Source organism: Ruditapes philippinarum, unplaced genomic scaffold, assembly GCF_026571515.1.
Source record: "Ruditapes philippinarum isolate M1 unplaced genomic scaffold, ASM2657151v2 ctg1818_1_1_1_1, whole genome shotgun sequence".
In the NCBI taxonomy this organism is placed as follows: Eukaryota; Metazoa; Mollusca; class Bivalvia; order Venerida; family Veneridae; genus Ruditapes; species Ruditapes philippinarum.
In genome coordinates, this window is record NW_026854168.1 from 1,465 (window position 1) to 63,765 (window position 62,301).

The window sequence follows — 62,301 nt, forward strand, 5'->3', positions numbered from 1 at the left end:
ATAAACATTAGTTTTTTTCATGCTACATTCTTGCCGCTGGACTGTCACAGACTTTTCACCAAAGCCATACACTTTTTACGTATTCGTATAAAATATTGTCATTGTAAAGAATAACAGATAGGATGAATGCTTGAATTTCATTTATGATCTAGATGACTTCAAAAATTTCGAATCCATATTTAAAACTTAAAGAAACCGCTGATGATAGAATTATTTTTGAAGCAACTGAAATTGTAAATATGAAATCCCGCTATAAGTATTTTATATACAGAGGATATTGAATGAACGCAGTGAATAAAATTGTATTATGCCAGCCTCTGGCGAGTTCAATAAATTCATTAATGAGCCTATACGACTGTAATATTCTACTTATCACACAACCAAAATGAAGAATGTTTAAATTAAAAAAAGAATTATTTTTAATTTAAGCACCTATAGTGTAACTCTAACATTTAACCCGTCTTTACACTAGTCTTAATACTTTATTTGTTTAACGTCACATTGAACAATATATGCACGTCCGTGCTATACCATTTTTATGCAGTCGCAAAAGCGGCACGGGTATGTGATAAAAAAATATGTTATATTACAGGTATGACTTTTAACTTACCTCACTGCCATGTTTAACTTCGTCAGGACTTCTTGTTACATTTGGATCACTTGTACATTTTCCCATATGTGCCTGGTGGATATCTTTGATACAATACGCCTTTGCAAGTTCGCATCTGTTGATAAGAATTAAAACTACATGTTTTATTATGTAAATAAATTACAAGTTATTAATACACTGTTTTTATGACTGAAACATTATTCAATCTTCAACACTAAAGACAACAAAGGAATCAATGTTTCCGAAGGACAATGTGGTCATTAAGCTCAGGGCCCTTGTTCATCTGCTTTTATGATACTGAAAGTAGTTATTTACAGTATGTTTTATTAAAGCATGATGTATTAATAGCAGTGTTACATGAAGATACACCATATTTGTTTGGTGCTTTTAATATTTTTCTGACACTTTTATTAACAACAATTTGATATTTTAATTTTTTTAATAATCAGATTCAAGACTGTGAAAATATATTTTTAAACATTTGTAAATAAAATTTAATGTAGCTACATCTTTAATCATTTCCGATTTAAATATGCTGCAATGACAAAATAGTACATTGTTAAATACAGGATAATTAGAGCAATTTCGGCGTTCTTTTTGTAGAGGTCCAATGAATATATTAATATTTTTCAATGCTGGTTGCATTGTAATGAAACTCTTTTTAAAAACTGAAGAAAAACCTCTATCGAATGTCTATGATACGACCTAAAGTGTTAAAATGTCCAATCATATAGTATGTGTACAGACCACATAAAAGAGACATGTTTTGTTGATTACAAAAATGGGCCACATAAGTTTGTATCGATACTTATGCTGTTATCTATTACATCGAAACTACAGGGAAATAAGTGACTTCAAACTACATGACCCTCACCATCCTGCCATTGATAAAGTGAGGTTGCTATCCGTCTAGACTAGCTTATGGAACGCCGATGGTCCTACTTAGGTGCACGTTCGCGCCTGAAATAATGCACAAAGTGCATTCGGAGGTTTACCTCTGTCAGAAAAGCAGGAGAGTCACCACGTGACTAACAATGTGTTATTGCGACGTTTTGTTTAAAATATAAAATATGCGTTGAAAATATTATGCACTTATATGGCATATCATAGATATAATATATGTATGATTACGCCTTAGTTAAAACAATATATATATCCATTCGTTTTGTTTTTTTTCACATCAAATGAAAACAGCATAGGTATACCAATTATTTTACATTGACATCCAAAAGACAAATGAAAACAACATATACCCATTCCTGTAGGTAATATTATCGGTGCCACATCTTTCAGAAACGTTATGATTGTTACAGTCGTCGTTTTTTAAATTATTGCAGAAATATTCCGTGTAAATTGATTGAGTGGTTTGAGAGGAAACACCTGAAAAGTTAAATGTGAATTAAGTTGTTACGATGGATTTTAGTATGATTCTTCATTCAAACTATACAAAGTCTTTTAAATATGTAACTTACATTAAACCCATAAAGGATCAAACCTGCTGTTGATATAATTTATCTAATATTGCGTTGATTCTAATATTGCGTTGATGCGGTTTAACTATAAGTTATCTGAATCTGACACATTTGTGCAGCTGTTTTTTTTTTTTCTGGTTTTCACGTGGTTTAGTCGTATCACGGCGGCCAATCCTCCAAACCGGCTTTCCTGAATAACAAACCAGTAATTATGTAACTGTTCTTACTCTAATCCAACATGATTTCTGAATCACGGGCACGAGTATCGGACCTGGAAAGAAAATCTGACTACATTGATAAAAAACCCTACTTCATCTTAAATGTGTCAAAAAACAAAAAAAAAGCGAAATATGAGCCCCCTTAAAAATATACTATAAGTTAAGAGAAAGCCGGAAACTCCAGATTCGAGTCTACGAGCAAGGGGTTCATTCCCCGATGATTCCCAGATCATTCGTTTGCTGATAGCCATTTCATGAACTGGAAGCGATAGAGACTTGGGGTCGTTCTCATTTGGAAACTTAAAACAAAAGTGAAATAGTGATAAAAGTGTTTTAATCAACTGGACAATTGATTTCACAACGTCCCGGGAAGTGAACCCTCTTGATCGTAGACTCGAATCTGTCCGAGTTTCCGGTCTTTTCTTAACTTATAATATATTTTGGACACATTTAAGACGTGGTCAGATTTTCTTCCCAGGTCCGATACTCGTGCCTGTCTTCTGAATCAGCGGTGAGAGGAAAACGCTAGCAATTGTCACGCCCAAATAACGGCTCGCCGGAGGATTGGACTAGCTACCCCTGGAGTACTTATCCGATGTTCTCAATGTTAAGTTAAGCAGGCTGACATATTTATTCAGTAATAGATCGAAACATGTATCAATCCCAAAACCATTGACATGCTCAAGCGTCAATTAAGGCATCTTGAATAAACCAACTTGCTAAAAAAATTGTTTTGTATATAAAAGAAATCGTTTCTTACCTCCTATAAAGAATGATAAACAACAAAGAAATATACGGAGTAACATGATTTGGCTATCAAAATGAAATGGAAGTATGTCACAAATGTGTACACTTAAAAGTAGTGTGGATTTTGAAATGTCAACTTAGGCTCCTTATCTTAAGTATCTGCCTTATTTGGAGCACTGGGTTCATTTTTGAGGAACATGGTTCATGTTTAATTGGCTTTATTTCTATATAGAGTATATTATTGGTTAGATAACAAATTATCTGTACTTGATCTTTACTTTGGTCCCATTATATAATGTTCTTTATTTTAAACTTAATCATGTCGCAAGCTACCATGCACATCATCTCTGTTACAGTTATATTGTCTTTCATAACAAGTACACAAAATGTGTCAGGGAATTTTTTGACATGACGGGACTGGAAATAATTTTTCGAGATTGATGTTGCATTTTTTGTAGGTCTAAACCGAAAACTTGTGAGCAAAATTTCAGATCATTCGCTAGTTCCGTTTTTTCCAAAATAAGTATTCTACTTGTTAAAAATGACACAAAATTGAAAAGCGTTGCAACGATTTATTTATATTTCTGGGTATATCTCTTAATCATCTAAATTAAATGCAATTTTTTCTGTTTTAAGTGTCCCAGATGATCAAGCGATGTCTCCTGATTACGTACACTTTAAATCAAGCCGAGCATCCCATGAAAAGACTATGTTTTCAAATAAAAATAAGAAAAAGAAAAACTTACATACTCATAGTCTTTAAGCAGCAGGTCTCCAGAAGATAACAGAAAAACTGCCGTCTTACTAATTTTTCAAATGCCCTTTTCAACAGCATTATACATGTATAGTTATTGGAAATCGAAATGACACTCCAAATTGTTCATATTTATACATGATTGCTTTGAAAACAAACAGTTCACTTTTTCGCCAACGGAAACTACGTTCAAGGGAATTCTTTCATCCGTTTTTTTAGTACCCTGTGATTGTACAGGACAATATCGCGACCTGTGATCCGGAACGCACGGAATCAGGGATCGTATCAAACATAAAGGGAAACAAATAACTGCTTTGTTTTTGATATTTATAGTAATAAACTATAATTTACCAATTTTATCATATATATATGACCAACTTATCGATTTAAACTTTAGCTTGATATATGATTAGGGCCTACTCAATGACGAAAATTGATATACGACTCCGGGCGGGATTTTTTCGGACCAATGTTGTGACACGTGACGTGGTAAATGAATTATCTTCTCCCATTTATATTGGCTACTACTTTATTAACGTAGTAGACTATGCAAAGGAAAAACACGCGATATTGACGACTTTGTCCAAATTCTTACTTGAATTAAGGTGTCAGTAATAATGAATTTAAACAGTAAACCTAACTACATCAGTATTAATCGGTTACTTGAAATTTTATTTCATTTTTCGCATTTTATTATCTGGAGGGCAGTGGCTTTAATTAAAATAACAATTTATACATTTATATATATTTTTTTTACTAAAAGGGGATGACACAGTTATTGATAATCGCATAATTAATACCAGGTCAATTTAAAGTGAAAAATAACTGTACTAATACATGTATTATATCTAATAAAAAACAACCTTTTTTCTAGTAGAGAAATTCTATGATTGCTGGTTTGTGTCATGTATTTTTTTAATCAGGGGGAGCACCGAGCGAAAACATGAAAATACAATATAGGAACCACTTTGTGGTCTTTTCATATTTTCGTCTGGCGCCCGGTTCCTTTTTCGTACTTGTCGGTTTTCATGTGGCACAAATCAGCCAACAAAAAATTAAGTGCACAAATCTATTCAAGTGCACGCAAATATCTACACTATGAAAAGTCTGTAGTCGTGTTGGTTATGCCCGAGACCTGCGGATTTAGACTAGTGTCCAACCATTACAACAAAAGACAGGGGCTTTCCTTTTCAAACTATAAACATGTTAGAAATAACCAAAATAACAATTCAGAATATGATATTTTTGAGACTTTAAAAATTATATTGCTTGATCCAAGTTTAAGGACATTTTTTCCCCTTTAGTGACCAGTACTGACCTATAATGTAATAGCAGAGAGAGAGAGAGAGAGAGAGAGAGAGAGAGAGTGTGGGATGTATATCTCTATTGTCATGCAACCGTCCGGTTGCTTTCCACCACGGACCCTGTCATCGCTGGTAATGGACACTAATTTAACTTACCTGTATAGGTCATACCGGCTTTATCTCACAAGATCAGAAAAATAAAATACTTTGAAAAATACAGTAAGTAAAGCTCTCCTAAAGTAAGGCATATAATATTCCTTTAACACTATTGTTAATAGAATTATAAACCACTTAACCCTGGGTATAAACCTATAACATGTAGACTTATCAATACATGTATTATCATTGATAAAGGTGAATGTAAGTCTCATCCCTTTAATAATAATTCTATAACTGTAACTCATTAAATACAGAAATATTATAGTCTCATCATATCTAGAGATATAAATGTGTGTAACTTTAACACTTCCCAGTATCTATTAAATAGATATGAAATCCTATTAACATTGGTAATTGGATGGAATTCAAAATCTAGTAGAAAGAAAATTATTATAATGTATAGTATAATAAGTAAAAAAAGGAAATCTCAAATGGTCTATATAACATTTAAAGATTGGGTTGTTTCTATGCATTAAACGCATACTTGTATCTCTTAGAGTAACAAATACTGTCCCTCTTAGACTTTATTAAAACAAATAACTGTATATACATAGATAACCTAAGGATGTTATCCATTCTCTCTTTCACTAAAACATGGGCATAAGCGTCTGTATGCATAGCTTTAATTTTTCTACCTTTCATTTTAACCATAGGTTATCTTTACTTAACAATTTTAATACAAACAAATAGAAAAAATAAATAATTTCACATAGTGATTTGTATATTCCTGTAGCAAAATACCTGTAGATATGTTCTAACTAATCAAACTAGAAAAATCCAGTATATAAAGCCAGTCAAAAAAGTCTTTTGATGAACTTACAACTGGTAAATATTTCATTTTTCTTATTATCAAAAAAAAATATAAAAAGAAAGTTATTTTACAGCCTGTAAAGCCTACTGCCAATAACCATACTGTTTATATACAGCAAAAATAGTATGCAATGACTAAGATAGACATGGAAAAAAAACAATTTGGTAAACATATTCCCCTTAAAATAGAGAAAACCTGAAAACCAAAAGAACGCCCTAAGCAGCAAAATCATCATAAAATGTAGCAGACTCAGTCTTATAAAGCCATGGAAAGTTATGGTAAAAAAGTATTCATAAAAAGTTAGATGGCCATTTGAGATAGCAGTAGATACATTGGATAGCTTTCAACATCCGGATACGGGTGCACTTCATAAAAACAATCAATCCCTGTGCAATAGATAAACGTAATATGGATAAAATATATATAATAATCGTCTGCAACAGTTCCAGTACCAATCCTTATACTAATTACCATGTGGACGTTTTTCTTGTAGGAAAATTTATATATATATATATATATATATATATATATATATATATATATATATATATATATATATATATATATATATATATATATATATATATATATATATATATATATATAATTTACAAATATATTAACAAAGCCTCTCTCTGACCTCACAGACCACCTTAAACTAAAATTGCTGACGAAATAACAGTATATATAACAAAACAATAAACAATGCATAATTAACAAAAATGAATAAACAGTGAAAACTATTAAAAAATCTAAATCTAAAATAAATAACACAAAACAAAAATACATTTGACATAAATGTAGACCAGAACGATATTTGGAATCTGGCTTTCAGTATTGCCAATAAAGCTAGGGATAAGCTGTTAAACTGAGCTTGCAATTCCATGAAAATAAATATCACAATTCACACGCGTTTTAAATAAAGTTATTTAAAACATATATAACAACATATTTGTTTATTTGATTTTTATTAATCAAAATAAAACTAATTAACACAACATGACATTAACTGCTAATAATGATAGCCGCTACCATGGGTCAAAAAACAAAGCATTCCATAAAAGACGACGACGCTCACTCGCCAATAATTTTGATATTTTCTTTCTTCTCGTGTAACGTCTAATGTAAGGTAATGTAATGTAATTTAACCACTACAACGATGTCTGAAGTTCTTTAGATAATACTAAGATTTTAAAGGGATACTCAGGCAAATAATTGACAATTATTATATTGATCTTGTGTACTCAAATGCTAAAATGACATTTTCTAATGCCCCGGCAGAATTTCTGTATAAATTCTATATTTTTTGGGTTTGAAGCGTAAATATATCTATATATTTTGAACAATATTTAGCCGCCGACAGAATCACTGAGTTGTTTTAAAACTAGTCATGTGACTTGAAAAAAACTGGAAGTTACAATAATAGATATTATAGATATTGTATGATTGAAACAAGTCTAAGACATTCATTTGACATGTTATTTAAGGTTTCCATAGTTCACTGTGATACTAAATATCAAATATCCCATTTATGAAATAAAATGTAACATTATATTTACTGTTTTAAAAGATGACACATTGTAGTTTCTTATCAGTTAAATTTTCGGTTTTTGTAAAGTAAAATGCCAGTGCACAGTCAATATCTATTAATGTTTTAAGTTTATATGAGTATTTCAATTAATAAAACTCCTGTAATCCGAGAACATTTTCATTGGATCATCGTCACAAATAATATTAAATGCAAGAATGCATGTCAACATGAGGTATAAGTCACTTTTTGAAGATGGTTTTAATGATCTGATAGATAGTGTCCCTTACAGATCGAATATAAAGAAAACATTAAAAAAAACCAATAAAAAGGCGAAAAATAATTCAAAGTTATTCTTAATGTTTGCCGAAAAATACTACAACGCAAAATAACTGTACACAGGGTTTTGGCATAATTTGTATTTGTGTTATATCCCAAAAAGCAAGTACGTGATGTTTGGTACCGCTTTTTTAGGATACCTCATTACCTTCATACTGATAGAACTTTATTTCGAATAGCTGCTCGCATTGGTTACGAGCTAAATGCAACAGAGAAGATAAAGCAACAAATTTACAGTTTTTAGTTAAAGAAAAACAGTTATTTACAATAATACAAAAGAAATATGAAAATAAAGTTTAACTCACAATTGTCCACAATTTCAAATTTAACACATGTCCTAAAGTTTAACTCACAGTTCGAAATTCAATTGTCCACAACTCAAATTTAATCAATGTCCATTGTCCACAGTAGAATAAATACAATATGTTCAAATCACTTCCCACACAGAATAACAGAATCCAAACAAATGAATTACTATGTTAGCAGTACAATAGCACTCAATCTACACAATAGCACAAATTAGCACACACTTCGAAGTACAAACATTCATCATAATTATATATACAATCAATGAACAATCAAGAATACTTAACTACTTTGAGAAAAAATATTCCAGAATAAACATGAAAAGAACTTTCTTGAAAGAAGATGAATGAACATGAAAAATTATATAAACATTAAAATGATTAAATAAAAAATAATTAAAAAAGATGGTGGCATGAGTAGGTATCGAACCTTCGACATCGCGACTGTCAGTCCTGCGCTCTACCTACTGAGCTATTCAGCAAATAGCCACTAACACACATTTAAAATAAAGTCTATTTACATAACACATTGACGCAGAGGTACGTCATGGCAATTTTAGAGGGGCTACATTATGTTTTACAAATCGAATGGAAAAAAATAATTTCCCTCATTTTGTACAACGTTACGTCAATTTTCTTAAAATATCGTGTTGCGAGTATATCATTCCAAGGCATTACAAGAGTAATAAAACACAGCCCATTTAACTCATTAAACACACATTTTCACAAATCTTTTTATTAAAGGGACTCCACTGAGGTTTAAAAGCTTAAAAGCATAACATTTGAATTCCTTACATTAATGAGCTGGGGCACTTTAAACAAAAATATATGCAAAGATAGACTAAATAGTTAAGAAATATACTTTGAAATAAATTGAAAACCGTATTTTTGTGCCTTTCTTAGCCCCGTTTTAGTAAAAAGCCTTTAAACGCTTTTCATGTTGGGTCATTTTCTTACAATTTGAATAATTATTCTGGTAAAACGAAGTGCGCGAATGATTTGAAATTTTGCACAAAAATTAGTGGTCTAAACCTTCATCAAATGGTACATTTATCTGGAAAAAATATTTTCAGTCCCATCATGTCAAAAAAACTCAGTGGAGTCCCTTCAAGCACATAAACATTTTATTTGTTAAACACTTGTAGTGTGCACATGCAGCATTTCAAGTTATAATTATTATACAATATCAATGTGTAATATCAGGATAAATTTGCAATTAATAATCTTGATTATTAAAAAAACACGGATACTTGTTAATTAAGCAAAAACATTAAACATGTTTTCAGAAATTCATTCTTGCACAATTGTTATATTAATTCCACTATTTACGGGTCTTAAAGCATTCACACTATATAATATAACTAGTTTTGTCATCTCAAAATAGTTCAACACAATATTAAATTCTTACAGAGTTTGATTTATTTCATTAATTATTTTTAATTATGCATGTCTTATTTAGCAGGTCTTTGACTTTAAATTGTTTTTTTTCTGTTCACTGATTACCCGTGGAAATCAATGGACCCTTTTTCTAATTTCCCTGTTTTTACATCTCGAGCTGTCACCTCAATTTCTGTACCGCTAAATGTAAGGCTCACTTCAACTTCACGCAACAAGTCTCCATCATGGTTTGGCAGTTCTATCCTCATTTCCCCTATGAGTTTGCAACCTACATCAGTATATTTGGGATCTTTCATCTCTGACGCAAATATGGGAAATGCCATGGCTTTTTGATCCCTGTGGACTGTTGTGTAAGTTTTTGTAACTTGCGGCTCTCCTACTTTAACTTTTTGATTTCTCTCAACATGCTTACTGAACACGTCCCTACATTTAGGTCCCGAATCAGTCATTACACGCTTGATTTCTTGATGTTTGCCTTCTATAAATTGGGTATATATACTTACACCATAAGTATACCTCAGAACTCTTTCTGAGATCGAAGTAGGACTGTGTCCAAAGATAAGCGCTCCCCGCAATATCGACGATGATGCTTCTTTAGGTATGATTACATCAATGCCACGAAAGCAGGATTTCACCCTCTCTTGGAGCATAGGCGACTCAGAAAAACCTCCAACCATTAAAATGGCTTTAATGTTTCTGACGGCTGGATCTCTAATGAGGTTTTCCGTATGCTGTATTGTTTTAGCTAATGCAACATCAAAAAGCTTTTTAAACACGATTGCGTCAAACTTCATCTTGTCAGCCACAAATGTAATATTTTCAGCATATGAAGATGATTCAACAGCCTCTTTAAAGTTTTGTCGGAATTTACTTTCATACTGCTCACGAAGAGTTTGGGGTATCTTCATGACAACTTTTGTCTCCTGTTTAGGTTTCATTGTTCTTTTCTTCACTTCAAAATCGCGCAAAAGGATTAGCCAGTCATCCGGACTTTCCTGTTTGAATTCTTGATAAACGCTTTTTCCTACTAAATCAATGATCAGCTCTTCAAACGCCTGGTCTACAAGAGTACAACCCCAACCGCCTCCGCTTGCAGCCTGTATTTCTTTCACAGTACCATTATGTTGGACTTCATGGACTGTAGTATCTATTGTTCCACCTGTTAAATAAAAAACATATTAAACATTTGCAAAAATGCCTAAACTACCTTTGAATTGAATTGTATCAGCCCCCCCCCCCAAAAAAAAAAGAAAAAAATAAATGAATAAAATAAATAAATAAATAATAAAGCCATTTTGTATATATATATAAAGTTTAGAAAGAATCGTTTGTGCTTATAGTTACTCATTTATCTTTTTATAATTTCAATTATTTCCTGTAAATTAAAGATGTAAAAATACCATTTAGTAGAAGCAAACTCTTGTTGCTATGAGACCAGAATCGCATTCTGTATCTTTATCTATTACATTTAAGATAATTTGATACATAGAAGAATCTAACAAACAAGACAATGTTCTTACTTGGAAAGCATTGCATATAATGACCTAATTTTTCCTAAAGGTATTACCAGTTCATTATGATAATATAGCCGTTAATATGTGTTTTGTTTAACTTTATAAATTGATTGTACATAGCAGTGATATTTTATATATAAATGACATATACGGATCTGTATATGAAAGGCATCAATATATAATATTTAATTCTGAATATAAAATGTAAGATAAGCGTCAAATATAATTACTCACATCTCATGGAAAAACACAAATCAATGCGACAATTTCACATACCTATGTCATTGAAAGTTAATTTAAATAGTTATTATGCTATTGGTCCTATACATGAAAAAGCGAGTTTGAAATAAACAATCATTAGAGTCTAACCTTACGACATGTACTCTATAAATTCAGTTTCACTTTTATTTTTTGACTAAACAACAGAATCTCAAGGACGTGGAAACATACACCCGAATGTATTTTGTTTGAGTAATCAAAATTAACCTTTCAGTAAGGGATGAGACCCAATTAAGAAACGTGTCTGAAAAATGTTTTATTTAAATTATCATTATGATACTATATGACCGCCGAATGTAGTGGCATATAGCATTGCCTAGTAGTCCTCTAGAAATGTTGTATGAATCATGCACCAAGGGTAAAACTTGACTCCATCTTGGAGGTCATACAGTATCATAAGAATCCCGAGAATGGGCCAGTTTTGACCTGTGGGTCATAATTAGCTTTAGTATACATTAACAAATTAATGATACGTGCTAAAAATCTAAGCTCTGGACTTTGTTGTATTTTTACGCAATAAGACTTAAATGTGTTTTCCTATATAAGTCTACATAAATCAAGTGACCATTGGGGGTCCAATATTGACCTAGGGAGCTTGATTAATATCGTTTTTGCGGAGGTTCACAAGGTACTGTTACATGCTAAATATCTTAGCTCATAGCATTGTAGTTCATTGTAGTAAATTTGACCCGAGGGGCATGATTAAATATCAATGTCAGTTTTCTGGAGCTCCTTAAAGAAATGCTTTATTCTTCTGGGCATTGTAGTTTTAGTTTACATGATATGACTCAGACAAGATATATAGATGTCTATATGAAATTTGACCATCGGTGGTAAGGCAAATATTGACCAAAGGGGGCATGATTTGTATTGATTTTGTAGAGATCAACAAGGCAATGATACATGACAAGTATACAGGTATTAACTCTATGCATTGTAGTATCGAAAAGTAAGACGGCAATATGTTTTCTAATACAAAAATACACCAACTAAGTGACCCTAAGAGCAGGGCAAATATTGACCCAAGAGGCATTATTAATACCAGTTTTGTAGAAGCCAACAAGACATTGTCAATTCATGTTACATATCTAAGCTCTAAGTAATATAGTTTCCAATATTTACTTAGTGAACCCCGGGTCGGTGCTTATATTGTCCTAAGGGGCATGACTGATACATGTTATTTTGTGGTCCACAAAGTGATATTATGGCTGAATAGCTAAGCTCTGGGCACACAGAAAATCTCAGATGTATTTTCGTTTATAAGTAATTATAAATCAACTGATCACTTGGGCGGGGACAATATTGTACCAAGTGGCATAACTCACATCACTTTTGGAAAGGTCAATAAGGAGGAAAAAAGTGATGCTTCGGAAGAATTCAAACAGCAAAATTGCATACTCGGTTTGATTGAGTCTCTACAGGAGGGATAATGAAAATGTGCAACATCCCTCACGCCCCTTAGCACTGGCGAGCCAAGTAGTTTCAATTTCCTTCCACCGGTTCAAAAGATACAGACAGACACGAAAACTGCTAACAGACAGACGACAAGATGCATAAAAATATACGCCAAAATTTTTCGGTGTTTAAAGTAGTAGAAAACAGACGGAGGTTATTGTACACAGGCAGTTCTCGTCTTTATATCTTAATGACATATTAGGATTGGTATTTTATAAAAGTTACATATATACATGCATAATTATTGTGGAAATTAAATGTCAAATTATCGCCATATACCAGTAACTAAACCTTATGGAATATCACAAAACAATGCGACAATATCCTTTATCTATTGCATATGTTACTGAAAATTTATTATCTGCGAATCTATAAATACTTATCAATACAGTTATCTCAATTTTAGTGTGACTTGTCTATAAATTTATGTATACTGTTACAGTTAAACTAAACAAAAAGTACTCTTAAAGTCCAGCTTCTATATCCATTTGATTGAAAAGGCAGAAGAAGAGCCGCCCACAAGTTACATTATGCTTTAATGAACTTAGAATATTCTCGTTTATTAATCTTATCAGAGAGAGAGAGAGATTTATAAATATATACCTCCAGCATCTAGCACCATGTATCTCGTTCCAGCTGGGAAGGAAGCAATGCAGACATTAGTAGTATCGATTCTTTTTTCAACTGACAAATGGCGACAGAAAATGGAGGCCGCTTCTGGTTCAAGGGCGATTCGTAATTTTCGATCATCAATTCCAGCCTGAAGAGACATTGCAAGTTGATGAAATTGTCAACTTCACTACCTTTGATATGTTTTATCAGATTAAAACTAAACAATCAATAAACTTCTTATAGAGCATTATTCAAAATATTCCTAAAATTTACCGAAGTGAGGGGCTGTTTTCAAAGTTTGTCTATTATTTTTAAGAAGTATATTGATTAATCTTGTAAAATACTTTTACTGTGTACTTTTGATTTTATTACACTTTTTAATTATCAGGAACCATATGTGTTATTTTATTTGGCATTTTTAGCCGATAAATAGCTATAATGATTATATTATAAAAAAAATAAACACTTTTTTGTTAACACGAGCATTCTGAGGCATACTTGAAAAATACAAAAGGAAAAAAAGAAAGAAATAAAGTTGACTCCTCTTTGTTTTAAAACCCACGCCCCTCAGATTCAATGCCGTTGACATTAATTATATCCTACCTAAATACTCTTCAAAGGGGAGGTAGCGCATTAAAGGGATCATACCTAAAATGAAACGGATCGATGAATATAAAGATAACAAACCTTTTCACCAGCTTTTCTCATGAACTGTTTTGCAGAGTCTGTCCAAATAGCCGGAACGGTGATAAGCCAATGAACCTCAGACTTCTCAATAACTCCGGACATTCTGTCTTTGATTTCATCATGCATATCATTAACAAGGTATTCTATCGCCATAGCAAAAACATCAATTGCAGGTAGTGTGTTTCCCATTTCGTCCGTCAACGTCATTTTCATGTCGATTTTCTGAATGGCAAAATACGAAAAATTAATGTAAAGGAAAATTCAAGATACGTAATATTTGTGCTTAATATCAACATGGAAAATAACGTCAACAGAGCGCAAACCCGACAATTTCAAGTCGCACTCTTTAGCAACTAATTAAATACACCACCGTTACTTCAAACTTTCGTAAGAAACTGAAAGGTAGTGAAACAATTGAATGATGTCCAGGGATATAACAATTGTTGTATATTCAACCAATTGTAGTGAAAAGGTAATAAAGGAAATGGACCGAATTGATTAATAAGTACTCTCAACAAGAAACTTCAGAGTTATAAGGCGTGATAAAACAATCATTGAAGGACTTTTCATTGAGACGAGAGAATATAAAGGAAAAATAACATAAGAAACGGCAAAAAACATACAAACGAAACATCAAACCGTGATCCATGCTCTTCTTTGTTGATCCTAGTAATAATATATCCTTGTAATCAATATAATTATAATTCCCTGCGGTCTGAAGATCGCAGGGTATTGGTACGCGTTAACTTTTGAGGCATGGAGGAGCACGTGACCTGTTTTCGGTACATGGAGGAGCATGTGATCTGTAAACCGTACATGATTGGTTAACTGACCTTTTCGAAAACCTAGCTAAATACCGTTTGCCGGTACGTTACGGATTTACCTCTAGGGAATTAGTCCGAATTACACCTATTAAGAACAAAAATCTATTACGTGATATTTCTAATTTTCTATGATTATTTTACCGTTTAAGGTGGAAAAACTTGAATGATGTGTTTGAAAATTATCAATGTTTCTTTAAAATCTATCTCAAATTTTACAAACAATAAATTGTTTATACTGAAAATCTACAAAATTAAAATATTCGTAGTGGCATCTGCCATAATGAATAGAGATATTTTCTGCGTAAACTTGTGTGTTTACTTTATTCTTTGTTTGCTCGGAATTATTCATAAAATGGTAGGCCTATTTAATCATTTTCTTAAAAAGAAATAATTGTTTTATGTTCGACCTTCTCCGGTCTTCAACGGTCACCAGTTTCCAAAGACCTTCTTCTATATTGATTATTGTCAACTATATTTCTGATACAAACATTTATTTATCCCCCCAACAAACAATGTTGAAAATAGTTCAATGAAATATCTTTATATCATTAAAAATGTTCCCCGCAGGAAACCATTTTACTTGTTAATTACTTTGGGAATTTAGATCAATGAATGTGAATAATAAAGAAATTTAAGGTAAACCATGGGTAATGCATTACCTCCACTTTGAAGAGTATTCAAATAGGCTAGAATCGCTTGCAAACTACACTGGAATTGTCGGACATGGGTTCAAGCCCCAGAAGGTGCAATTTTTTTTCTTTCTTTTTTTTTCTTTTTACATTTTTTATGTATCTCTCTGATCCCTTATGGAAGAAAAAAGGGTTTGATTTAAATTATATAATTATTGTAGGTATTTATTTGCTAAATAAGTCCAAAATTTATAGTAAATATGATCCCAGATATTTTCAAAGTTTAATAAAATAAAAACTATACGGTAAAAGTATTACATATTTCTCATGATGTCTTTAAGAAAATTTAGGCAAACTTTGAAAACAGCCCCTCATAATGGTAAATTTTAGGAATATTTTGAATAAGGCATTTCAGATAGGGAAATAGTAAAATTAGTGTTTAAAGTGGGTGGGGTAGGTAAACACTTTTATACATATTAAGAACATTTGTTTATAAAAAACATTTTGCTCGTGTAATTTGTTATCTGAATGTTATTATTTGTTTCTTAGCAATAGAAAAACATTTTTTATAATGATGATATTACAAATTATTTAGAGTTTCTTCATTTTTGAAAATAAGCCCTTCTAATGGCAAAGTCTTAGTTTAGAAATATATCCATAACTCATAAACCACACGGTAAATTTTAGTTAAATTTTGCATACAGGTGACCTTTAAGACATATAACTGTCATATGTTGTCAATTTTACAGTTCCTTATGGTGCCCATTACCCATAGACATTACCCATAGTCTACCTTAATAAGTAAAATCAGGATAATCAAACTAAATAATGTGTTACAATCCAGAAACTGCCCAAACATAATTCATTCAAAATTAAGATATTACTTACATCCCCAATTTGTTTATAAAGTTTCATTTTAAATCTCTAAAAGTAGTAGTATCCCTTGTGTTTTCCCTCTGTTATAAGATCTATATAACGGTTTTCAGCATCATAACCAAAGGCTTCCAGTTCCTTTCCGCCTGGTTTAATAAGTACCACCGTAGGTGTTTTCTCTGTAATTGAGCTTCCCGAATTCCATTGCTTTACATATCCTTTCGTCGGCTCTGATTCAAATTCATGGGAAAACATAACTGCCCATCCTGAATACGTTGTTCCAAAGTCTATAGAACCAACTAAAATATCATCAGCCTATAAACAGATGAAAACACGCACATTGATTGACCTGATATCCCCAGCCGAATGATACAAATCACTTGTTTAAATAGTCTTAGTATTATGTACCTCAGAGCATTATTATGATACAAAGCCAACAAATATGAGCAAAGGACACCCTTTAAATTGTAATGATAATATTATTTGTTGGCAATATTGATAATATGAAACTGCAATCTTAGGATTCGGGAATAATGAAAGCAATACAAAGTATGTTTACGTCCAAGTTATTAAATTCACTGAATTGAATTAGACTAGAAATAATCATATACATGTATAAAATTTAATTAAACTAAATAAAATTTATTTTTATGACGACCGATAGAGATATATCGCCATGTACCAATTAATTTATGATTTTAAAACTAGTTTCTTTAAATCGCTATGAAGATTTTAAAATATTACATTCATTAAAGTTACACATCGTCCTTGATACATTGTTTTAACTTTTAGATAAACTCTAAACAAACTTGAATTTTAAAATGTTCAAAGTGAAATAACTTGTATCAAAAATATACTCCAAAATCACTCATTCATCAATTGCGGTTCTTCGAAAATGTAAGATCGACTTCTATATTTTTTACAATAGGGATTTTACCCAACACACAATGGGCTTCTTTTACGGTGTCGGAATAATCATCTGCGTCACATTTTCGGTTAAGTTTTCCCTATACCCTTGACGTAAATATTTCTTCGAACTTTTGAATACTTGTTAGTGACTCTCATCCAAACTTCTAGGCAAGAAGACATAACTTTATCATGGAATTTTCACATAATTATGCCTCTTTTTTTCGACTAAGAATTTCGTAAGTTTTATCAATCTTAAGTGTTCAATTAAGTTATTATTTAAACACAAGTTTAATTGAAATTAGTAAAACAATTACACTTTGTGCGAAATGAAATAATGACGGAAAAGTAACATAATTTCTTAAATGTAAAGAACAGAACAAGTCGTTTACTATTCTCCAATAAAATTGACTTGTCCCTGATTCTTTCAGTTTTTTTTTTATAGTAAAACCTTAATTTACCAGTTGAATACAATTCAAATAAAACCCAGACATTTATGTAATTGTCTATCTGATATAAAAAAAATGCTGTATCACTTAAACTTTACCATACTTGAGTGGGTATAATTACATACAGTCTTAATTATAAATTAAATGGAAAGCTGTAAAATTATATATGTGAATAATGTTTCTTATCTGTAAGTATTTGAGAGAGCCAGGTAATAATATATTTTCATGATGCTTGGCACTTGAGGCTCTAAGAAAATGTATTTAACATGAGGTCCTTCCTACAGTTCAAGTTACGCCTGCTTTACTTTTGTGAGTGATGTCCTATACTAAAATGAAGTATGAAAAATTACAAACCATTTATAAAATGATGCAAAAGACAATTATTGTTCTTTTCCTTCAAGAGATCATTCAATCTGTTTGAATTTTACATCCGATAGTTTTAGTTATAATATCCCGCACAAGAAAGTATAAAAAATTGTATAGAAGTTAATATCTCAATAAGATAATTATTATGTAGTAGCGTGATTCGCCAGTTAACTAACCCAAGAGGGTCAAGATGGCCCTGAGGTCGCTCACCTGTATATAGGCCCCTGGAGCAGGGCCAGTTTAAACCCCAGGGCTTTTATTTGAACAAACTTGGAAGACACCCATTAGAAGATGTTCCTTGATGTTAAGTTTTTACTACACAATTATAATGAAAAACAATGACCTCTGCCCTCCCCCACCCCCAACCCTGGCAGGGCCAATTTTTACCCAAGGGCTTTTATTTGAACAAACTTGGTAGACACCCATAAGAAGATGTTTCATGCAAAACATTTAAGCTCTAGCTCATTTGGTTTTTTAAATGAAGATTTTTTAAGTTTTTACTATACACATATAGTTAAAAACAATGACACCCCTGGGGCATGGCCAGTTTTGACCCCAGGGATTTTATTTGAACAAACTTTGTAGACACTTACCAGAAGATGTTTCATGCTTAATATCTAAACTCTAGCTATTTGGGTTTTTTCAAAGAAGATTTTTATGTTTTTGCTATACACATAAAAGGAAAATCAATGACCCCCGGGGCGGGGCCAATTTTGACCCCAGGGCTTTTATTTGAACAAACTTGGTAGACACCCATTAGAACATGTTTCATGCTAAATATCTTAGCTCTAGCTCTTTGAGTTCTTTAAAAGAAGATTTTTTAAGTTTTTGCTATACACATAAAAGGAAAATCAATGACCCCCGGGGCGGGACCAATTTTGACCCCAGGGCTTTTATTTGAACAAACTTGGTAGACACTCACTGGAAGATGTTTCATGTCAAATATCTAAGCTCTAGCTCTTTCGGTTTTTTAAAAGAAGATATTTAAAGTTTTTTCTTTCGGTTGCCATGGCAACTAGAGTTCTGCATTGAATTAAATTCTTTGAACACATTTTTAAAGGTTACCGCCAAAGGAACATTCCTATGAAGTTTGGATGAAATTGGCTTTGTGGTTTATGAGGAGATGTCATTTAAAGTAAAAGTTTACCGACGGACGACGGACGGACGCCGGACGAAAAGCGATCACAAAAGCTCACCCTGTCACTTTGTGACAGGTGAGCTAAAAATTAACACCTTAGATCTATATCATTAATGCCTAGAGTCAGTGTACCCGGTGTCGTACACTTTTTTAAGGAAAAATAAGAAAATTATTTTATAGTTAAAAATTCTTCATATAATTGATATTATTTTGAAAATTACATCCTTTGCTCATAAAAACTGATGACTAAAACGTTTCTATCTTAACTAGGTCATACTTCTAGGTGCACTTGATTTTAAGCAACAGGAACAGGCCAATATAATAAATAGTGGACTCGGTTCCGCACACAAGGCCATTTTTATACTGAAAGATTATTTTACATCTTAAACATGTTTTATAAATAATATAACATCTCTAAGTCCAGATAAGATATATTTTTGCAAATTTTCAGGACTTCAAATAAATTTAATGCACATTCTTACTATACAGTATACAAACATTTATTTCCATGCACAGAAGCACACAGGAAACATGTAACAGCAATGAGACACACATTTTTACCACTTGTAGATAGCAAGCATAGACAAAAAAATTATGATTGAAAGTTTTTTCATCTATTTAGTTATGATTTGTTCGTTTAAGAGTTTGGTATTATTTTAACCAAAAGAATCAAGGTGAAATGACTTGGCGAGAAGTTAATTCATGTGTCTGCATATATTTCATAACTAACAGCAAATTTGCCATAACAAAAACATATATTTCTTTTCAAATATATATTTTATAATATGCACTCTCAAGGGAGAGGCTGGGGTGCAAGATTCAAGATTATGCTATATCCTGTTGAAAACATGCCAGTACAGTGAAACACAAAAGAAAACTGAATAAATTCATTTGAATTTTCAAGAAAAAACGAAAAATGGGAAAGTGTGCGGGACCGGGTCCTGTGCGGAACCGGGTACACTGACTCTATATCTTTTGGCGACAAATCTACTTGAAGATATATATCCCTGATGATACCGTTTTATTACATGCTTTTCGGTGGTTTATAGAAATTTATTTTATGCTTTTCAGTGGATTACTGATTTATCCGTGAAAATTATATTTGATAATTTCACAGTGAACATTATCAAAATATAATTTCACTTTTTTCAATGACGAAACTACTTTTTTAAGATTTTCCCCATGTGGTACCTCAATTTTATTTTTACTGACAATTCTGACAATGTCAGGCTGTTAAAAGAAATAGCAAAGCTGAAATAGATAAATAACTTAAATGTCAAAAGTAACACAGAGAGAAAACTTACTTCTATTCCTTCAAATTCCAATCACCAAATTTCGTCTCTAAATTTTTTTTTTCGTTTTTACAGTCTGAAAAATACATTCCTTCCCCATGCAAAACTGCTCTTGATGACATTTGGGCATATTAAAGTATCCTACGAGCAATAACTGCCGTATGCTTTATGAAAAATCGAAAAGCATTGACAGCCATCACTCGTAAAATAAGTAAAACAACCCAGCGTTCCTTCAGCAAGCTTCCAAGTTTTCCATTTTCCTAGCTCCTTTTCTGAATGTTTTCACTTCTGTCAACACTTATTTTTTGTCTGTTACAATCCTCAAATAAGTTTTCTTTCTTTTAAAAAGGTGTATGACTAACAAATCCAAATTATATCCTTCTGAATCTTACACAATTATTTTCCTCCCATGAAATACACAACTTTAAAAAATGGCTGCCGTTTACATTTTAGAAAGCCAGGTCTAATATAAATTCGCAGTAAGTAACAGAAATTTGGATGGATGGTTGGAATTTTCTCCTGCAAGAATTGTTTGTCTTTATTATTAAAACAAGCGATCATTCATATTTTTTTTAATAAAATGAATACATATCACCGTCATTTAACCTTGATTGGCGGACTTATTTTTCAGCTCAAGACTTCTTGTTTTAAATAAGAAATTCCGTCTAAATGGGGCTCTCAATGGGGGAAACAGATTTTAATATTAACGTTAAAATTATGGAAATTTCGTTTTAACTTGTTTTTAAGCATAAAATAAAAAGAAAATTTGTCTGTTTGTTGTGTAAGATGTAATTTTATTTCATCTCGTGAACTTTAAAAACAGTATTCTCACTCGTGGCTACGCCACTCGTGAGAATACTGTTTTTAAAGCTCACTCGATGAAATAAAATTTCATCTTACACACAAACAAACAAATATCCTCTATATATCAGTGATATAAAACTGGTAATTTCACTGTATGAAACAGTGAAATTACCACTTTGATAATTTCACTGTTTTGAATTTAAGCCCCTTACGTTGTTTCAGTGAAAAACCAGCGTGCACAGTACTGGGTACCAACTTAATGACGTGACGTCGTAAATTACGTCACGTTGTATTATTATTTGGCGCGCTTTTCATTCAGTATTAGGATTAATGTCTTTTTAAAACGTTTCTTGGCATATAATAAAAAGAAAATTTGTTTAGTTTAGTGTAAGATCGAAATATATTTCACCTTGTGAACACCAAAAGTTCATATTTCACTCGTGGCTGCGCCACTTGTGAAATATACCTTTTGGTGCTCACTCAGTGAAATATATTCCAATCTTGCACTGAACTAAACAAATATCCTCTATGTATTGGACAATGGATAACAAAACTTGTAATATTTTTTTGAATTGTACGTACACGCAATTTGATCGTCATTTTATTGTTTGCAGATTAAAATCTGACAAAATACGGTGTTATATTCTAAAGCATGTTACAAAGCATATCGCAATCAATATGTTATAAACCACATTTTACAGATTAAAATACTATAAATTATGATACAAGCTGACTTTTATGTTATAAAGTCTAATGTATAATGATCACATATTCATGTGTAAACTAGTGCAGAAAAAAAACAGAATTTTCCTTCTTCATAAATGTCAATCTTTTACAAGTTTTATAACTTTTAAATAATGATTTTAGCTTATTTCAGTGAAGAATTTAACTGAATGTGAAATTGTTGATCATATTAGTAGGAAAATGCGACCACAGTAGTATTTTGACTTCAATACAAAATACTGATTCAACAATTGCCAAATGTCAACAGAAGCAAATGATGGTTCAGGTTGATGACATGTGAGTAATTATTTTGGAAACTATAGCTAGATACCATGAATTTAAAGCTGTTGGTATATAGGAAAGCTTATGAGGTGAAGGCAAAATTACATATCTGTAGCATAATGGGTCTTTAAGGAATGTAAACAAGTCGAAATATTCGCAATAATAAATTGTGATAAGCTGGTATGTCGCACGATATTACATTTATATTTAAAGATCAACAACAATATGGAATGTTCAGTTCAAAAATCAGATATCAAAGTGTCCTGTCCCTTGTCTTCCCCTTATAATGGTTTCTTCCGAAAATAAAGACTATATCTCGACTTACTTTTAGCAGTCTTTTTGTCATGTTTTTTTTTTTTTGAATAAGTCGCAGCATTTCATTTTTCTCTTTTCCGATTTTTTACGAATATTCATTATATAAATAATTTCTTAATAAAAATAGCTGATTGTATGTCATGTTCAAAATTATTTTTAAGTTCGACCTAGCGCTGAGAAGTAAAATAATATAAACTCACCATTTCGCTGCTGTGTTCAAAATGGCTATGAGGAAGTTAAAATCATTGCTCGATATTAGGAAACGGAACTCAATTATGATTTTAAGATATTGAATCATTTTGCTGTAATGCTTATGAATTTACGTGAAAATCTCTGTCATTTGGTTATGTCGACATGGATAGAAAATAAATTTATTTGGTTATGGTTTAATCATCATCATCATCATTATTATCATCATCATCATCATCATCATCATCATCATCATTATCTTCATCTTCATCATCATCATCATCATCATCATCATCATTATCATCATCATCATCATCATCATCATCATCATCATCATCACCATCATCATCATCATCATCATCATTATTATTATTATTATTATTATTATTTTATTATTATTATTATTATTATTATTATTATTATTATTATTATTATTATTATTATTATTATTATTATTATTATTATTATTATGGAAAACAGAATACATTGTAACTTGTTTCTGTTCGTAATAAGTTAATTATTTGAAAATATCCCTGTTTTTATTCATACAAGAGAGAGTGGTTGCTTTAAGAAATAGTATCGGTCTCAGCGGTGTCTACGGCCATTTAACACCGGTTTAGAGTTTTTAACGCCGTTCCTGGACGACGATATATACAAATGACAATATTTGAATAGTTCTACCTGTACACCGCCCATCTTTAGCCAATCAAAGCGCAAGAAGCTTATTATTTTGCCGATTGAAGCACTGATTAAGTAGAGCATATGTAGTCTAACTAATTGTACTACGCGATATTTTTCATCTTGGCAATATCTCCTACATTCTGACCCAGAACAAAAAAATATATATATATCAGCACGTCTAGAACGGATCAATTATTTTGTTGGTTTTATGTGTTGACCACAAACAATAAAGGTATTTGGCAAGACATGAATTAATATTTCTATATTCATGTCAAGCATTTTTGGAAATGCTAATACTTGTGATGCGTATGAATTTGCCAGGAAGGCCGTAGACCTGAGTGGTTAATTTAGTGACATCAAACCACATGCTAATATGACTAAATAAGGGAAATCATTAACGCTACTTTTTTCAAGCGGTGATTATTTCCCTTGTCGAGTTTCGTTTTGGGCTGTTATGTTTCTCATCTTTCTGTCGCTAAGGTATGATTGGGTCTTAAAGTAACAATTTAAGTCTCGGTGTTTAAAGAATTATAAAGAAAGAAAAAGGAAAAATTATAAAAAAATGTTTCATTTTCTTATTCAAGAATAATTTAATAGATTTTTTCAATAATATTATTTTACGTGTCAGACAGGATTGTATTGTGTTTACAGCGATGCTCGATAAATCAATCTTCATCACCCGCCCATGTCAGTTTATAATGAAGTCATTTTGGCACCTTTATATATACTAGGTTGCTTACTTAGAATTGCGAACGAATTTGCCATAGATTTTTCTCATGTATCATATCAACTAATATGGATAAAATGGGAAATTCTAACCACAATAATAAACAATAATAACTTTTTTCTACAATTATGGTATTTTCCATTATACAAAAAGTTTCAGTTGAGTACAAGTTTCTGTATATATATACAATGTATATGGCTTGCTCTTAACTGCAAATATTGCATCAGAAATGACTTAATTAATTATATTATACCTCATTTGCATACGCCCTTCTATATTTAATATGACGTCACCCGGTCCATAAACCGCATACAGACCGGGGGCGGTCCATAATTCTTATGAAGACCGTTTAAACGTAACTTTTACGACGTGCGAATTTCACGACGACACAAACAGATAACTCTCAAACTGGATCAGCATGTGTCCCAGAAGTCTGGTGCAAAGGAGTTATTTTTCCTATTTATAAAAAAAGGGTGATGTAAATAACCCTGACAACTACGGAGGAATCACTATTTTAAGTTGTTTAGGAAAATTATTCACAAGTATTCTTAATAACAGACTTAATACTTTTTTAGAAAATTCAGGACTGTTATGTGAAGAGCAGGCTGGTTTTCGTAAAGATTATGGAACTGTAGATCATATATTTACTTTGAAACTGTTAGTTGATTTTTATCTAAGTAAGAATAAGAAATTATATTGTGCATTTGTGGATTATAAAAAAGCTTTCGATTCTGTAAATAGAACTTTTTTATGGATGAAACTTTTAAAGCACAATGTAGATGGTAAAATGCTAAGGGTAATTTATAGTATTTACGACAAAGCTAAATCCTGTGTAAAAAGCACTCGGGGATTATCAACATATTTTACAAGTGCAACAGGTGTCCGTCAAGGTGAAAACCTATCACCCATTCTTTTTTCTGTCTTCCTGAATGATCTTGTAGAACATATCTCAAATACGTACAATGGTTTAGATTTACTTTCGCAGTCTATTAAAAATGTACTAAGTGATGATACAGTAGATGTTTAATTTAAATTGTTTTTACTGCTTTATGCTGATGATACTGTAGTTTTTGCAGAATCTGCATGTGATTTTCAATTAGCACTAGATGCTATGTCTACTTATTGCGAGTTATGGAAACTTCAAGTAAATACAGCCAAAACTAAAGTGGTGATTTTTTCAAAAGGGAAATGTAGAAATACTCCTTCTTTTTACTTTAACAATGCCATACTTGATATTGTTGAGGATTTTAGCTACTTAGGTGTTAAGTTTAATTATAATGGTAAGTTCAATAAAACTACTAAATACCTGTGTGACCAAGCTAGAAAAGCTATGTTTGCTGTACTTAAAAAATCCAGAACTCTTTGTCTTGATATAGATTTACAGTTACAACTTTTTGACTCCATGGTCACTCCTATTTTGTTATATGGTGTAGCAGTGTGGGGTGTAGGTAACATTGATATTGTAAAGCAATTTCAGTTGAAATATCTTAAACTCATAATGAATGTCAAAAAGTCCACTCCCAGTGTTATGGTATTTGGGGAGCTTGGTACTCTTCCAATTGATTGTGTCATAAAATGTAGAATCCTAAATTTTTGGTGCAAAATCATTAATTCGAAACCTGATAAAGTATGTAATATTATGTACAAACTAATGTTTGAATTGGACCGTCAAAACGTATATCACTCCCCATGGATAGTTTATGTTAAAAAATCATTGCAAGAGCTTGGTTTTGCTGAATACTGGATAAACCAATCTGTGTTATCACCTTCTTATTTTAAAAATATTGTCAAATCTAGAATCAAAGACCAATATGTTCAAATGTGGCATGAACAAGTGTTTAACTCTAGCAAATGTATCACTTACAGAATTTTTAAATCCTCATTTGAGTTAGAACCCTATTTTAAACTTTTACCTAGAAATCTAGCCTTATCACTGTGTAGGTTTAGATGTAGTAACCATAAACTCCCTATTGAAAAGGGTCGTTATATAGGTTTGGATCATGATTTAAGATATTGCCATCTCTGTCCAAATAATTCTTTATTAGGTGATGAGTTTCATTATATTTTTCAATGTCCTTATTTTAACATTTATCGTAGAAAGTACTTGCCCACTAATTTACGAAGAGGTAACATGTTTAATTTACAGCAATTATTTCAAAATACTGATAGAACTGTATTAATCAAACTGTCTGTTTTTACACAAAGAATAATGTCTATTGTGAAATAATGTTTACCACCTTCTAGTCAGTATCTATTGCCAAGTATTGTCTTTATTTTCATTATTTACTTTTATTTATTTTTATGTATTTTATTTAAATTTTTGTTATTTTTTCATCTTTAAGGTCTCATGACATTTGTAATCGCATTAAATTGTGACACTTCCTGTTTAATTTTTGTGGAACTAATTGTACCGGCGTGGTGTGTTTGCAGTGTGGGGCTTCATGGGCCCCATGTTGTGGTTACACCATGTCGCTGCATCACTTCATTTGCGTTTTGGTCAGGAACTTTCATTGTGCGGTTGCATTATGTCTCATTCTAGTCACTCATTTGTAAAGTCACTCATAATTTAAGTATCTCTAGTCTTATTTTTGTATTTATCATGCAAATTATTTTGTCTCAAGCTTTATTTACACATCTGTATTGTTTTGTTAATGCTCATTTGTTTGTGAAATTTTACTGTTTATAAACCTGATGCCCATATGGGCCTAGTTGAAATAAAAACTTGAAAAAAAAACTTGAAACTTGGCTAGGCGATGATTTGTCTTTAATTTAATTATAAATCTTATTTATACATTTTGTGAAATTCTTAAAGTCCGGGTTTTTTGCCTAGTAAAATTAAAATTTAATTTGATTAACAAAGATGGAATATTAAAGAAGCATGACTGTTTGCATCGTCGGATACCCACGATTGATAAACATGTCACATAACTTGCATGTTTATGGCCGTGGGTATCCGACGATGGCTTGTTTCCTGCATCGCATAAAAATAATAAAACAAAATCAGACAAGGGTTTGAGATATTTCACACACTGAACAAGTTAAATTATTATTTAAAAGCAAATTATAGTAAAAATGACTGCAAACAACCAGGGGGTGAAAGGATTTAGATTCGGTATAATATAACAAATAAAACATGGCCTTTCGGGCAAAATGCAAGTTTACGGACTGGTTGGTCAGACCTCGGAAGGTATATGTCCCTCAGCTGCGCTTCGGGCCATATACCTTACTTATAGATTTCAAGTCGTAAGCAATGAGCTTTAGTTCTTAAAAAATAAAAACAGTTCGTATACTCATACGGCATATAATGTACGAAGAACAATTGCATAATTCAGAGGAAATTGTTAATAATATATATGTAAATGTTTGAATTTATAAATGTTTGAATTTATAAAAGTTTCAACTTTTAAAAAAAGTCCTTCTAATAGCAAGGCTTTAGTTCAGAAATATATCCAAAACTCATAAACCACACTGTAAATTTTATTTAAATTTTGCATACAGGTGACCTTTAAGACATATAACAGTCCTATGTTGTCAATTTTACAGTTCCTAATGGTGCCCATTAGCCATGGTCTACCTTAAAAGCAAATGAAATGTAACACTTTTATGAATTATATTGCTATTTTCTCTCATCTCATGCAAAAGTATTATGTAAAGCTATACAAAGTAATTTAACAACAACAACGATGTTTTAGAATCTTCCGATATAGGTGACTTTTTAAACTAAATATTAGATATTCTATTGATGAAATAAAATGTAACATTATATTTACTGCTTATAAAGTTGACACATTGTAGTTTCTTTTACCATCAGTTAATATTTATGCTTCTTGAAAAGTAAAAGTCTATGTGTACAGTCAATATATCATCTATTAATGTAGTAAATTTATATGTGTTTTTCAATTATTAAAACACTTGTAATTCGACAACATTTACATTGGATTATCTTCACAATTAAACACAAAAATGCATGTCAACATACATATTTAATAACATATTTAAGTATTCAATTTAAAGAAAAACAAATTCAAAGTTATTAGTTATCAATGTTTGCCGAAAAAAAGTACTAAAACGCAAAAGAAACTGTACATGGGGTTTGGGGCATAATTTGTGTAATATCGAAAAATAGATGCTTGCAGAGGTATGTCTTGATAATTTTAGAAGGGGTACATTATGTTTTACAAATAGAATGGAACAGCATTCTCCCTCATTTTGTACAACGTTATGTCAATTCTTGGTCACATCGTGTTGCGAATATATCAACTAAAATCATTTCAATTCACTCATTATACTCGCATTATCAAAAGATTTGTTTTTTATCAAGCCGATAAACATTTTATTTGTAAAACATTCATAGTCTAAATATACAGCATTTTATGTTATAATACAATATCAATGTGCCATATGAGGATAAATTTGGAATTACTTATCTTGATTATTAAAAGAAAACATGGATACTTGTTAATTAAGCAAAAACACAAAACATATTTTTTCAGGAATGCATTTGTGCATTATCATAATATTAATTCCACTATTCACGTGTCTTAAAACAATCACACTTTATAATATAATCGTAGTTTTGTCATCAAAATAGTTCAATACAATATTAAATTGTTACAGAGTTTGACTAATTTCATTAACTTTTTTTAATTATGCATGTCTTATTTAGCAGGTCTTTGACCTTAAATTGTTTTTATTTTATTCACTGATTAACCGAGGAAATTAATGGATGCTTTTTCTAATTTCCCCGTTTTTACATCCTGAGTTGTCACCTCCATTTCTGTACCGCTAAATGTAAGTTCACGTGACAAGTCTCCATCATAGACTGACAGCTCTATCCTCATTGTCCCGTTGAGTTTGCAACCTACATCGGTATATTTTGGATCCTTCATCTCTGACGCATATATGGGAAACAGATGATTTTCTGATCAATGTAGACTGTTGTGTAACTTTGTTTTATCTGTGGCTCTCTGACTTTGACTATTAGACTCCGACTATTTACGTGTCTTAAAGCAATCACACTTTATAATATAACCGTAGTTTTGTCATCAAAATAGTTCAATACAATATTAAATTGTTACAGAGTTTGATTTATTTCTTTTATTATTTTTAGTTATGCAAGTCTTATTTACCTTAAATTGTTGGGTTTTTTTTCATTCACTGATTATCCGAGGAAATTAATGGACGCTTTTTCTAATTTCCCCGTTTTTACATCCTGAGCTGTCATCTCAATTTCTGTACCGCTAAATGTAAGGCTCACTTCAACTTCACGCAACAAGTCACCATCATGGTCTGGCAGTTCTATCTTCATTTTCCCGATCATTTTGCAACCTACATCAGTATATTTGGGATCCTTCATCTCTGACGCAAATATGGGAAAGGTTAAGCTTTTTTGATTCCTGTCGATTGGTGTGTAAATTTGTTTTATCTGTGGCTCTCCTACTTTTACTTTTTTATTTCTCTCTACATGCTTGTCGAATGTTTCCATGCATTGAGGTCCCGAATCGGTCATTACACGTTTGCTTTCTGGATCTTCGCCTTCTTTAAAATTGCGAAATACCCTTACGCCATACGTATACTTCAGTACTCGTTCTGATATCGAAGTTGGACTATGTCCAAAGATAAGCGCTCCTCTCAATATTGACGAGGACGCTTCAGCAGGTATGATGACATCAATGCCACGAAAGCAGGATTTCACCCTCTCTTGGAGCATAGGGGACTCAGAAAATCCCCCAACCATTAAAATGGCTTTAATAATTCGGACGGCTGGATCTCTAATGAGGTTTTCCGTATGTTGTATTGTTTTGGTCAACGAAACATCAAAAAGCTTTTTAAATACGATTGCGTCAAACTTCATCTTGTCAGCAACAAATGTAATATTTTCAGCATAGGAAGATGATTCAACAGCATCTTTAAAGGTTTTTCGGAATTTACGTTTATACTGCTCACGAAGAGTTTCGGGTATCTTCATAACAATTTTTGTCTCTTTATCAGGTTTAATTGTTCTTTTCTTCAGTTCAAAATCACGCCAAAGATCTAGCCAATCATCCGGGCTTTCCTGTTTGAAATCTTGATAAACCCTTTTTCCTACTAAATCAATGATCAGCTTTTCAAACGCCTGGTCTACAAGAGTACCACCCCAGCCACCTCCGCTTGCTGCTTGTATTTCTTTTACAGCGCCATTAGCTTGGACTTCATGGACTGTAATATCTATTGTACCACCTGTTATATAAAATATGCTTAAACTACCTTCGAATTTATCGGCCAAACAAATATATAAACTGGTGAACCAATAAAGCCTGATATTTTTACGTTTAGAATGAAACGTTCATGCAGATATTCATTCTATTATCTTTTCAATAATCACAATTATTTCTTGTGTATTATGTAGTAGAAGCAAATTTTGTTTGGTATCAGATCAGAATCATTATCATAATTATCATTTTCAATTACATTTTAGATTATTTTGAAAATAAAGTTACATTATATACACTTAATTTAAAATTTTAATACAAATTTTTGTAAAACTTAAGAAGCGTTATAGTTGACAAACTGCCCGTAATTAAGCATAGGGTTCAGTTTAAAGGGAAAATGACAAAAACTCAATTTCTGATTCAATTGCAATTTGCTCATAAATTGTTAGTGGCTGTACAGAATTTTAAAGGATTATGTTTCACAGAGGAAGACTGGCATATAATGCCTAATTTTATGGTTCATTTATGATAATATGACTGATTTAAGGATTCTATTAAGAAAGGTGGAATGGTTCTATAAATGATAAATGTTTACGATATTTGTCTTAATCAAGAAAATTATGACATAAAGGCATTAGAAATCAGACTTTGCTATACGAAAATACTCAGAACTAGAGGAGTCGATTCGGAACTCATTATTTATTGTCAAATTTTAAAATGACTTTTTAGAGAGAGTAATAGAAACCCCTTCATATCATTTTTAAAATGACTTTAATTCCAATTTTGTTTGTCGTATTTCACAAAAAAAGACAATTTGGAAATAAACTACTTTAAGAGTCTAACCATACAACAAGTTCCCTATTCATTATTTGACTCTCAAAGTGCACCACAAAGGCGGGACAATATACGTCTGATTGTGTATTTGTTTGCGTTTCAATTAGAGAGGAGACCCAATCAAGAAACTTGCCTGAAAAATGTTTTATCTTAATTATCCTTATGATACTATATGACCTCCAGGTTGGAGGCTATTTTCCCCTAGGTACATGATTCATAAACATTTATAGAAGTTTATTAGGCAATGCTTAATGTCAAATATAGAGGCATAGTATTTATCCACAAAAGATAAAATGTGTTTTCCTTTACCTTAAAGCAAGTGACTCCCGACAAGGCCAATTTTGATCTGTGGGTCTTGATTAATATAACTTTTGAACACATCTACAAACTGATGCTACATGCTAAATATCTAAGCTCATGGCTTTGTTGAAGTTTTACACAATAAAACTTACATTTGTGTTTTTATATAAGTCTTTATAAATAAAATGGTCCCAGGGCGGGCCAATATTTTCCGAAAGGGCTTGATTTATTTCAGTTTGCAGAATTCACAAGTTAATACTACACACTAATATTTTAGCTTGTGGCATTGAAGTTCGCACAATAAGTCTTAAATGTTGGTGTTATTTTTTTCTACATAAAATAAAGAAATTGAACAAAATTGCAAATGTTGCAGACTCGGTTTGATTGACCCTCTTCCTGGACGGTAGTAAAAATTGCAAAATACCGTCCACGCACCTAGCACCGGTTTAAGCAGAAGTCTATATAAAGTGACTCCTGGGGCTGGGCATATATTGACAGAATGGGGGTGAATTTAAATGTCAGTTTTCAGGAGATCCATAAGGAAATACTGCATTCCTTCTTATTGCAAACAAATTTCATAGAAGTCTATATGAAATATGTGACCCACGGGGTCGGGCCTATATTGACCCAAGGGGGTATGATTTATATCAATTTTGTAGAGGTCAACAAGACAATGCTACATGACAAGTATTTAAACTCTAGGTGTGTAGCTTAAAGACCAATATTAACCCGATTGGCGGCATGATTTATACCAGTTTTGTAGACACCAACAAGGCAATGTCACATATTAAATATCTAAGCTCTAGGCAATGTTGTTTTACAAAATACTTAAAGGTGTTATCTTATACATCTTACGTAAGTGAACCTCGGGCCGATCCCAATATTGACCTAAGGAGCATGATTAATACAAATTATTTGTGGTTATATGCTAAATATCTAAGCTCTGGACACGATGTTTCACACAAAAAAATCTCAGATTGGTTTTTCCTATATAAGTAACAAAAGACCCCAGTGGCGGGGACAATATTGAACCAAGTGGCATGATTCATATCACTTTTCTAAAGGTCAAAAAAGCAAGGCTACATGCTATATATCTAAGATCTAGACGTTGTAGATTTGCAGAATGAAACTTGTGTTTTCCTATATATGTTTATATAAATCAGGTTATCCATTGGGCGGGGCTTATTTTGATCTCAGGAAACCCATACCTTTGTTCAGCAAATTGTTTCAATATAAGTAATATTTCGGCCAAAAAAATTGTGTATCGGTTCAAAAGATACAGAACGGACACGAAGGTTTGAAATTCATATAAAATGACTAAGTGTGACGTTGACCATGGCCTAAGGAAGGTAAAACTCACGTTCTGCACATTTGTCTCAATATGATTAACATTTCTTCCAGGTAGTTTCACTTCCACCAGTTCAAAAGCTACCGGACACGAAAACTGCTAACAGACGGAAGAACGGATAGACAACTAGGTGCATGACAAAATACGCAGACATTTTTCGGCGTATAAAAAGCAATAGAAAACATATTGTAGATAGCTGTGCTCGTATTAAAATCTAAGTGACATATTATGATCTATAACCTTTATACACACATAATTATTGCAGAAATAAAACATTGTATCTCAAGTTTACAATTGCTTTGCTTTAAATTTTCAGATAACTTACATGTATATATTTTACAGTTGAACTTAGCAAAAGGTAACGCTTCTAAATTCATTATTTGATTCTCAAAGATTGAAAAGGCAGTAGAAGTTATAAGACACCTTGTCCACAGGTTACAATATGATTTGATAAACTGAGAATATTTCTGTTAATCAATCTTATCAGAGAGAGAGAGAGAGAGAGAGATTTATAAATATATACCTCCAGCGTCTAGCACCATGTATCTTGTTCCAGCTGGGAAGGAAGCAATGCATACATCAGTAGTGTCGATTCTTTTTTCAACTGACAAATGGCGACAGAAAATAGAGGCCGCTTCTGGTTCAAGTGCGATACTTAATTTGCGATCATCAATTCCAGCCTGAAGAGACATTGTAAGTTGATGAAATTGTCCACAGCACTACCTTTGATATCTTTATCAAAATTTGAAACTAAACAATTAACTTTTGAATGAAACAAATCGATGAATATAAACATAACAAACCTGTTCGCTAGCTTTTCTCATGAACTGTTTTGCTGAGTCTGTCCAAATAGCCGGAACAGTGATAACCCAATGAACCTCAGACTTCTTAATAACTCCGGACATTCTGTCTTTGATTACATCATGCATATCATCAACAAGGTATTTTATTGCCATAGCAAAAACATCAATTGCAGGCAGTTTGTGCCCCATTTCATCCGACAACGTCATATTCAAGTCGATTGTCTGAATATCAAAACATGAAAAATTAATGTATACGAAAATTCAACATATGTTATATTTGTGGTTAATACATGTATCAACATTAGAAAATAACGTCAACGGAACGCAATCTCGATTATTTCCTGTCGCAATGGGTATTACGTTCCTTGAGTAGCTTAATGAATAAATTCCCGTTACTTCAAACTGTCGGAAGAAAGTGAACGGTAGAGGAACATTCGAATGATGGCGGTATATTCAACCAATCGTTGTGGAAAGGTGATAAAGGAAATGTTTAAACATGTTTTTGCTAATATATACATGTAAATGTACAGACGAACAAATTGATTTCGAAATAACAAATAGCGAAAGGGTAATACAAGATTACAAAAAGGAGATAAAGAAAATGGAGCGAATTGATTAATAAGTATTGTCAACAAGAAACTTCATAGTTATAAGTCGTGATTAAATATTCATTTAAGGACTTTATATAGGAACGAGAGAATATAAATGGAAAATAATAAAAGAAACGGCGACACTTGACAAAAACATACAAACGAAACATAAAACTGAGAACGATGCTATTCCTTGTTGATCCTAGTATTATATCCTTACATTATATATAATCAATATATAATGCGAGTGAATGATAAAGAAACAAAATATGTACAAGCAGGATTATCAAACTAAGCAATGTGTAACAATCAAGGAACTGTACAAATGAAATTTATTTTAATATAAAGATAATCCTTACATCCCCCATTTGCTTATGAAGTTTCATTTTAAATCTCTGAAAGTAGTAGTATCCCTCGTGCTCTTCCTGTTCTATAAGCTCTTTATAACGGTTTTCAGCTTCGTACCCAAAGGCTTCAAGTTCATTGCCACCTGGCTTAATAAGAACCACTGTAGGTGTTTTCTCTGTGATTATCGAGCTTCCCGAATGCCATTGCTTCACAAATCCTTTCGTCGGCTCTGATTCAAATTCATGAGAAAACATCACTGCCCACCCTGAGTACGTTGTTCCAAAGTCTATAGAACCAACCAAAATATCACCAGCCTATAAACAGATGAAAACACAAATTGATTAAAATGACATCCAAAACCGAATGATACAAATGACTTGTTTAAAGCTTCTCAGTGTTATCTACCACCTTGGACCATTATTATGATACAAAGCCAAAAAGATTAGCAGTGTCAAGAAAATGACACCCTTTTAAATTAAAAGGGTCTCCACTGAGGATTAAAAGCCTAAAACATAACATTTGAATTTCTTTCATAAATGAGCACAGAAATATATGCAAAGGTAGTTAAGAAATATACTTTGAAAATAATTGAAAATCGTATTTTTATGCTTTTCTTAGCCCGATTTGAGTGAAAAGTGTTTAAATGCTTTTCAATTTGGGTCATTTTTTTACAATTTGATCATTCTGGAAAAACGAAGTGCGCTAATGATCTGAACATCAAATTGTACATTTATCTGAAAAAAATATTTTCAGTCCCATCATGTCAAAAAACCTCAGTTGAGTCCCTTAATGACAATAAGATATTATTTTGTCATTATTTGTTCGAAATAGATAATTTATTCATAAAAAAAACTACATTTTTATGATTTATCAAATTCAGTTAATCAAATTAGATCAGAAATAATCATGATTTAAATTGATTAACTCTGATTATTTTTTATGAAAGAGGTGTATCATCATGTATTAATTAAGCATTAGTGAAAGCATTCTTTATATTTAATAGCTGGTCCCTCTATTTATCATTGACAGCGCATACGAGACGTAGATCTATAATTATGCAACTTTAAATGATTTACAAAACATCTGGAATAATGTACAACAGTACTTAAAGCAGCACGCCTCCAGATTCATGATAATTTTCATGAAAGTTTTGGAAATGTATTCAAAATAAAATATTATGAGCTGATCAAATAAAGTAATCTACATATTGCAATTTGCACATACAATCTAAGGAAATTCCAAAAAGTGGTCAACATATGCAAAATAGCCCTTACTGTGTTAGTAACGGTGATAAAATACTGCTAAATCTTTAACAAGTCTTAAACTGCACATAACATGTAAAATTTTACTAGGGTTTTGAATGTTTTTACCTTTCCTTTAATGTTAGTACATTTTTCTCAATATTGATTTTCTTGAAATATTTTGGCTCATCTGGAAATCTAAATAGAAAATGACCTGTGCGTAGGAATGATTTGGTAAGGTATCTGTAAAGAGCGCATTTTTGCGCGAAGCTTCTTAATTGCTGCATTGCAGCAACATTTGTACTTGTTTTATAATGGAATGGCAAGAACTATCCTTTACATTTTATTTGAAAAAAGCCAATGAGATTCCTAGACTTAAATTTGTTATTCTAAATTGACCAAGAAAAAAATCTTCTTATCTGTTTTTTTTACAGGAATTCAAACTGTATTTAAATGACCTCCGGCCAAAAAGATACAAAATGAAATAACTAGTATGAAAATATATACTCCTAAATCACCGCGTACAAGAAAAACGTTTCAAAAATGATTAAACCCATGACTTCATGAGCATTTTGTGAAAAATGGCTGTTTTCATTGAAAAGTCTCCCGTTACAAGTTCAAATTGCTATAAAACTAAAAAAACTGCTTCAATACTAATCAAACTTGGCACAAATGTTGACTTGGCCATTGCCTTTGTAACAACATGACAGGCTTAAATTTCCTGTTACCATGGCAACGAGGGGACATCTCAAAATTGCAAAAATCACTATGTTGCGTTGATTTTTTCCCATCAAAATTGATTTCAAAGTGCTGCAACTTCTCAATGGATTGAGATAGAGTCAAATGCTTTTCAGCGTTGGTTACACGTTACCTTATGATCGATCTGGGGTCATTTTTAGCCTCTCACAAGTCCAAAATTTTCTTGGCGATGAGGGGGACTGCCGCCCCCCCCCCCCCACCACCCCCCCCAGACAGAAGGGGGCACATCACCCTTCTGGCAACCCCCTGATGTATCTTTTGGTTGGGGGCCGCGCCGAAAAAGTGGTCACTTTTTTAAACAACATTTCTCAAACAAAAACAAGTGTTGTGGGCCTGTATAAGGCATTTTTTCACCATTTGAGACAACAATAATGGGGGGTGAAAAGGGCGTTAAAAGGCGTGTATATCGGGTAATGGGCTAAGCTCGGTTATCATAGTTTTAACATAGGGAGAACTATCCTACTCACACCGGTGTCGTCACACTGTCGATTAATGTTTTCGTTTTTCAAAACTTTGAATACTTGTGATTATTATCCTCTGAGGCAAAATTAAGCATGGCAATTAACAAGGACAATAACCCAAAACAAAAATTATGCAAGCGATAGTTCTTGTTCTTAATCACAGCATTTCGCCTCTATGAGATATATCAATCTATAAAATTGAAGTAAATGCCTACTTTACTTTGTCGAGTCATGACCTATACAAACATTTAGTTTGAAAAATTACATACCAACTCCAAAATAATGCAAAAGATAGTTATTGTTTCTTTTTCTGCATTATATCTTTTAATCTGATTTATATTTCTAAATCCGATACATTTTAGTAATATCCCACACAAATAAAAGTATGAAAAAATGGCATAGAAAAAATGCTATAACGTGATTTGTCAGTTAATTAAAAACAGTATTTATAAAAATAGTTTTGCTTTAAAAAAAACAAAATAGTATTAATGCCAGTGTCTTGTCAAATCTACTCGAAAATATATATCTGTGTTTACCTTTGTATTTACCCATTGATAAAACACACTTGGAGTACTTTTATTCAAATTGAACGCATATGTAATTTGATCGATATTTAAATGTTTACATTTAAGAACCCGATAAGAATACAATGTTTCAAAAATCAACTTTTCATAAACATTTTATTTAGTAAACATACCCTTTATAATACCAAACAAAATACAATAAAATGTTATATTTAAAAGTATGTTACAACGCATTTTTATTCAACATTTCATGGACCATAATATTATGTTAATGATCGAAAAAAGTAGTTTAATTATTCTTCTAAAATCATGATTCTGGCTGATTTCTATATTATAAACTACAAATGTGTAAGGATCACATATGCATGAGAAACCTAAGAAAGAAACAGACAAACAGGCACATAATACCTCAGTCAGAAACAAATGAATTATTAATATTTTCTGAAATGCTATCATGAGTTTTAACGGTTTTAGAGACTTTAAAAACTTATCACCTGAAAAAAGTAGCACTGAATGTGAAATTGTTTGGCATAATAGTCGCCAAATGCGAATAAAGTAGTATTTTGACTTCCATAACAAATGCTGATTTACTACAACTTTATTAATGGCCAAACAGCAACAGAAGAAAATGATGGTTCAGGTAAATGACCTGTGAGTGGGAGTTTCTATTTGTAAACTTTGGCAGGGTACCATGAAGGGATAATTATAGGAAAGCTTTCGAGGTTTTGTTAAAAAAAAACATTTCTGAAGCGTAATGTGTAATGTTTCACTTCAATGTTGTAATATCGTGGAAGGTAGCGTAATATCACAGTTTATCCTTTCCTGTATCTGAAGGAATGTTAACAAGTCGAAACTCGCAGTAACAAAATTGTGATAAGATGGTATGTCGCGCGATACAAACGTTTATATTTTATCAAGGTCAAAAACAATCTGGAAAGTTCAATAATCAAATATAGAAATCTACCTTCCCCACATAATGTGGTTTTTTATAAATACTAGTACGAAATACATCTCATCTTTAAATTAAGATATCATAGTTTTTGAACTAATAGAAGCATGTTTTTGTTTGAAGTAATTTGCAACATTTGTTCTATTTACCGATTTTTTACAAAATGTTCATTAAAAAACATGGTTCCTGTTTGAAAATATCACCTGATCGTATGATTCTCTGTGAAGCATCTCTAAGAATGACCTAGCGCTGAGAAAAAGGAAGAAAAACAATAATAACTCACCATTTCGCTGCTGTTTTCAAAATGGCCACAAGGAAGTTAAATGCATTGCGCGATTTTAGGAAACGGAACTAAATTATGATATCAAACATTCAATTATTTTGCTGTAGTAATACGTGACAATCTCTGTATTTCAGTTATTATTATTATTATTTTTTATTATTATTATTATTATTGAATAAATTTTTTAATTTAACTTTTGGTTAAACGTGTTTCTTTCTGTAATAAGTTGTTGTAATTTAAACAGAAAGTTTTTGTTTTTAGTAATCCGATCGATTTCAGTGGGGTTTATCGGCTATTTAACACCGGTTTGGAGTTTTGATAGTTTTTTTATGGAAATTGGACACGATTATACCGCATACGAATTGCATTAGTTTTTTTCTTATTGACAAGGATACAACCCGTTGTGTTTTTGTATGCTAGATGTATTTTATTATCATATGAAAATACAACATAGTAAGAACGTAAAATATCAATAAAAGTGCGTTATTATTGTTACCTTATAAAGTTTTATCTATATTATCGAAGGGAGAACATGTATAAAAAAGAACATATACATGTACTTCCTTACCATTGTTCATTGACAGTTTAACACCGTTTTCTTTCTTCTTTGTGTTTAGTGGCACAATCATGAGGAATGTTAAAATTGTAAATAAACGTACGCCATGGAACTTGTCGGTATTCGTTTGTCATTTTTTCAGTATGCGGCAAAGAATTGCACAAACACTAGGGACGATCAATGACTGTTAGTTCTTTATACCAGGAAAAATCATGAGATCAAATGGAATGGAAAACTTTAATTGTTACACTCCTCCATGAAGAAGGCTAGAATTGCGGAACAATACAAGCAATCCTTACAGCTATCGTGTCAATATCTATAAATGTATAGGTTAAGCTAAGGCTTGGAACTGTGTCATAAATACAATGTATATGCATGTAAATGTGAATATAGTCTGATAAATTCTTATCTTCTCGTCGGAGAATCTTGCTCTGGAAAACCAAAATATTTAAAGTTGTCTGTCAATGCATTTATCCAATCTTGCTGCGTCAACAACACTTAAAACGATGTCATCAACATAGCAGACTGCAGTACTGTAAGCGGCAATAACGTCAAAATTATCAAATGCGACAACATGTCCTGTCGTGTATTCATCCCATTTTTAAGTCAAGATATTGATTAGGTAATTGCTCAAACACCTTTAGCATTTTTCAAAATATGAACTCCTTATTTTGTTTATTTAAATCTATAAGGTCGCTTTAGAGCAAATGAATAGATGATGATGTCTAGAATAAGAAAACATCCTGATACTAAATGAGTATTTTTGATACATGGGGGAGATAATTATTGATATATCTCACGCCTTTTTGCAGAAAGGACTCACTTCACTACCATACTAGTAACTAAAAATAACAATAAACACGTCTTTATAAGCTGCAGACAACCACAATATCTTATCATATGCCTATAAGAATGGCATGCTAGAACGCTAATATTAATCATTCTTTTTTGGCAATTTACAATAAACTCGCTTTAAACATCCAAAGTATGTCTGATGTCTAATAAATGGTTTCTCATTTCAAATAGATATTGTTTCACAACAAAGAGGTATACGAAGTATCAAGGTTGTCGATCGAATTGAAATAAATCTGGTATACAAATGAGTACACCTAAAGGTAATTTGTATTTTGAAACTTTTAGATTTTATTTCTTATCTTGTGAAAACATTTTATTTGGAGCACTTTGTGTGGTTCTTGTGAAATGTGCTTGATAACTTTAACGAGACAAAGCGGTTGACTGGTAATGACACAAACTATCTTTACCTTTGTGTTATCTTAAAATATTCTTTGTACATGTATATGTTTTGATCAACCTCATCGGAATTGATTGTTTAGAAACTTACAAATAATGGAAATGTCCGGTGTGCTTATACAATTCAAGACGTAATTTTATGAGAAATAACAATTGAGTTGAACATTTTCAAGCAGAATTTCTCATCTTATAAGATAATATCCTGAAAACATAACACACAAACTTACTTTTTTATTGAGTTGATGCTGGGGAGCATCCAAAATGTTGCCCTTTTTCGGGCCCTTTCCTCGTGTACAAGTTTAAAAGAAATCGCTTTTCAAGCATAATAATATGACTGCTTCTTGCAACCTTTAATCTAAAGGTGGCGACTTAATCTACCGGTGTTTCCAGCACATGGTCTGCACTGTTTCCTTTCCACTCAGTACAATCCATTACAGAATAGAAAAGTCTTATCAAGATTGAAAGATGAAAAAGTCCATATAAGACAATAGTTTTTAATGTGGTAAATATTAAAAAGACCTCAGGTCAACACTTAACTAGGTAAAACATATCTTTGTCATTATAATTGAAAAATAATCTTTGCAAACTTATGAAAAATGATTTTTAAAATGAGATATTATATTGCAACAAAAAAGGAAAATTATCATTTCTTTGATCTATATTGAATGCCTAAAACAATACAATATGCATTTTAAAATTAAGCATTGCAGTCTCCAAATTTGGCAACATGAAGATCTCTGTGTGTACATCTCGCCTTTTCGTATTCGCAACTGAAATAAGTATATATTGATATATATAGAATGTATGAAATACATTTTCTAACAAAAAACTTTCAAAGAAATTCGTTGTTATTGCCAGCTCAATCCGTTTGCATGTTTTAATTTTGTCTGAACATGAGACAAAAATAATTCAGTTACAATATTCCAACATGCATTTAAATGGATTGCGAAAAATAAAGGTATTGTACTCCAGTACTTTAAACAATTTCCAAAACTCATCAGGTTTAAGGCTAATTGAGATGGAAATACAATTTATGTTGGTTTCGTTTAAGAAAAGTAGACCATGAAAACTGCAATGAACATGTTGAATTCAAGAGACATTTAACAGAATTGTATCAAAAGAAATAAAGGTCACAGAAGCACCTACAAATTGCGGTATGTTCTGCCGTCAGTACCACAAAGCTTTTCATTATATGCCGGTTGACAATCTCTATGGCTGAGCAAAACACACTGGAAATCTAAGACTATCTGAAACACCGAAAATCAATGTAAAAAATGTAAAACACAATATAGCTATCAGAATACAGATTGTCATACAAAAAGCTCTAACATTACATTCGGAGTGAGTGCTTATCTTATTTCTTATTTTACTTTTAATTATATTTCATCCTTTGAGGGTACAAGAAAGGCACAATAAAGTTATCAAAAATTATACAAGAATACATTACGAAAATGTTATCATCGTGAGTATACTCATGAAATCGATTCAAAGAAGTACTAGTGACATGAATTACTGCAGATGATAATTTCATTTGATAATTCGCTAGCAAAAAATTGTTATATATACTAACAAGCAATTATTAACTCATTTGTAAAAATGAACTACTGACGACTGCAGTATGAAACTATAAGGGGTTTTTGTCACAAAAACACCCAAAAGAAGGTATGGTACTGATCACTCCTGTGATTTTTGGTCGAAATCCCGCTAGCAGTTTAATTTTTGAAAGCCGGACAACATTTTTCTATTTATAGCCCTTGTGGCCATTCTGTGCAGTGAACCGAAACTTGCCGGCCATATGCATAACTAGGAATGGTACTGATCACTTCTGTGAAGTATTATCGAAATCCCACTAGCAGTTTAACCCCCAAGTTTTGTCTATATATAGCTCTGGCTGCAATTTTGTGCATCGAAGCGAAACGTGTCGGCGATATGCACAACTAGGGATGGTACTGATCTCTTATGTGAAGTTTTATTGAAATCCGGCCAGCAGTTTGACCTGTGAAAGCCGGACAAGCTGAATGCAGACAGACGGACAGATTGAAGTTCTAACGAGACAGTAGTAATTTGGCTACTCTATTGTTCTCTCTATCGTTATTTTTAGCCACAACAAAGAAAAGAGACACGTAAAAGCCTTACGTAATGAATGACATTAAAGAAAAAGTACAGTAACCTATTGTCCCTCTAGCCACATAAGTATCCATATGTAAGCTCGGGCGGGCGGACAGACAGACGGCGAAGGCAAAAACAACATGTCTCCCAAAACTGTATCTTTAACTGGAAATAATAGTTTACTTCGCTTCCGTGGAGAACTTCTTCTGGGCTTCGTGTAGTGGAAGTTGGCCCTAGTGCACATGGACCATCGTGCAACTGGTTGGTTACATTATTCCTACAGTGTGCTTTGCCAAGGTCACACCTGTAATACTCACATACGCAATTAACATACTCTAATTACATCGTCAAAAAAGCCGAGAATCATCAACAGTTTAAAAAACGCTAGTATGAAAATGAAAAATGAAATTTCTTGATAAATGATGATAAACCGTCAGATCATAGAATTTAGTCTCCTACCACAATCAAATCAAGTAGACACAGAGTCAAAGTTTGATTGATTCAGTCAAGGTTTATGAGTATTACCTTTGAAGGCATAATTTAATCCAAACTCCGTGTAATTTATACCATAGCTAACCTTTTCTAACAATTGACAAAAGATTAATATCGACTTAAACGCTTATACATTCTTTATTTGCAAAATAATATAAACTAATAGCTGGAGATTTTTATCGAGATAACATAAAACAATCAAAAAGTAGTGAGGAAGGATCATCAAGGTAGAGTCACGTAAACGAAACGCAGTCGACACAACCCCCATCCCCTACACCAAGCCAGAAAGGACAAGCATCAGAAAATGGCAATAACTTATATTTGGACATCGACAAATTTGTTTAACAAACAACTATCGAATAATTTTGTAAAGTACTTAAAAATACATGTATGCTGAGAGATAAACAAATAGGAAACAAAACATAAAATAACAACAAAAATAATACATGTATACTAATATTTTTCACAATGCCCTTGCATTTATGTAAGAATGGTTTTGTTTTGAATTGTTATTGCTTTTCAAAAGAGTTTAATTTGATTTAAAATCTGAAAATAAATATGCGAAATTTAATTTGTGTTTGAGCTTAAAGTTATTGCGACATCTATATTTGGTTAGACAAAACTTATCTCCAAGTATGAATGACAAGAGATTTAGAACAGTTAACCTTAATAAATAAATGCTCTTATATGTCACTGACATTTGATTTTATGTCAAACAAGCTTGCATAAGAGGTTATCTTCTCATACGACTCTACATGTAAGTGCTATATTAAGTATTTGACCTATATTAGTCGTTTTTATTTCTTAAAATGTATTTCATATACGTATACGTTATACTCAAAAAACACAGACTGATAATTGGGTCCCACCAAAAATAGTTTGTTTGTTATGTATTTGTATGTACATTATATATACTTCCAGGAATAAAAATGTCTAAACCAATATATCATCTATTAATGTTGTAAATTTATATGTGTTTTTCAATTATCAAAACTCCTGTAATTCGACAACATTTACATTGGATTATCGTCACAATTAAACACAAAAATGCATGTCAACATATTTGTATTTTAAGAACATATTGAAGTATTTAATTTAAAGAAAAACAAACTCAATTGGGTTTTGGGGCATATTTTGTGTAATATCCAAAAATAGATGCTTGCATTGACGCAGAGGTAAATCTTGGTAATTTTAGAGGGGCTACATTATGTTTAACAAATCGAATCATTTTGTACAACGTTACATACCGTGTTGCGAGTATATCAACTTAAAATCATTTCAAGTGTTATAAAACACAGTTCAATTCACTCATTATACTCGCATTATCAAAAGGTTTGTTTTTTATCAAGCCGATAAACACTTTATTTGTAAAACATTAATAGTCTAAATATACAGCATTTTATGTTATAATACAATATCAATGTGCCATATGAGGATAAATTTGTAATTACTTATCTTGATTATTAAAAAACATGGATACTTGTTAATTAAGCAAAAACACAAAACATATTTTTCATAAATGCATGTATGCATTATTATAATATCAATTCCACTATTTACGCGCCTTAAAGCAATCACAATATATAATATAACCGTAGTTTTGTCATCTCAATATAGTTCAATACAATATCAAATTCCTACAGAGTTTGATTAATTTCATTAATTATTTTTAATGAAGCATGTCTTATTTAGCAGGTCTTTGACCTTAATTTTTTTTTTTTGAGTAAATTAATGGACGCTTTTTCTAATTTCCCCGTTTTTACATCCTGAGTTGTCACCTCCATTTCTGTATCGCTAAATGTAAGTTCACGTGACAAGTCTCCATCATAGACTGACAGCTCATTGTTCCGTTGAGTTTGCAACCTTCATCGGTATATTTCGGATCCTTCATCTGTGACGCATATAATTACGGGAAACGGATGATTTTCTGATCAATGTAGACTGTTGTGTAAATTTGTTTTATCTGTGTCTCTCCGACTTAGACTTTTTGATTTCTTTCAACTTGCTTGCGTCCCTGTACTGATATCCTGTATCAGGCATTTCAAGCCTGCTTTCTGGATTTTCGCCTTTTATGGAAGCAGAATATATACTTTCACCATATGTATACCTCAGAACTCTTTTTGAGATCAAAGATGGGCTATGTCCAAAGATAAGCGCTCCTCTCAATATTGATGAGGACGCTTCAGCAGGTATGAAGACATCAATGCCAGGAAAGCATGATTTAACCCTCTCTTGAATCATTGGGGACTCAGAAAAACCTCCAACCATTAAAATGGCCTTAATGTTTCGGACAGCTGGATCTCTGATTAGGCTTTCCGTGTGCTGTATTGTTTTGGCCAAAAAGACATCAAAAAGCTTTTTAAACACGATTGCGTCAAACTTTATCTTGTCAGCAACAAATGTAATATTTTCAGCATATGAAGATGATTCAACGGCCTCTTTAAAGGTTTGTCGGAATTTACGTTTATACTGCTCACGAAGAGTTTCGGGTATCTTCATGACAACTTTTGTCTCCTTATCAGGTTTAATTGTTCTTTTCTTCAGATCAAAATCGCGCCAAAGGTCTTGCCAATCATCCGGGCTTTCCTGTTTGAAATCCTGATAAACTCTTTTCCCTACTACATCAATGATCAACTTTTCAAACGCCTGGTCTACAAGAGTACCACCCCAGCCATCTTCGCTTGCAGCTTGTATTTCTTTTACAACGCCAGTAGCTTGGACTTCATGCACTGTAATATCTACTGTACCACCTGATAAATAAAATATACTTAAATGTTCGCAAAAATGTCTAAACTACCTTTGAATTTTATCGGCAAAACAAAATAAAAAAACAGGTGAACCAAATAAAGCCCTTTAGAATGAATCGTTTAAAATATTTCGATTAACGTCATTACTTTATTATACATAGCAGTGCAATTGCATATATAAATGACATATTAGGACCTGTATTTTATAAAAGGTATTAATATACAGTTCTTAATTCTGAATATTATATAAGATCAGATTACGTAAGATAGCGTCCAATACAAGCACCCACATCTAATAGGAAATTACCAATCAATTCTACAATTTCACATACCTATGTCATTGAAAGTTAAATTTCTAAACATCTATAAATAGTTATCATGCTGTTTGAAAAAGTCAAATGGTCCTATAAATGGTAAGTGTTTATGATATTTGTTTCAATCAAGAAAAATATGGCGTTAGCTCATCAGACCTTGGTACTGAGAAAAGGCTCAGAACTAGAGGAGTCGATTCCGAAACTTATTATTTATTGTCAAATTTTAGAATGACCTTTTTGAGAGTAACAGAAACTTCTTCATATCATTATGACTGATTATAAGATAACCAATAAAATTCATTAATTTCAGTTTGAAATTATAGATTTGTCTGTTGTCTGTCGCCAAAGAAGTATCTTACTTTACGACATGTTCCCTACACAACACAGTATTTGTCATTTAAAGATTAAACAGAGCGGAGCACAGCAAAGGCGGGACAGTAAACACCCGAATGTATATTGGTTTAAGTGATGAAAATCAATTAGGGAAGAGACCAAATCAAGAAATTTGTCGGAAAAAAAATCATCTCAATTTTCCTTATGGTACTATATGACCTCCAAAATGGAACCATGGTTTACCACAGGTGAATGATTTATAAAGGACGACTCCAGGCAATACTTTATGCCAATTATAGGCAGGGCTTATTTGACCTCTGGATCATGATTAATATAACTTTTGAAGACATCTATCAAGGCAATGCTTTATGCCAACTATAGGCAGGGCTTATTTGACCTCTGGATCATGATTAATATAACTTTTATAGACATCTATCCAGGCAATGCTTTATGACAATTATAGGCAGGACTTATTTGACCTCTGGATCATGATTAATATAACTTTTATAGACATCTATCCAGGTAATGCTTTATGCCAACTATAGGCAGGGCTTATTTGACCTCTGGATCATGATTAATATAACTCTTGTTGACATCTATAAATTAATGCTACATGCTAAGGGATTCGCTGTAGTTTCACACAGTAAGACATCAATGTAAATACCTAAACAAGTCTATATGAATCAAGTGACCTGTGGGAGGGGGCAATATTGACCAAATGGGCTTGATGAATATCAGTTTTTGCAGAGGTAATGCTACATGCGTAATATAGCTCGTGGAATTGTAGTTCACACAATAAGACTAAAATGTTGTTTTGTTTTCTACATAAAATAGATAAAAAGAGAAACCTAGAAGAAATTGAACAAAATTGAAAATGTTGCACACTTGGTTTGATTGACCCAGTTCATGGACGGTAGTAGTAATAATTGAAAGCTACCGTCCACACCCTCTAGCACCGGCTTAAGCAGAAGTCTATACAAATTAAGTGACTCCTGAGGCAGGCCATATAATGACCCGAGGGTTAAGTATTAATGTCAGTTTTCTTGAGGTCCATAAGGAAATGCTATATTCTTCGATAAGACTAAAACAAGTTTTATAGTCTAAGAAGTCTCTATAATGCTACAAGAAATATATTTAAACTCTAGGCACTGTAGTCTCACAAAGTAAGATTGAAATATGTTTTCTAATACACGACTACATAAACTTAGTGACCCCAGAGACAGGAGCATTATTAACATCAGTTTTATATAGAAGTCAACAAGGCAATGTTACATGTTGAATCTTAACTTTAGGCAATGTCGTTTCACAAAATAGTTAAACGTGGTATCCTATAAAAATATATTGAATTAGTGAACGTGCTATATATCTAAGCTTTAGACGTTGTAAATTTACAGAATGAAACTTTTCCTATACATGTCTTTATAAATCAAGCGGGGCTAATTTTATCTTAGGAAGCCCAAACCTATGTTCTGTGAATCGTTCGAGTATAAATAATATTTCTTCCAAAAATATTATTTCTATTTATCGGTTCAAAAGATACAGAACTGACACGAAGGTTTGAAAGTCATACAAAATGACTAAGTGTACTGTGACATTGACCATGAACAGACGAAGATTAAACTTACGCTCTGAACATCGTCTCATTATGATTAACATTTTTGCCAAGTAGTTTCAGTTTCCATCCACCAGTTCAAAAGATAAAACCGGACAATAAAACTGCTAATAGACGGGCGGACGGGCAACCAGGCGCCTGACAATATACGTCAATATTTTCCGGCGTATAAAAAAACAATAGAGAATAGAGATTGTTGTACATAGCAGTGCTCGTATTTATATGTTATATGACATGTTATGATCCGTTACCAATATACAAGCATAGTTATTGTAGAAATAGTTATCTATAAAGTTTGAGACAACTTACATGTATACATTTTACAGCTAAACTAAACGAAAAGTGCCACTTTTATATTCATTATTTGATTTTTCAAAGATTAAAAAAGCAGTAGAAGTTATAAGACACTTTTTCCACGGGTTACAATATGCTTTAATGAACTGAGAATACTCCCGTTTATTTATCTTATCAGACAGAGAGATTTATAAATATATACCTGCAGCATCAAGAACCATGTATCTCGTTCCAGCTGGGAAGGAAGCACTACATACATTAGTAGTGTCGATCCTTTTTTGCATTGGCAAATGGCGACAGAAAATGGAGGCCGCTTCTGGTTCAAGGGCGATACTTAATTTGCAATCATCAATTCCAGCCTGAAGAGACATTGTAAGTTGATGAAATTGTCAACAGCAACTACCTTTGATATGTTTATCAAAATTTGAAACTTAACAATGAACTTTAAATTAAACAATTCGATGAACATAAATATAACAAACCTGTTCACCAGCTTTTCTCATGAACTGTTTTGCAGAGTCAGTCCAAAAAGCCGGAACGGTGATAACCCAATGAACCTCAGACCTCTCAAGTACTCCGAACATTCTCTTATTGATTACATCATGCATATCATTAACAAGGTATTCTATTGCCATAGCAAAAACATCAATTGCAGGTAGTGTCTGTCCCATTTCATCTGTCAACGTCATATTCAAGTCAATTTTCTGAATGACAAATATGAAAAATTAATGTAAAGGAAAATACAACATATGTTATAATTGTGGTTAATATTAACATGGGAAAACAACGTCAACAGAACTCAATTTCGACAATTTCCTGTTGCACAGGGTATTACGCTTTTTAGCAGCTAATCAAATATACTACCGTTACTTCATAATAAGGAGAACGGTAGTGGAACATTCGAACAATGCCAAGGAGAGTAACAGGATATAGTCAACGAATCATAATGGAAATGTGATAAAGGGGAAGGGACGACTTTATTAAATATTACTGTCAAGAGGCATAATGGATGATAAAAATACAGGTAAGGGCTTTAAATTTGGACGAGAGAATATAAATTGAAAATAATAAAAGAAATGGCGTAAAACACTTGATTAAACATCTAACCATGAACCGAGAACGATGCTGTGAACGATGCCGTTCCTTGTTGGTCCTAGTTTATATCCTTACAATCAATATTTGATTAATTACCAACCGGGACTGTAGATCTATAGTGAATAATAAAGAAATCAAATAACTAAAAGTAGGATTATCAAAACTAAGCAATGTGTAACAATCAAGAAACTGTACAAATGTAATTCATTGAGATATTCCTTACATCGCCCAATTGCTTATGAAGTTTCATTTTAAAGCGCTGAAAGTAGTAGTATCCCTCGTGTTCTTCATGTTCTATAAGCTCTTTATAACGGTTCTCAGCATCGTAACCAAAGGCTTCCAATTTATTGCCACCTGGTTTAATAAGTACCACTGTAGGTGTTTTCTCTGTGATTATCGAGCTTCCCGACTGCCATTGCCTCACAAATTCTTTCGTCGGCTCTGATTCAAATTCATGAGAAAACATCACTGCCCACCCTGAGTACGTTGTTCCAAAGTCTATAGAACCAACCACAATATTACCAGCCTATAAACAGATGAAAACACGCAAATTGATTGAACTGATATCCCCTGCCGAATGATACAAATCACTTGTTTAAAGAGTCTAAATATTATGTACCTCTGACCATTATTATGATACAAAACCAACAAAGTGTCAAGGAAAAGGAAACCCTTTTAGATTTAATAACAAAAAAATATGTATGCCGACTGATAGAGATATGTGTTTATTTGTTTAATTAGGTTTTACGTAACACCGACACAGTGTAGGTCATATGGCGACTTTCCAGCTTTACTGGCGGAGGAAGAGCTCAGATGCCCTTTCGTGCATTATCTCAGCACGAACAGGTACCTGAGTAGAACCACCGACGTTACGTAAGCTAGCTGGATAGCTTCCTCACATGAAAGAATCCCAAGTCCCTATCGGGATTCGAGCCCACAGTGGTGAGGGACAAGTGGTTTGAAGTCAACAACCTTAACCACTCTGCCATGGACGCCCCACCGATAGAGATATATCATCATGTAGCAATTAATTTATGATTTTTCAAACAATTTCTTGAAATCGCTATAATATTTTTAAAATATTACATTTAGTAAAGTTATATATAGTTCCATAGATTAAAATTATATACAGTTACATATTAAAGTTAGATATAGTTCCATAGATTAAAGTTACATATAGTTCCACAGATTATAGTTACATATAGTTCCATTGATTAAAGTTACATGTAGTTCTATAGATGAAAGTTACATATAGTTCCATAGATTATAGTTACATATAGTTCCATTGATTAAAGTTACATGCAGTTCTATGCAGTTCTATAGATTAAAGTTACATATAGTTCCATAGATTAAAGTTACATGTAGTTCCATAGATTAAAGTTACATGTAGTTCTATAGATGAAAGTTACATATAGTTCCATTGATTAAAGTTACATGCAGTTCTATAGATGAAAGTTACATATAGTTCCATAGATTATAGTTACATATAGTTCCATAGATTAAAGTTACATGTAGTTCTATAGATGAAAGTTACATATAGTTCCATAGATTAAAGTTACATGTAGTTCTATAGATGAAAGTTACATATAGTTCCATAGATTATAGTTACATATAGTTCCATAGATTAAAGTTACATGTAGTTCTATAGATGAAAGTTACATATAGTTCCATAGATTATAGTTACATATAGTTCCATTGATTAAAGTTACATGCAGTTCTATAGATGAAAGTTACATATAGTTCCATAGATCGAAGTTATGTATAGTCCAATAGATTACAATTACATATAGTTCCACAGATTTAAGTAACATATAGTTACTTAGATCTGTAGTTATGTATAGTCCAATAGATTACAATTACATATAGTTCCACAGATTTAAGTAACATATAGTTATTGATTCATCGTATTCACTTTTAGATAAGCTCTACACAAAATTTTAATTGAAACAACGCCCGAATAAAAACTTGCATCATGTTAGCTGTAAGTTTTTGAAACATATATAAATGTTAGCAATTCGTGTACAACAATGACACAATAATTTCTTGTAGCTAAGATAACATGTTATAAACAAAGAAAAATAAATATAAGCATATTGATATCAATGTCTCTTCAATGTATGACACTTCTATTTTGCAGAATTTTATTTATGTGTCCCTGTGATTTGTTTTTACGTTGGAATTTTTTAATTTTTATTAAATGAACACATATGAAATATTTCAAATGAAAATTAAAGGATAATGAATAGTGTAATATCAACAATCTACTCAATGCAATAAGCTATAATGAAAAAGAAAAATATTAAACAATGTAAAAAAGTAAACCGGCCTTGTCTTCACAAACAAAAACAGTTATGAGAACTAGAGATAACATAAAGTGATTCGATACCCCATCCACTACATCAATTGTTAAAGTATGTGGTCTGAACCCAAATTTGAATATGGTTAAACAGAACTTAAATATCTCAGCAATATAACAGCTCTCCTAAACATTTTATTTTAGAACTGTCCTTAAAATTTTATTTTAGAGTGGCAAGAATTATCCTTTACATTTTATCTGGGATTCATAGATTTCACAGGAAGTCAAACTGAATTAAAATGATTTTCGGTCAAAAAATACGAAGTGAAATAACTGGTAATACAAAAATATTATCAACCATACAAAAAAAAACAATACTTCGCAAATGATTTTAGCTCAGCTATTATATTTTCAAAATAGCCTCTGCGTCACATTTTCGGTTGAGTTTTTCGTGTTTATACTTTGAATTCACAATTCTTGTGATTAGCCAGTTTATTAAAAGTGTCGTATTTAAACATAGTTTTTGGTTTGAAAATACCTTATATCATTAATGTCAATGTCTTTATGCGACAAGTCAAATCTTCTCAAAGTTATATATCCCTGAAGATAACCTTTGTGTTTGCCAATAGATGAAAAACACTTGTAATATTTTTATACAAATTGTATGTACACGTTATTAGATCGTTATTTTTGTTTACATTTAATAAAATTATCATTTAAGATTATTATACAATAATTAAACGATAGTTTTTCAACGAAAAGCTTTCATTTCATTGAAGAAATTTACAAAATAATGTTATGTCTGTTCAGTATTTAATCAACCATATCATAACGATTGAAATAAATGGTTTTATTTTACATGTTCTACTTATTTTACTACCTATTATGTTACTGACTGATTTTTATTTTATAAAGTACAAATATGTTAGGATCATATATCCATGTGTGAACTCATGCAGAAGCAGGTAAACTGGTGCAAACATGTCTCGATTTATATTACTGGTAAATAAATACTAAGTACAGATACCATCCTATCAATAAGGAAGTAAATTACAAAACAAAACGAAAATAAGTGTATGTAAGAAACAGCGTTTAGGAAACTTTAATTTACTGTAAAGAATAGAATTTCGCACATCGGAGGCTTGAAATATATACATTGATAAGTTTCTAATTTCTATTTCATTTTCTGAATTCAAAAATGTAACAAATTTATGTATATTTGGTCTTTTCCAAATTGTTTTATTACATATTTTTTTCGGAATTCATTATATAGAGAACATTCTAAAATAAAGTGAAATTCATCTTCTAAAATAAAACAATTTTTACATTTCCTATCATCAAAAGGTATAGCACTAGGTTTATTCCACCTGCCATAATCTCGAGTCTATGTGAAGAAACTCTATGCCCGGACAGAGCAATTCTATATTTTTCAATATTTATACAGTTTAAATACTTTTGAAATCTAAAATCTGCAAATATTACATATGTACGAGCTCTAGTTAAGTAAATTATTTCTGAAAACCAATTTTGGATAAAAACATCATTTACTTTTTGTTTTACTAAACTAATAAATACATTTACATTGCCTACGCCTTGAGATAACCATACATCATTAAAACCAAGCGACTGTAATAAATCTTTAACACTTCTAACCCATGTTTTTTGTTAGGTCTTTCATGTAACTCTCTGTACAATAAATCATAAACTATTTTAACATATTTTACATCTTCAAGCTGTATAATTTTAAGCCAGTATTTTACAATTCTTCTGCATTTCAAATTTGTTCTACCTAGTTCTCCATAAATAAAATTGTTCTGAGTTTGTACTCTGACGCCTAACATTTTTTTACAAAAATTTAAATGCACTTTTTTTCTAATTTACAACAATCATATATACCGCTTACCTATGAAGCATAGTTCAAAATTGGTGAGATCAATTTATCAAAAAAGTCTAGTTTATGTTTCACAGTTATACATGGGAATTTAATAAATCTAGTTGTAATTTATATACTGCCTTCAAAGTCTCACCAGATAGTGTTTCAAATGAAGTATTAAAAGATCCATCAGTTCCTAAATAAGTAAATTTTTCGGCAATTTCTAAATTTTCTCCTTTATTTACGAATGAAATGTTATGTCTTAGTCGGCCTTTTCTGAAAATTATTATTTTAGTTTTCTTAATATTAACAGTTAATCTCCACTTATCACAATAATGCTCCAAGCCTTCTTCTGTTTCAGATAGAATAACAATATCATCTGCATATAAAAGTAAAAACAATTTTAAGAAACCTAAATTAACTCCCGATAAAATATTATTCTATGTCATTAAGATACATGGCGAACAAAAAAGGTGATAAAGACTGTCCTTGTGGGGCGCCTAACACACATGAAAATTCTTCACTCAAAACATTTTGATATTTTATTCTTGACCTTACACTTTCGTCTAACATTTTACCTCTTACACCATATTTATTTAATTTATATCATATAACACCTCTCTCTCTAAATAGTCAAAAGCCTTATACAAACGGTCCCCATTGACTGTACTATTAGTAAAATCAACAAACGCAGCATAAAGTTTGTTATTGTTATTCAACAGATACGTAATAAGGCCATGCAAAACAAAAATGTTATCTATGGTTCCCATTTGTTGTCTAAAACCGGACTGAGCTTCAATATAGACATGATTTTTTTCTGCCCAAGTTTTTAATCTATCATTTAAAATTTTCGTAAATAATTTACCAAAAGAACTAAGTATCATGAATATAAAGTTTAAAGGATATAGGAAAGCTTTTGAGATATAAGAATAAGCATTTTTGAAGCATAATTGGTCTTTAATGATTCCTTTTAAAGTTGTTATGTCGTGAAAGGTAGCATAATGTTAGTAGCAAAAGTCGAAACTCGCAATAACAAAAAAATGTGATAAAATGGTATGTCGTGTGATATGAACAATTATATCAAAAGATCAATAACAATCCGAAAGTTAAATTCCTCCTGTCCCCTGCCTTCCCTTTATAATATTAGTTATAGATATTTTTGAGAGGTTATATGGCCTTATATAAATGGCTGTTTGGAAATATAACCCGAGCCGCTAAGTGAGGGTTATATTGCAAACAACCGTTTATATACGGTCATATAACCTTTCAAAAATATCTATAACTGATCAGCCTGTTTTTTCCTTATTTTCGAGAAGTGAAATTAATAGTATCTCACCGTTTCACTGCTGTTTTCTGATAAGAAAAATAATAGTAACTCACCATTTCGCTGCTTTTTTTAAAATGGCCGCAAAGAAGTTTAAGTCATCGCGCGATTTTGAGAAACGGAAGTAAATAATGATGTAAGACACTGAATGACTTTGCTGTAGTTGTTATAACGTGACAGTATCTGTTATTTGGTAATGTTTTATTGAACAAAGACATCTTATTTTGTAAAGATTTTATAAGCTTTTGTTTAATGTAGTTTCTGTTCGTATTTATATTGAAGTTGTCATTATTCTAAACCATCCCTCAACTCCTTGTGTAGTATATAAATATGATCATACAAGCCTGTTTTTCCTTATTTTGGAGAATAATCATTCAATCAATTTTTATACAATTTAAACTTAAAGATCCTGTATGTTTTGTGATTCATATTGTACCTGCGTGTATACCACCCTTACAAGAATATATATAAATATGTACAGCAAATATTTGTGCACATTATATTTAATTCATAAATTATATGCATTAATTTCTTATTGGAAAATTTGACTTAGAATTTATAGAAAATAAATTTGTAATTACCTACCATTATTTACATAATATGCTAAATTCCGTTATATCTTTATAAATAATGCTTATTGGAACTTACAATAGTGACAAATCTTAATCGTATTTATGAAATTAAACCACAACAAATTGTGATACAGGATCTGTTATCAGTGTCAGACTGCTTTACATTGATAAATCAATGTTCACTGCCATCCATGTCAGTTAAAAAATGTAATCTGGCACCATTATAAATGAGTTGCATACTTAGAATTGCATTCGATTTGTGATTGTTTTTCCTTACATAAGTCATATCAAATGATATAAATAAATCCAGTATAAATTATGTGATGTTAGTTTATTATCACGTGAAAAGGCAACATAATTAGCATGGAAAATGTCAGTAGAATGTGTTATTATTTTTGATTTAAAAAGCTTAATCTATATTATCGGACAAAGAACATGTATAAATCAAAGGGCTGCAAGCTCTGTGGTATTTTCTGATCTTTGCAATCTAAATTGTACTGTATATCTGTATGTATATTCCTGTATTAGTTTATTTTGAAATACTATAATTCATCTTGCAGGGCACCGAGTTGCAGAGACTGTGCATGCGTTTAGATTTTTTGCTGTAACAGTTTGAGATTGATACATGCGGAATTTTGCATGACCAGAGTTTCTACTTGCATCATAAAATCATTAAAGTTAATCTTTTATGACAGCCACACTATATCCTTGCATAGTCTGGCTAATTCCTAAGAATGTTAAAATCACTAAAAAGACTAAAATATACATGTAGTTGCCACGACTGGGATTTGATCTCCAGACCTGTCACTTATATACGAGCGTATAATCCCTGGGCCACGGTGATGTTATATGAATAGAACAATATTATTCTAAATTTAGAATTTCAATTTATGGTCTGTAATTCTTATAAATTTCTATGTAAACCTCTTGTTTATCACTGATGTTAATGATTTAGCTAAAATATTCCCGCCCAAACAGTCCAACATGTATATATTTGCTCAGATTTATTTGTGTTATACGCAAAGAAGTCTTCGGTAATTGACAGAGCATAAAAAAACATTGTGTTTACGTGGATTAAATTATCAGGTGCTGAACTTATGGTCGAAATTGATTGTCGATCGTCGCATGCCCTAAATTCGTCCCTTTCCTAGAGTCAACATCCTTAATTTATTTTTCAGAAAGTCTAAATAACAAAAGTTCATTTTGGGTCGTTTTATTTCAATCACAATAATCCGAAGCTTTACGGATATAGCTGAGCATATTTTATTGAATAAAATGATATTCATCCGCGAAATTTTTATTGTGCATCTATTGATAATTCTATAAGCCAAAGTTACTTTTAAACATTGAATGCGTTGTAAATTTGTTGGATAATTGTAACAAAATAAGAATATTTCTTTCCTTAACATCGCTAGTTTTAAGATGTTTTGAGAACTACTGGTTAGGTTTGTCGGAAAGCGCTGTGCCTGGATTGGATGTCAGCATTGTATTTCCTGATCTGTGATCAGAAAATACAAAAAGAACTGCCGCTTTTATATGTAATCCCTTACGAGAAAAAATCGTTTTCCTTCTTCTTTGTGTATGTTGACAAATCACGAGGCATGCAGACGCATGCAGACGTCCGCGCTTAAACTTGTCGGTATTCGATTGTCATATTTTACAATGTGAAGCAAAACATTTATTTTAAAAAAGCAAGGGATGATCACTGACTGTTCGAAGTAAGGCCAGGACAAATCACGCGATCAAATGAAAAGAAAAACTAACATTGTAGACTCCTCTATGGAAGAACTCTAGTATTGCTGAATAATACAAACATCCTTACAGCTACCATGTCAATAACTATACAGTATATAACTGTATAGGTTTAGCTAAAGCTGGGAAATATGTCATAAGAATATGCAAGTAAATGAGAGTATTGTCTGATAAACTCTAAATCTTCTCCCCGGAGAACCTTGCTCTGAAAAACCAAAATATTTAAAATTGTATATCAATGCATTTATCCAAACTTGCTGCGTCAACAACAATGAAACTGATGTCAACAACATAGCAGACTACAGTACTGTAAGCGGCAATAACGTCAAAATTATCAAATGCGACAACATGTCCTGTCGTGTATTCATCCCATTTTTAAGCCAAGATATTGATTAGGTAATTGCTGAAACACCTTTTAAAGCATTTTTCAAAATATGAACTGCTTATTTTGTTTATTTAAATCTATAAGGTCGCTTTAAAGCAAATGAATAGATGATGATGTCTAGAATAAGAAAACATCCTGATACTAAATGAGTATTTTTGATACATGGGGGAGATAATTATTGATATATCTTACGCCTTTTTGCAGAAAGGACTCGCTTCACTACCATACTAGTAACTAAAACTAACAATAAACACGTCTTTATAAGTTGCAGACAACCGCAATATCTTATCATAACAGACGCAGTTTTGAGTAACACCATTGCCTATAAGAATGGCATGCTAGAACGCAAATATTAATCATGTTTTTTGTAATTTACAATAAACTCGCTTTAAACATCCAAAGTATGTCTGATGTCTAATAAATGGTTTCTCATTTCAAATAGATATTGTTTCACAACAAAGAGGTATACAAAGTATCAAGGTTGTCGATCGAATTAAATAAATCTGGTATACAAATGAGAACACCTTAAGGTAATTTGTATTTTGAAACTTTTTAGATTTTATTTCTTATCTTGTGAAAACACTGTATTTGGAGCACTTTGAGAAAATATATTGCAACAAAAAACGAAATGAATTAGCATTTCTTTGATCTATATTGAATGTCTAAAACTATACAATATGCATTTCAAAATTAAGCATTGCAGTCTCCAAATTTGGCAACGTGAAGATCTCTGTGTGTACATCTCGCCTTTTCGTATTCGCAACTGAAATAAGTATATATTGATATGTATAGAATGTATGAAATACATTTTCTAAACAACATTCAAAGAAATTCGTTCTTATTGCCAGCTCAATCAGTTTGCATGTTTTAATTTTGTCTGGACATGAGGCAAAAATAACTCAGTTACAGTATTCAAACATGAATTTAAATGGATTGCGAAGAATAAAGCTATTTTAAAATTTACTTTAGCACTTTAAACAATTTACTAAACTCATCAGGTTTTAGGATTATTGAGATGGAAATACAATTTATGTTGGTTCCGTTTAAGGAAAGTAGACCATGAAAACTGCAATGAACATGTTGAATTCAAGATACATTTAACAGAATTGTATCAAAAGAAATAAAGGTCACAGAAGCACTTACAAATTGCGGTATGTTCTACCGTCAGTACCACAAAGCTTTTCATTGTATGCCGGCTGACATTCTCTATGGCTGAGCAAGACTCACTGAAAATCTAAGACTATCTGAAACACCGAAAATCAATGTAAAACCCAATATAGCTATCAGAATACAGTTTGTCATACACGAAGCGCTAACATTACATTCGGAGTGAGTGCTTTATCTTATTTCTTATTTTACTTTTAATTATGTTTCATCCTTTGAGACCAAAAGGTACAACAAAGGTTCAATTAAGTTATCAAAAATTATACAAGAATACATCACGAAAATGTTATCCTCGTGTGCATATTCATGAAATCAATTCAAAGAACTACTACTGACATGAATTACTGTAGATGATTAATTCATTTCATAATTCGTTAGCAAAAAGTTGTTATATTTACTAACAAGCAATTATTGACTCATTTGTAAAGATGAACTACTGACGAATGCAGTATGAAACTATAAGGGGTTTTTGTCACAAAAACACCCAAAACTAGGTATGGTACTGATCACTCTTGTGATTTTTTGGTCGAAATCCCGCCAGCAGTTTGACAATTGAAAGCCGGACAACATATTTCTATTTATAGCCCTGATGGCCATTTTGTGCAGTAAAGCGGAAACTTGCCGGCCATATGCACTTATAGGAATGGTATAGATCACTTCTGTAAAGTTTCATCGAAATCCCACCAGCAGTTTAACCTATGAAAGCCGTACAAGATTTTTCTATATATAACTCTGGCGGCAATTTCGTGCAGCGAAGCGAAATGTGTCGACGATATGCACAACCACATAAAAGCCTTACGTGATGAATGACATCAAAGAAAAGGTACAGTTACTATTGTCCCTCTTGCCACATAAGTATCCATATGTAAGCTCGGACGCACGGACAGACAGATGGCGAAGGCTAAAACAATATGTCTCCAAAAAATTTATCTTAAACTGAAAATAATATTTTACTTGGCTTCCGTGGAGAACTACTTCTTGGCTTCGTGTAGTGGAAGTTGTCCCTAGTGCACATGGACCATCGTGTAACTGGTTGGTTACATTATTCCAGGAAGCGGACTCAAAAGTGATTGACGTAACTTGTAAGAGCTAGTTTTGCAATCGAGCTTTAATAAATATGTTTAAACTAAATAACATATTTATTCTTTGGATGTTCACCTTTTGTGAAAGGTTTATGTATATAAACACAATAAGCATAACTCATTCAGATATCAAAGTTTAACTATGTCCGAAGATAAGTGCTCCTCCTAATATTGACGAAGAAGCAACGGCAGGTATGACTACACCAATGTCTGCTTATAGGTATTTAAAAATGATTGTCTTCATACTTGGACACAACAATTTATAAGGATATCCCTTCAAGTTGATGTAACTTACTATGTTTTATGTTGAATCAAATCAAACCGATGTGTACTTTGACATTATATTTGATTTTTTTATTTTAATTTAACTGGCTTCAACTTTATGTTTTCCCATCCCGTCTCAGGAATCGGTCAACATGAAATATCAATGCAATATCATAATGCAGTGTGTGTTTTAAGTTTGATAACTCTGAAAGGTAGTTTAACATACTTAACTTCTTTTTAATTCAAAATGGTTTCAGAAGACTATCATATTTTTTACTTGGTTATCTCCCCTTTTATTTCTTTTTACCAAAATATTAGCTAGCAGATGATTATACTCATTAGCAAGGCAATTAATTGTAATTATTATATATATCACAGATAAAACATATATTGGCCCAGCTCAAATATGTCTTCAGACATGTTAATTTTCAAATAGTCAAGGTGGCGGATGGAATGTAGAATCAATTCCAGTGATAGTTCAAGTTCATTTCAGTGCTCTTATATCTATGTTATTTTTCAAGATATACTACACGAGCCAGTTACAATAGCCATAACCTTCAGAGAAGCACTTGGTCCCCCACATCATCATGCTAAACTTTGTATTCTAAAGTATTTTGCTGAAAAGCGTAGCATTTATATAATTATGTTGTTTTCTATCAAATTGAAAATATCGCACTTTAAAAAAATATTGGATAACTGGTTTAAATACAACAATATAAAGGAATGAACTTTTTGTTTTATTTATTCAAAGTAATAGGGGCTAGCTCTTACAGTAATAAATGTACTGTTCGTATACCCATAAGGCATGTAAATTGTTAATTATATATGTAAAGGTTTGAATTTATAAAAGTATCAACCAATTTACCCTTCTTTGATAAGTATAATTGTAATTTTCAGAAACATTAAATCATCAACTCTCTAATTAAACATGAGCAGGAGAACAACTTCCTTAAGGAGCAAAAACAATGCAACAATTTTGTAAATAATATTGATATTTACTCTCATATCTCTTGCAACGTAAATTATGTAAAGCAATGTAAAATAATTGATCTACAACAAAGATGTTTTAAGTTTTTCAGATAATAGTGAAATTTTAAACTAAATATCAAATATCCCATAAATGAAATAAAATGTAACATTATATTTCGGCTTTAAACGATGACACATTGAAGTGTCTTTTATCATCAATTTCGGTTTTTGAAAAGTAAAAGGCTGTGTGTACAGTCAATGTATCATCTATTAATATTAGAAATTTATATGAGTGTTTCAATCATAAAAACTCCTGTAATCCTGTAAACATTTACATTGGATTAACGCCATATATAATGTTAAACGCAAGCATGCATGTCAGCATACTGGTATAAGTCACATTATCTTTTTAAGATGGTACTTATGATCTGATAAATAGTGTTCATTACAGGCCGCCTTTTTAAGAACATATTGAATTGAAAAATAAGCTAACAAACAAATACAAAACTATTCTTAGTATTTGCCGAAAATACACTAATACGCAAACGAAACTGTACATGGGTTAATTTGCATAATTTGTGTAATATCCGAAAATGCAAGAACATGATGTTTGGTATCTTTTTTCAGGTTATTTCATTACCTTCATATTGGTGGAACTTAATTTCATATAGATGTTTGCATTGAGGCCGAGTTACGTCGTGGCAATTTTAAAGGAGCTACATTATGTTTCACAATTCGAATAGAAAAGCATATCTCTCTCATTTTCTCAAACCGTTACGTAAATTATTTGAGACAT

The 62,301-nt window shown here is 31.8% G+C and overlaps 4 protein-coding genes and 2 long non-coding RNA genes across 6 annotated transcripts in view; all 6 read right to left on the reverse strand.

Annotated features, from left to right (window-relative positions):
* LOC132739236 (agrin-like) overlaps positions 1-3,210 on the reverse strand; it is a 4,514-nt gene extending 1,304 nt beyond the window's left edge. Inside the window, exons 1-3 of the mRNA XM_060726901.1 lie at positions 3,061-3,210; positions 1,864-1,990; positions 611-725 (exon numbers count right to left, since the gene is read on the reverse strand). Of these exons, the coding sequence (XP_060582884.1) occupies positions 611-725; positions 1,864-1,990; positions 3,061-3,106 (288 nt within the window). The 5' untranslated portion in view covers positions 3,107-3,210. The remainder of the gene's footprint in view (positions 1-610; positions 726-1,863; positions 1,991-3,060) is intronic.
* Positions 3,211-8,517: 5,307 nt separating this feature from the next.
* On the reverse strand, positions 8,518-23,029 carry LOC132739239 (heat shock 70 kDa protein 12A-like). The gene is made up of 5 exons (XM_060726902.1): positions 22,994-23,029; positions 16,534-16,833; positions 14,193-14,414; positions 13,497-13,653; positions 8,518-10,804 (listed from the first exon to the last, which is right to left on the reverse strand). Exons 2-5 carry the CDS (start codon positions 16,558-16,560, stop codon positions 9,747-9,749), a joined length of 1,464 nt encoding a protein of 487 aa, XP_060582885.1. The 5' UTR covers positions 16,561-16,833; positions 22,994-23,029; the 3' UTR covers positions 8,518-9,746.
* Positions 23,030-27,888: 4,859 nt separating this feature from the next.
* LOC132739240 (heat shock 70 kDa protein 12A-like) lies at positions 27,889-39,080 on the reverse strand. The gene is made up of 5 exons (XM_060726903.1): positions 39,022-39,080; positions 34,816-35,118; positions 33,867-34,088; positions 33,587-33,743; positions 27,889-30,609 (listed from the first exon to the last, which is right to left on the reverse strand). The coding sequence occupies exons 1-5, from the start codon at positions 39,022-39,024 to the stop codon at positions 29,552-29,554; spliced, it is 1,743 nt and encodes a 580-aa protein (XP_060582886.1). The 5' UTR covers positions 39,025-39,080; the 3' UTR covers positions 27,889-29,551.
* Positions 39,081-41,468: 2,388 nt separating this feature from the next.
* On the reverse strand, positions 41,469-43,264 carry LOC132739237 (uncharacterized). The gene is made up of 3 exons (XR_009626966.1): positions 43,121-43,264; positions 41,975-42,075; positions 41,469-41,598 (listed from the first exon to the last, which is right to left on the reverse strand). It is a non-coding gene; the product is annotated as an uncharacterized LOC132739237 (long non-coding RNA).
* Positions 43,265-43,824: 560 nt separating this feature from the next.
* Positions 43,825-50,370, reverse strand: LOC132739242 (heat shock 70 kDa protein 12A-like). Its single transcript, XM_060726904.1, has 4 exons — positions 50,048-50,370; positions 49,212-49,433; positions 48,932-49,088; positions 43,825-46,179 (listed from the first exon to the last, which is right to left on the reverse strand). Exons 1-4 carry the CDS (start codon positions 50,288-50,290, stop codon positions 45,389-45,391), a joined length of 1,413 nt encoding a protein of 470 aa, XP_060582887.1. The 5' UTR covers positions 50,291-50,370; the 3' UTR covers positions 43,825-45,388.
* An 8,289-nt stretch (positions 50,371-58,659) lies between these two features.
* Positions 58,660-59,384, reverse strand: LOC132739238 (uncharacterized). Its single transcript, XR_009626967.1, has 2 exons — positions 59,170-59,384; positions 58,660-58,789 (listed from the first exon to the last, which is right to left on the reverse strand). It is a non-coding gene; the product is annotated as an uncharacterized LOC132739238 (long non-coding RNA).
* Positions 59,385-62,301: the final 2,917 nt, after the last annotated feature.

Bases quoted from the DNA above. Each gene is read 5' to 3' on its own strand.
- LOC132739240 (XM_060726903.1), bottom strand. The intron at 33,744-33,866 runs GTTTGTTATGTT...ATGTCTCTTCAG, and splicing joins TGAGAAAAGCTAGCGAACAG to GCTGGAATTGATGATCGCAA. The intron at 30,610-33,586 runs GTATATATTTAT...TTTATATAACAG, and splicing joins CATGGTGCTAGACGCTGGAG to GTGGTACAATAGATATTACA.
- LOC132739242 (XM_060726904.1), bottom strand. From the start codon at position 50,290: ATGTTTTCTCATGAATTTGAATCAGAGCCGACGAAAGAATTTGTGAGG. The intron at 49,434-50,047 runs GTAAGGAATATC...TTTGTCATTCAG, and splicing joins TTCATAAGCAATTGGGCGAT to AAAATTGACTTGAATATGAC. The intron at 46,180-48,931 runs GTATATATTTAT...TTTATTTATCAG, and splicing joins CATGGTTCTTGATGCTGCAG to GTGGTACAGTAGATATTACA.
- LOC132739239 (XM_060726902.1), bottom strand. From the start codon at position 16,560: ATGAAACTTTATAAACAAATTGGGGAT. The intron at 14,415-16,533 runs GTAAGTAATATC...TTTGCCATTCAG, and splicing joins TTTATAAACAAATTGGGGAT to AAAATCGACATGAAAATGAC. The intron at 13,654-14,192 runs GTTTGTTATCTT...ATGTCTCTTCAG, and splicing joins TGAGAAAAGCTGGTGAAAAG to GCTGGAATTGATGATCGAAA.